General features: G+C 31.2%; 8 protein-coding genes and 1 long non-coding RNA gene across 9 annotated transcripts; 3 read left to right on the top strand and 6 right to left on the bottom strand.

Annotated features, from left to right (window-relative positions):
- Positions 1–867: 867 nt before the first annotated feature.
- LOC116779355 (cuticle protein LPCP-23-like) lies at positions 868–4,642 on the bottom strand. The gene is made up of 4 exons (XM_032673611.2): positions 4,605–4,642; positions 3,895–4,487; positions 1,700–1,763; positions 868–1,580 (listed from the first exon to the last, which is right to left on the bottom strand). The coding sequence occupies exons 1-4, from the start codon at positions 4,614–4,616 to the stop codon at positions 975–977; spliced, it is 1,275 nt and encodes a 424-aa protein (XP_032529502.2). The 5' UTR covers positions 4,617–4,642; the 3' UTR covers positions 868–974.
- A 3,287-nt stretch (positions 4,643–7,929) lies between these two features.
- Positions 7,930–8,740, bottom strand: LOC116765265 (larval/pupal rigid cuticle protein 66-like). The gene is made up of 2 exons (XM_032654695.2): positions 8,605–8,740; positions 7,930–8,481 (listed from the first exon to the last, which is right to left on the bottom strand). Exons 1-2 carry the CDS (start codon positions 8,614–8,616, stop codon positions 7,981–7,983), a joined length of 513 nt encoding a protein of 170 aa, XP_032510586.1. The 5' UTR covers positions 8,617–8,740; the 3' UTR covers positions 7,930–7,980.
- Positions 8,741–11,812: 3,072 nt separating this feature from the next.
- Positions 11,813–12,414, bottom strand: LOC116779555 (larval/pupal rigid cuticle protein 66-like). Its single transcript, XM_032673906.2, has 2 exons — positions 12,403–12,414; positions 11,813–12,301 (listed from the first exon to the last, which is right to left on the bottom strand). Exons 1-2 carry the CDS (start codon positions 12,412–12,414, stop codon positions 11,843–11,845), a joined length of 471 nt encoding a protein of 156 aa, XP_032529797.2. The 3' UTR covers positions 11,813–11,842.
- Positions 12,415–13,659: 1,245 nt separating this feature from the next.
- LOC116779547 (larval/pupal rigid cuticle protein 66-like) lies at positions 13,660–14,313 on the top strand. Its single transcript, XM_032673896.2, has 2 exons — positions 13,660–13,690; positions 13,801–14,313. The coding sequence occupies exons 1-2, from the start codon at positions 13,679–13,681 to the stop codon at positions 14,257–14,259; spliced, it is 471 nt and encodes a 156-aa protein (XP_032529787.2). The 5' UTR covers positions 13,660–13,678; the 3' UTR covers positions 14,260–14,313.
- Positions 14,314–17,270: 2,957 nt separating this feature from the next.
- Positions 17,271–18,089, top strand: LOC116779358 (larval/pupal rigid cuticle protein 66-like). Its single transcript, XM_032673615.2, has 2 exons — positions 17,271–17,359; positions 17,483–18,089. The coding sequence occupies exons 1-2, from the start codon at positions 17,348–17,350 to the stop codon at positions 17,981–17,983; spliced, it is 513 nt and encodes a 170-aa protein (XP_032529506.2). The 5' UTR covers positions 17,271–17,347; the 3' UTR covers positions 17,984–18,089.
- Positions 18,090–19,917: 1,828 nt separating this feature from the next.
- Positions 19,918–20,694, bottom strand: LOC116779550 (larval/pupal rigid cuticle protein 66-like). The gene is made up of 2 exons (XM_032673900.2): positions 20,652–20,694; positions 19,918–20,529 (listed from the first exon to the last, which is right to left on the bottom strand). The coding sequence occupies exons 1-2, from the start codon at positions 20,661–20,663 to the stop codon at positions 20,029–20,031; spliced, it is 513 nt and encodes a 170-aa protein (XP_032529791.2). The 5' UTR covers positions 20,664–20,694; the 3' UTR covers positions 19,918–20,028.
- A 2,065-nt stretch (positions 20,695–22,759) lies between these two features.
- On the bottom strand, positions 22,760–23,740 carry LOC116779549 (larval/pupal rigid cuticle protein 66-like). Its single transcript, XM_032673899.2, has 2 exons — positions 23,584–23,740; positions 22,760–23,445 (listed from the first exon to the last, which is right to left on the bottom strand). The coding sequence occupies exons 1-2, from the start codon at positions 23,593–23,595 to the stop codon at positions 22,867–22,869; spliced, it is 591 nt and encodes a 196-aa protein (XP_032529790.1). The 5' UTR covers positions 23,596–23,740; the 3' UTR covers positions 22,760–22,866.
- A 1,057-nt stretch (positions 23,741–24,797) lies between these two features.
- LOC116779553 (cuticle protein 8-like) lies at positions 24,798–25,969 on the bottom strand. The gene is made up of 2 exons (XM_032673904.2): positions 25,862–25,969; positions 24,798–25,760 (listed from the first exon to the last, which is right to left on the bottom strand). Exons 1-2 carry the CDS (start codon positions 25,871–25,873, stop codon positions 25,266–25,268), a joined length of 507 nt encoding a protein of 168 aa, XP_032529795.2. The 5' UTR covers positions 25,874–25,969; the 3' UTR covers positions 24,798–25,265.
- A 953-nt stretch (positions 25,970–26,922) lies between these two features.
- LOC116779559 (uncharacterized) lies at positions 26,923–35,114 on the top strand. Its single transcript, XR_004354206.2, has 3 exons — positions 26,923–27,141; positions 33,511–33,586; positions 34,761–35,114. It is a non-coding gene; the product is annotated as an uncharacterized LOC116779559 (long non-coding RNA).
- The last annotated feature ends 36,975 nt before the right edge of the window (positions 35,115–72,089 follow it).

Here is a 72,089-nt window from a genome sequence, read left to right on the forward strand (position 1 = left end):
CACATGTTGTTCATTATATAGTCATATATACGTAATAATAATAAAATTATTACGTAAATTGTTATACCTCGAAGAACTAAACCATTTCCTTTTACAATTTAACGTCCACGTCTTTGTTCTACTCGTACTATATGTTTTGTTTTTATTTATTATTCAATATCAATGACTTCGCCAATACATTGGTTTACTTAAAATCCAAATGATATTATTAAAATTAAACAACCATTTTTACATTTAATTAAAATTGATACGTTTAGAAGGCCGTCGAAGGTCTAGGTGGTCGTTCTAACAAGGTCATTTGGCACCAATGGACGCGTGGACGATTGCAATGTTTCTTAGAAACTACACTTATATTGTACAACAAAAGTTCATTATACAACGATTTATCGTCGTACGTTCTCAAAAGTATTAAAACAAGAAGTTACATGTAAAGAGTGTTAAATAAATCATATAGCATTGAATAGTAATTACAAGATTTGAGATAATTCAATTTACGAGCATTGCGAGCACATTTTGTATGATCTTCAATGATGTAAAGGTATCACAGTATGTGTATATATATGTTGAAATGCTGAATGGTGTTATAATAATTATCAAAATGGCGCACTTTATCACAGCCTTACAGGCGCTAGGAGGTATTTCAATACTACAATGTTTCTAAAGAATTGTAAGTAACACAGTTCTTCTGTTTGATATGGTTTAATTTGGTTAGTAAAAGCTATGAAGCATATACGAAAGGAAAACTATTACGTGGTTAAGGATACGACATTCACAATATATATAACTAACAATGTAACATTCAGATTACGAGACCTTCAAAGTAAGTTAATAAAGACCATATCGGAATTTCTAAAAGAATAAAACATGTAGAAGTAAAGAGCTTTTATTCGCTAACAGCACTTACACTCCACAATCATAACCATCGTCATAATTATTAATTACGTAGGTACATAAATAAATTCCTATATCAATATTTAGTAGTGTCCGAGACCATAAGCGCCATATGCTAAACCATGAGCGAGTGGGCCGGCGAGGGCCCCATGGGACAAAACAGCACCGTGAGCCAAGGGGGCAGCGTAGGCTAGGGGAGCTGCTACAGCAGCATGGGCAAGAGGCGCAGCGTGAGCGACAATTCCTCCATGGGATACAGAGGTGGAGTAGGCGGAGTGTGACACGGAGGGTCCGGCAGCATAGGCTACAGGGGCGGCGTGGGCAGCCAGCGCCAAGGGAGCAGCATGGACAAGAGAGGATGCGTGAGCAATTGGAGCAGCAACAACAGCAGCGTGTGCGACGGGTGCTGCAACAACTGCTGGAGCGGCGTGGGCGACGAGAGCTGGGTCCTTGCGTACAATGGCATTAAATCCTGAATGGGCGTCAGCAGCATAGTCTACAGTCCGCCGAGTACCGTCAGATTCCAGTAAGGAGTACTGTCCGACAACATTGTCACCCACCCGAGTCTCGTGTTGACTCTTTACATCTCCGGTGTGGGGGTCAGATACACCGTACGAGAAGCTGTTGTAGTCTGCCCCATGGATAGCACTACTGTGTGCTACTGCTACCAGCAGAGAGAAAAGAGCGACCTGTAAGAAGAATGTATCGGATAATTAAAATATAGTACCAACATTTCAGTCTCCAGTATAAAAGAAGAATCACGTTTAGATATAGTAGAATAAATATTTAAAAGAAAATCTTTTGTTACCTTTGAGAACATTGTGGTATTGTTGTGTCTAATAAATGACTGATAACCTCTAAATGGTATCGGCCTTTATATAGTGCGATGGTTTTGATGTAGGAACTTGTGAAAGATTGGTGAATGTTGACCTACGTTATGAGGAAATACATTCTCTGTATAACTATAATTTTTTTAATATTGCATAATTAAGGTAAAAAAAATAAAAATTAAATAATATTCTATTTGAATCAGATTTTTGTTTATTAAGTATAAATATGTTTGTTGTAAAAATTTAGTTCATCAATATTTCGATCTTGATTATATTAAAAAGAAATAAAGTACATTTACTGGAAGAGTGACGCTGTGAAAACTAATTTATATATTGTCAACGTTTAAGACTAAGTTAATTTTCTATTTATTTTATTGAATATTCACAATAAGTTATTTTCCTGACGACGAGGATAATTCATAACTTTGTAAAGGGGACGGCGGTAGTTTGATGACATAAGAATAACAATAAGGATTTAACAATCAAACAAATTATGTTCAAATTCAATGAAAAGTTAAAAAATAATATGTGATACGTTAACTGTCACAAAATTGTTTTTGTTAAAATATATTAATGATTTACAAAATTTTGAATGTATTATACGCATTCATTATAATGTTCATTTTTGTCATGAGCATATAATTATATTGACTAATGTAACGTTTTTTTTTATTTTTATCTCTTCTTTTAGGTAAAACGGAATTTCGTTTTTAAGGAACAAGATTATTATTGTAAAAGAATAATAAGTTAGTGCTCCCAAATCGAACACATATTAATTGTTATTTAAAAAATATTCTTTTATGGATCGTAAATCATGTAAATATATCGGAAAAAACGTCTAAAGATCCATTATATCGTGTGGTGATAATGAATGAATAGTACATCACAATGTCATATAAAAGTAGTAATTATTGAATAAAAAAAATCTGCAATAAACTAAGTTTAAACGACCTAAAATGAGGCTTGCTCTAATAAATAGCATTCGACTTTTATAAGATTATAATTGGGTGTAAGAAGAAAAATAATAATATGGCTCTAGGTTTCCTAACTGTATTCGTAAATATAAAAGTAGAGACTAATAAGAAGAAGTGTCGAAGTAATTACATAAACACCATAATTAATGCTCCAGAAATAAAATTGTCTCTTTAGTTCTCATTTCTTTCATATTTTTTTTCTCTTCTCTTTTAGTTCTTAGTTTTTTCACTAACGATGTTAATTTACACTCAACTTTTTATTTAATTAATAAGAAAAGGGTAAATACATGTTTTTAAACACATTTATTTATGCCATACAAATAGTTTATATTAAAAGTTTGATATCTAATGTCTTAAAAATCCTTAACTAGCAACCACGTTTATAAGGTTCTTGCCACAGAATAATTCCGACCAGTTATTAAAATTTCCGAATTTAATGTTTTATTAAAACTCACGTATTATTATAACCTTATTTAAAAATCTTAAGGTGGTAAAGCGTAGCTGTGGGCAAGTTACAGTTTGAACATGGGCTGGCTATAGGGGGGAAGTACCACCCTCACACAGAAGATCGCGTGAAGTAATAATGGCTGCGCTTCGTCCAATAAGCAAGAGAGCTGGTTGCTCTTTCCTTGTTCCCCCCACCCTTTCCTGTCATTTCCTTATTCCCAACCCTCCTCCTTCCTCAACAACCAAGGTCGGTAACGCATCCGCAACGTCTTTTATGTTGCGGATGTCAAGTAGGCTGTCTACTCGTTTTCCACCTTTCTCATAAAAAAAAATTGGTCGCCTATCTTAGGTAACACATAATAAACTAAAACCAAATATTGGGGTTCGTGATAACAATAAACAATAGACTACTCTTTCCCCCGATTGACTTGTTTTGATTGGAGTCATGTACGGATTGTTATGCATAAATTCCTATTTTTTGGGTTGATATTAAAAGGAATCTAAAACTATTCTATACTCTATGATAGCATCAGACGTTAGTGATGTTGAATGACTTACCAAGACTTCATAGGCGGTAGTACTGCATTATGATGCATATATTAATATTTTTTAGGTTTTAATATACAATAAAAATTGATATATATATACAAGAAAAAGTTTATATTTGTTCACAGTAGTAACATTCACATTTCATAATCATTATAATTAATTATTTAGTTACATAAATAAATTCCTATATCGATATTTAGTAGTGTCCAAGACCATGAACGCCATATGCTAAACCATGGACTAGGGGACCGGCGAGGGCACCATGGGACAAAACAGCACCGTGAGCCAAGGGAGCAGCGTAGGCAAGGGGAGCGGCAATTGGAGCATGGGCAATAGGAGCAGAAACGACTCCTCCGTGAGCTACGGAGGTGGAGTAGGCGGAGTGTGACACGGAGGGTCCGGCAGCATAGGCTACAGGGGCGGCGTGGGCAGCCAGCGCCAAGGGAGCAGCATGGACAAGAGAGGATGCGTGAGCAACTGGAGCAGCAACAACAGCAGCGTGTGCGACGGGTGCTGCAACGACTGCTGGAGCGGCGTGGGCGACGAGAGCTGGGTCCTTGCGTACAATGGCATTAAATCCTGAATGGGCGTCAGCAGCATAGTCTACAGTCCGCCGAGTACCATCAGATTCCAGTAAGGAGTACTGTCCGACAACATTGTCACCCACCCGAGTCTCGTGTTGACTCTTTACATCTCCGGTGTGGGGGTCAGATACACCGTACGAGAAGCTGTTGTAGTCAGCCCCATGGATAGCACTACTGTGTGCTACTGCTACCAGCAGAGACAAAATGGCGACCTGTAAGAAGAACGTATCGGATAATTTAAATAAAGTACCAACATTATAGTCTCTAGTATAAAAGAAGAGACCTTTAGAGATGATAGAATAAATTTTTAAAAGAAAATCTCTTGTTACCTTTGAGAACATTGTGGTATTGTTGTGTCTAATAAATGACTGATAACCTCTAAATGGTATCGGCCTTTATATAGTGCGATAGTTTTGATGTAGGAACTTGTGAAAGATTGGTGAATGTTGACCTACGTTATGAGGAAATACATTCGTTATATAATTACATGATTAAAGTTGTGATCAATGTAAACATTGAATTATTTTTAATTTATAAATGGGATACGTAAATCAGATTCTGTGTCATGATGGCGTACAAACAGGTTTGTTGTTATATTTTCGGTTATGAAAAGTACTTAATAGTTTCATCAAATAATAATCGTTTTATATTAATAATTTAGTACTATTTTCTCATTTTGATTAATTTTCTTTTTCATCTCCATTAAATTAAATATTGACAAAGAAAGGTTTCCATTTATAAATCATAGAGAACACCCAATGTTTTTAGATTATTATTATAGATGGTTGGGTTACAGTAACTAAAATATAAATTAAATTTGAAATAGTAAAAAAATTCTTTTAAACTGGAACAACGTTCTACGGAAAACGAGAAAATTCTAAATATTTACCATCACAACTGTTCAAATAGAAAAAATTGAAATTGTACAATATTGTTTCTTGAGTTGAGTTGAGTTAATTTACGTTAATTTATGTGTTTTTTTTACAGATCTCAGAGAAACAAAGTCCCTAAATAAGAGAATAAATGAACACTTCATTTCTTTTCTAACTTTAGATAGTTACTCTTATGTGAAATATGTTCGATGATTCCAGTATGTTACAATGATGATTCATGGCATAATAAATCCATTTTTAAATAGTACGATATAGAAGAAAGCCATTCCATAAAATATTTTTGTATGTCAAAAAAAAGTACTAAACTAAAATTTTTTTAATAAAGTTATAAAACAAGCATTAAATGTACAAAATTGTAGTCTTGATATTAATGTTTTTCCATGACCACGTTGTTTATTATGCACTAGCTGTGCCCGCGACTTTGTTCGCGTAGAAAAAGTACCTTAATACAAAATTTCTTCATACAAGTTCAGGGTGTGTACGTGAACGCACTGTAAGTAAGAACGATCTAATCGTGTTTTGCCAACCATTGATAAGGCCTAAGAAAAACGGGCGTAAGTATGGTGGTAATTCGTATGTACCTATAAGTATTTTTTTAGTTTTCGGGATTATTACAGCTTGACCCGGTAGGTAGCGCTGCTATTGGTGTGAAAGTTGTTAAACGACTGGGCTGATTTGATTGAAATTTTATCTATATAAGTAGCAGAGTTTTGTTTTAGTTCTAAATGCTATTACTATTAGACCCGGTAGGTAACACTGTTGTCGGCATAGTGTCAAAATATAAATTTGTTTACTTCGCTGTGGTGTATACCTGTCTATCGATTTTTAATTCCTGTTAAATACAATTTAAAATTTGCATCTTTTGTAAAATTTTAACTGCTTTGTATATGATTTAATTATCTTATATAATTATCTTGTATATGTATGTAATTAGCTTTCGGGATGATTACAACTGATTCCGGTAGGTGGCGCTGCCATTGGTATAAAAACTTTTAAACCACTGGGCCGATTGGATTGAATTTTCCCTCGAAAATTAGTACATTAAAAAAATACTACATGTCATTATTAAACCATTTAAGTGTTCAATGCAAGTTAATTTACATAAGTTTGCTTCAAAGTAGTTTAAAATTATTCCCGTGGGAATGAGGCATTTTTCCGCGGTAAAAGGTACCCTAAATGTTGCATCGGGTGATCAGCAACCCCCTTTTAAAATTTGATTGAAATCCGTCCAGTAGTTTGAAGTTGTAAGTGTACAACAGACAGACATACAGACAAAAATTTCAAAAATCATATTTTTGGCACATGTTTCTTCTAGGAATACCCCTATAGGGATTTATCCTCATTTATTTTCAATGTACAGAATTGACCCCGTGAACGATTTTATTATATGTATAGATTAGTAACTTCACCAGTAAGATAAATTTTTTGTCCATCACCATAAAGTGTTACTTAGCTTGTTTATGTGGTCTTCTTAACTGACACATCAGAACCATTGTAAAGAGAAGTAGCGTATGAGTTTTTAGAAGGAGGATTTAATACCGTTTCGTATGATAAGAGTTCTCCGATTTCTTTTTTGAAACTTTTTTTTTGTGAGATTAATGAACTGGTAATATGACATTACTGAAAATGCTTTTAATTAACCATAATTATGTGAGAAAAATTTATGCTTTAAATAAAATATGAGGATATCTTACTGACATGTAGGTATGTCAAATAATTGAAGGACTTTCTGTCTTATATTTTCGAATTTTTGCTTATAATTAGTGCCATTATTTTAATATTTAATGGTAGATAATAAATATACATATATTTACATATATAAGATATATTATGTACATATATGCATGGATACTAAACCTCTTATTTCTATTTTATTTACTCATGTAAATTAAAATACTCGATGTTTGTAATCAAAACTAAAATTAGATTCCATAATTAAAAACTGGTCGCTACAAATTCTTATGAAAATGTGAGGTGTAAAAGTTGTTTTTTTTTTAATTTGCACATGTCAAGATCGAATTGATTATGCCAAACTAAATTTGGAAGAGATTATTAAAGGTAAGATTAAACAATTGTACCATGGAACATACATTATAAAAACATATAAGTTTATTGTTTCATTTAATAAAAAAAAAATAATACTCAAAGTCATAAGGATGTGTAGTTATAGCAATAGTCGCTTTACATAATTATTCACCATGAAGTTTTAATGTGTTAAGGGAAAGTATTTTTTTTAAATAATTTTTTCATAATGAGAAACAATTTTTTAATCCCAAAAGTTTACTGAAGGCCTAGTCTAAAATGTACTTATTATTTTATTAATTAAAATAATAAATACATAATAACAGATTATCAGGTTATTAAAATTACGATTAACATTTAGTAGATACATTTTTAAACTAACCTATTTATACTACCGAAAAAAATTAACACTATATTTTAATCCAACATTCGCAAAGATAGTGATTACGAGAAAGTAATCTAAAGTAAATTGAAACTTCAATTTCAATTCATTAAAACACAATATAAACATAAAAGTAACATAATATTTTTTGGTAAATCTCAGAACTTGATACAATGAAGGTTACTTTTAAAAATATTTAAAAAAAATTGTTTAAAAATGTATAAAGGTAAAAGTATTATCTATTAACAAGTTTAAAATCACATTTTGATATGACTCTTATGTGAAAATTAGGGATTTAAATAAAATCTGCTCTTTTATTCGAACCTTTCTAAAAAAAAATTAAGAATAAAAAACAAAAATATTAAAAGTCATTTATTAAAAACAATCACAGCATTTTGTCTTTAGTGTTTACCATCCTAACCGAGCAGCATATCCGAGTCCGTATGCGCCGTACGCTCCATAAGGAAGAGACCGAGCAAGAGGAGCAGCGATAGCACCGTGGACAAGAGGAGCGGCGTATGAGTTGTAGGCAAGAGGAGAGGATACGGCTCCATAGGATAAGGGGGAGGCGTAGTAGGCAGATCTGGCAATAGGCGCAACGAAACTAGCGGCAACAGGAGCGGCGTGTGCGACGACAGCGGGGGCAGCGTGAGCGATCAGAGCAGGGTCCTTGCGTACAACAGCGTTGAATCCTGAGTGTGCGTCAGCAGCGTAGTCCACAGTCCGGCGACTGCCGTCAGATTCCAGCAAGGAGTACTGTCCGACCACGTTGTCACCCACACGGGTCTCGTGCTGACTCTTCACATCCCCGGTGTAAGGGTCCGAAACTCCGTACGAGAAGCTGTTGTAATTGGCACCGTGGATGGCGCTGCTGTGTGCTACTGCTACCAGTAGAGCGAAGACTGCAACCTGAAAATTAATAATAAATAAAATAAAATAGTTTGTTATTCATAAAAACGAATTACTTAATAAATGAACAAAAAATAATTCTTTTCTATTCTATCAGAATAAAGCACATTCTGGTAAACTCACCTTGGAGAACATATTGTATTGTTTGAGGTCTGTTTAGTAACTGATGTCTTCACAGAATCCACGATCTTTATATAGTACTATTTTTTGAAGTCTGCGTATGACGTGTTATAATATTTAGTACAGGAACTTTTGGAACAATTACGCGAGCCGACGTTCACTAGGAAGTAGCATAAATATACACACTTGTTTATATTCATATTCGCTTTCGTATTAAATAGTGAATGATGTTTAATTATTTCATATGTTAAAACTATATTTAACAAGGTCCCAGCCCCGGCTTCGCACAGGCTCTTTACAAAATAATAAATAAAATAGCCTATTTCATTTTGAGGATTATTAAACTTATATTATGATAACTTTTAAATAATACGCCCGATTTAAATGATTGAAAAGTTAATTTACCGATACTGATGTAGGCTTGAAAACGAAGTAATTTATTTTAATAAGACTTAATACCGTTTTTATGTAAATAGCTTTCCAATAAATTCTTTAGGAATGCCAATTTTTGAAAGTTGTGAAATTAATATAGTATGTTATCCTTAAGGTATAAGACTTATGCCACCGCGGACTTTTGCCACATATATTATTTTATTGTATCTCAAACACTTCAGGCAGCGTTTTCGTTAAAAGCTCCAGACGGCTCATGTCTTCCCGACATCTTCAAAAAATATCGTTAATGTACACCCAAGTAAATATAAAAACTTAACAAATTATATACTAAAACCTTCCTCGAGAATCACGCTATCGAGTGGTGATAGCTGTTTGATAATCGGTGCAGTAGTTTTTCCGTTTATCGCGAACAGACAGATAGACAGACCCGGCGAGGGACTTTGTTTTATAATATGTATATATTGATTATTAAAATATAATTGAAAATATATTCTTGCTTTATTTAATACATGAACCTCAAGTTCCTATCTTACCCGAGATTTACACTCGCACACCCGGGATTTACAAACGATTCCAGTCTCAATACACTCGTAATAAGAACGGTATTTTACACTCTCGAGCAACTTTTTAAACTGTCACCTTGTGCTTCGCCTCGTGCCTCGTCTCGCGACTCGTACGCGAGTGTAAATCCTTGGTTAAAATATGAAAAAGGGAGGGAGGTTATAACATTTGATCCTTTTGATTTGAAACTATTTAAAATGTTAATTACAATGGGTTTGAGTTCTCTTTTTATTTTATAGTTGAAACCAAATCACTAGGAATAAGGCGTTTTTGAATAAAACAGCATTATCACATACCTATAACTAATCTCTATGGTTTAAAAATAGATATATTCATTTCACATGTTATGATATTCTATATTATAATATATATTATTATTTTTAAATTCAAGAATATATATAATTGTATTTAAATAGGAGAGAGGTGGCGTGTTAGGATTTTTAATATACAGTAAGGAATTACAATAAGAAAGAGCATGTAATGTTGTTGGACTTGTGTTTTAAATTATATTCGGAATGCAATTAAAATTTACATTTTGTGGTTGCGAAGGATGCAAGAAAAATCCATGAAGCTCATAAATACTAGCAGAAATACAATTAAGACTTAAAAATATTTATTTTTTAAAGTTAGAGATTGTCTTCGGACTGATTATATGTAAAATCCTTTTCCAAATCAAACCTATGGTGCAAGGCATGTGGAGTCGTATACACTTTCCCATTCTAAACAATGGCTCATTGACAGCATTTGGTACTTATCACCATTGTGACACTATAAAGATATGCCTCGGCTATGTTTGTATAACAAAGCTTCAATGTGTACCGAAATAGTACACCAATTTGGTCATTACAAACCATTTCAATGAAAATAATTTGTTTTTCATTTGAAAGTTCATCATATTTTATAACGTAGACACAAATGGTTATCTTTACTTTACTTAAAAATTAGACGTTGTAGTGTTTTTTTCAAGTAATATTTAAATTACCTGGTTACAAGACGATTAATCTACGTTTTCCTATAAATTACGAATATTAAGCTTTGTAATAAAAAAAATGTGAAAACTATAAACCAGTATTTTTATTTTGTATATTATCAAAGGATTTTAGGCAATAAAAATTTGAACATATGATGAAAGTTGGATATATATTGTCATATTTTGTAACATTATAATAAAATGAATAAGATCTCATAATGTTTGGTACTTATTATCGTACTACTAACAATAGAATTCTCAAGTTACGTGGAAAAAATATTTTAATATTTATATTCTTCGGGTCATATAATACATAAAACTTTTTCTTTCAGGTATTAAAATTTAATTAAATTTATTTTTATTATTAGATTACCATATATTATTATTTATACAAAAAATGTATTAGGTCTGGTAATTGTTAAAGTTGTTTATATGTTAAGGGATAAAACAAGTAAAAGGCTATAAATTGTTACGTAGCGTAAAAGTAAAACCAGATAATTTTTTTGTTGGTTGGTTGGTTGGTTGTTTTAAATGTGGCCTTTGTCCATGCAAAGACGTGCACAGTATACTCTGCCAGTGTCGTGTTGATGGAGGACACACCGGATAAATATTTAACACTCAAAAGTATCCAAGAAATTTGAGAGTGACTAAATACAAAGATGACTGATAATATTATAATATTAAATAAAATCCAAGGAGGCTACAGTTAAATAAAACTAAACAAGTCAAATTATCCCCTCTTTAGTTTTCCATGTTTGCAGTTCTTGTATGTAATATAGATAGATTAGAAAAAAGTAATCCACTAGTGCAATGCCAAGGCAAAAAAATATTCTGTATTTCCTTAGAACGGGAAAAACTAAAAATATTTCGATTTTTAAGACATGATTCTGTAACCTGAACTATCAAAAACGATCAGAAGTGGATCGTTAAATAAAAATTAAAACGTAGAATATTCTTTCTATTTTTATTACCGACTTTGTTACAGGTGTTGCGTTACTTGGTAATATCTTAGTTGTCGGTTCGAACGGTATTGTCGAGCTTAGTGAGTTAGTATTTATTTTGAATAAAAGAATAAATTCTAAACAAAACGTCTTTATCCAATTAAGAACCAGGAATTAAGTAAAGTGCATTTTTTGAATATATAAAGGTAGGTACGGTAAATCAATTACGATTAAGACGTGGCACTGTTACTATATCCAAAATAGCATTTTTCTGTTTTCACGGTAAGATACAGGAGAGTTGTGAAAAACAAAAAGAAAATTATTTTCTCATATAAGGCATATATTAAGTTCTATTACAGTGTTGAGTTTGTAGTTTTTACCATCCTAACCGAGCACCATAGCCGAGTCCGTAAGCGCCATAGGCTCCGTAAGGGATATAACGGGCAAGAGGAGCGGCGTATGAGTTATAGGCAGCTCCGTACGATAAAGGAGAGGCGTAGTAGGCAGCTCTGGCGACAGGAGCAACGAAATTAGCGGCAATAGGAGCGGTGTGTGCGACGACAGCGGGGGCAGCGTGAGCGATTAGAGCGGGGTCCTTGCGTACAACAGCGTTGAATCCTGAGTGTGCGTCAGCAGCGTAGTCCACAGTCCGGCGAGTGCCGTCAGATTCCAGCAAGGAGTACTGTCCGACCACGTTGTCACCTACACGAGTCTCGTGCTGACTCTTCACATCTCCTGTGTAAGGGTCCGAAACTCCATATGAGAAGCTGTTGTAATTGGCACCGTTGATGGCGCTGCTGTGTGCTACTGCTACTAGTAGCAGGAAGACTATTATCTATAATTTGAATAAATATTATTATTATTATTATAAAAATGCGTCACTTCTCAAAAAACAAGAATTAAAAATTCCTAATACAAAAACAAATACACTCTTACCTTTGAGAACATGTTTTCTAGTTTACAGTAAAGCGACTGATGGCTGAGTTGAATTTATATTCTTTATATAGGATTCTTTTCTATATGATTGTATATTAATGAAAAAAAAAACATATTACAAGCTGTAAGAGAAAAAATTACTGGTTTTGTACACCCAATTATTTTTTAACTCAATTCAAAAACAATCTATTTTAAGAAAGACATTTACCTGCGTATTCCAAAAACACAATGTCTTAAAATAAATTATTATAGTTTATAATTACAGTGTAACCATTAAAATTCAAGATTGTTTTTAGATGTATATTTGTTTATTGTTCGTTAGATTTTGTTTGCAACCATATATAAATTCAATTACTAATTTAATAGCACTAAAAGTGCATTGTGCTAATATAACTTATGGTTCCTTGGGAAACCAACGTCACTAACAAACTCACTGAGAATAAATTTCATTCGTCATGATTTTTGACGCGGTAGAAGTGAGAGCGAGGTGTATAACAGTTAAAACTCTCTACAACCTACTAAAAGATTTGGGCCTGTCCAGACCTAACATCAATTCATTCTTAGAACGCACTTCAAAGGCAGCCCTAGTAGGTTTGTTTCAAATTTGGTTAAATAGAGAGAGGAGCATTTACGGTGGAGGTGAGTGTTTAACGTGCTTTTGAAAGGGGCCTCTTAAATCCTCACCTGGATCTTAAGTCCCAGGCACTGTTAAAATTCCTCTACCTGCAACGCTTTCTACCCGGCACACGCACGCTGTGTTCGTGGAATGCTATGAAGTTTTGTATCTTTATTTTAGAAAAGAAAATTTTTAAATTTAAAAAATATTGTATATATCAATAAGCTTTTTTGCAAGGTCCTTTTACAAAAGCAGACTAAGTACAAGCACCAGTAAGTTTACTGCAAGTTACTATGTTTTTTTACTGTTGTGCAATATTATTAACAATTTTATTTAAGCAGAATACTATTATTTTTGGAATTTATTCTCCCATTCAGAATTGTGTTAGAAGACATTATTAAAAAAAAATAAGAATAAATCTGTCATACAGCAAGTTTTAAAAGATAAAAATAGGACGATTTCGATAACATTCAAAATACGACACGTACGAGTATTGCCGGTAATCACTTTCATTGATTTTACTTCCTGTTTTTTATGACAACATTTTTTGTTTGTGTAAATTCCTAAAGAATATGCATAAACGAGCTTAAAATAACAAACACTATATAAAGACTATTATCTTATTTATGTCATCAGTTGTTACACAGATACCAGTACGCCATGTTCTCAAAGGTAAATTTATATTATACTGGAATCATTAATATCATATTTTTAACTTATTAAAATTGTTAAGTCTTACATTGTTTACATGCGTTGTTATAAAAATGCGTCTTATATTCTAGATCACAGTCTTTGCTCTGCTAGTAGCAGTAGCACACAGCAGCGCCATCAACAGTGCCAATTACAACAGCTTCTCATACGGAGTTTCGGACCCTTACACCGGAGATGTGAAGAGTCAGCACGAGACTCGTGTGGGTGACAACGTGGTCGGACAGTACTCCTTGCTGGAATCTGACGGCAGTCGTCGGACTGTGGACTACGCTGCTGACGCACACTCAGGATTTAACGCTGTTGTACGCAAGGAGCCTGCTCTGATCGCTCACGCTGCCCCAGCTGTCGTCGCACATGCCGCTCCTGTAGCCGCTAGTTTCGTTGCTCCTGTTGCAAGAGCTGCCTACTACGCCTCTCCCTTATACTACGGAGCTGCCTATAACTCATACGCCGCTCCACTTGCCCGTTATGTCCCTTACGGAGCCTATGGCGCTTACGGACTCGGCTATGGTGCTCGGTTAGGATGGTAAAAACTAGAAATTAACTGCTGTAAATGTACTTAATATATGGTTTATATCACAAAATTATTTAGTTTTTCTTGTAATCATTTTTATATATGTATTATAAGACAAACACAAAGATATGATGCTGTGGATGATATAACTGCTACCTTTAGTGAATTTCCTTTTGTTGTGTTTTTAAAGCTTCATTCCAGTTCGTTAGTTTAGCTATGTTTAATTTTATTTTTTTTTCTTGCCCAAAAGATAAACAAAAGGCAGACTTAATGCTAAAGGCATTCTGTTCATCATATCTGTCAAACTTAAGGGATATAAAAGTGTACGAAGCAATTAAGTGGTAAAGAGAAGATAAATTTAAAGTCTAAACTGAATATAACTTGCTCCTCCTTAATACATAGTCTTATTTAATGTCTAATATAGATACAGATATAAGGAGAAATAAATAAAAACAAAAAATAAATAAGATAATGTTTGTTATCTTAAAAAGTTTTGCATGGTTTAAACAAAATATTTAAGTTCTCTTGAAGATCTTTGTGATGAGAAAAAATATAATAAGTTCTAGTAACCGTGAGAAAATTCGAGAGAAAATCAGTACGATCTTCGGCAACGGACAGTCAACCGTTTAAACTGAGAATATTATAGAGATATATTAAGTTTCTATTTCCGAAGGCCAAAAATGAAGCGAATACAAAAGTTAAAAGTCGATCCAACTTATTTAGCTTATTTTATGAAGTATTGTAACAACATTGTTCAGAATAAATAATCAATAGGTATAAAAAATGCTCCTGTCGATATAAAATCTTAAGAGATCCTGTGACATAGGTGCACACTTCATCAATATGAATATCGCAAGTGAGTGAAATGTCAGTAAAAGAATAGAGATTCTTAACTGACATATAAGACATCGATATATTATGTTCATTAATTCATTCGTTCGTTCATTCATGTCACCAGTTTATTGAACTGTTGTTGGCTTGCAATGAATTTGTAGTCAGTGTTATATTTTAAAATGCATTTTAAAAACAAATAAATCAAACATTCACTTAACATTACAGAACAAGTGAACTAAAAAAAATGAGTCCGTTTCTCACAAAAGCAAGAAAATAAATTTTGCAATAGAGTTATATTTTGAAGTTATGATGTCTAACGGACTTTTAACTAGTTTTCCTATGATCACGATTACTGCCAAGAAGTGAAGCGGAGATAAAAATGGAAGTAGAAATAAATATGTTAGCGGAGATAAAAATGTAACAAATGCATATAAAACGAAATCAATAAATATATAAATGAAAACAAATCAATAAATATATGCTTAATGAATGTATTTTTTATTAATTACTGATCGTATCTGGTTGTTAAAATTTGTTTCATTTAAGGAGTGCAGAAAACATCTCTCATCCCATCTTTCTATTTGTGGATTACTTTCTTAAATAAATATATTGTGATATAATGCATCATTTACATAAAATCTACAAGAAAAAAATAGGCGACTTAATGCATATAATATTACACCATAGTTTATTTATACGTCATTTATATCATAAATAATTATAAAATTGTCATATTCGTATTTAATTCCCCTCATATTTTTTTCTTCCTGACCTGTGTATTACATATTGGATATTAGTAAGAGATTACATATTATATAATTTCACTAAATATTTTCGAATTTAAATGTCTTTTATTTCTATGTTTTTGAATTTTATTACATAAAGCTTACGTATTTAAAAGACAATGGGAATATTTTTTTTTAGTAATGTAATTAAATTTTATATTAGTAGTATTCAGATCTTTAAGCAAAATGACTGATTGTAACTCTGAGTATAAAACTTTAAATAAATCATCGAGTAAATTGCAAATTTAATTAATGATGGATCGATATATATCTAGTTTATATTTTTTATACGTAGATATTTCTTATTAGAATAATTATTACCCATAAAAAATATATTTATCTATCATAACAGACTAGAGTTTACTCTTTGTTAATCCTCCGCTGATATGCAAAATACCAAAAACTCATTTTATATCGATGACATATATTTAAATAGTTTAAACACCAGGTTACTGCTAAATTATACGATGAAACTTTCATATATATAATTTTCTTCACAAAGATAACAATATCAGCATTATTTTCATTTGCTGATTAATAAAATGTTGTTTCTCAAAAAGTAAAGCTGCCGTTTGTACAAATCCTTGTTTCAAATTGTTGATGAAAAATAGTTTTGTCCACTTCTAATAAGTTAATTTAATGTTACAATGATAGTTGGTCATCCAAAATAAAACCGTAACCAATTGTTTCTATCATAATTTATATAATGTTGATTTTACTCTGAACAAAATTTGATAAAAAAAATATATTTCGTAAAAATAAAAGGAAATTACTATTCTGTGCACCTTACAGCTGACAAACTTTTGAGAAATAATCAAAATAGACTTTCCATCGTACTACTCTCTTTGTTATTATATATTTTTTTGATAAATTAAATAATTTTAACGTCCTTGAAAATATAATGATAATAGAATCAATAATAACAAAATTCTCCAAAACGTTTCATCTTTATTTTTAGCCGTTATATACTTTTACACCTAATTAGAGGTAGATAAGTTGTCTCAAATTTTGAAGTTAAACAACAGTTTTTATCACAAAATAAAATCTAACAATTGTTACCTTATATTTATAAAAATAAATTAAAATAATTTATAAAGATGTCTTTGATTAAGTCAGAGAATAACAACTTCTAATTAAAATAAATCACCCTTCACATTATAATTATGAAAGCGTATATGAATAAAAACAAGTGTGTCTATTTACGCTACTTCCTAGTAAACGTCAGCTCGAGTAATTCTTTTAAAAGTTCCTGTACAAAATAGTAAAGAAAATGTCAAATTTGAGGCGAAAGCAAAGTTATCTATAAATTAATAACATATGTATATTTATGTTACTTCCTAGTGAACGTCGGCTCGCGTAATTGTTCCAAAAGTTCCTGTTCTACATATTATAACACGTCATACGCAGACTTCAAAAATAGTACTATATAAACATCGTGGATTCTGAGGAGACATCAGTTACTAAAAAGACCTCAAACAATACAATATGTTCTCCAAGGTAAGTTTACCAGAATATCTTTTATTCTGGTAGAATATAAAATATTTATTTTTGTTAATTTATTAAACAACTCGTTTCTATGAATTACAAACTATTTTATTTTTATTTATTATTAATTTTCAGGTTGCAGTCTTCGCTCTGCTGGTAGCAGCAGCACACAGCAGCGCCATCAACGGTGCCAATTACAACAGCTTCTCGTACGGAGTTTCGGACCTTTACACCGGAGATGTGAAGAGTCAGCACGAGACTCGTGTGGGTGACAACGTGGTTGGACAGTACTCCTTGCTGGAATCTGACGGCAGTCGTCGGACTGTGGACTACGCTGCTGACGCACACTCAGGATTCAACGCTGTTGTACGCAAGGACCCTGCCCTGATCGCTCACGCTGCCCCCGCTGTCGTCGCACACGCCGCTCCTGTTGCCGCTAGTTTCGTTGCGCCTATTGCAAGATCTGCCTACTACGCCTCCCCCTTATCCTATGGAGCCGTATCCTCTCCTCTTGCCTACAACTCATACGCCGCTCCTCTCGTCCACGGTGCTATCGCTGCTCCTCTTGCTCGGTCTCTTCCTTATGGAGCGTACGGTGCTTACGGACTCGGATATGCTGCTCGGTTAGGATGGTGAACACTTAAGACAAAATGCTGTAATTGTATTAAAAGAAAATAGTTTAACGTTGAAATTTTCTTATAAATATTAAAAATTTTCAAAATAAAGTTATAAAAATATCGAATATATGACTTTTAACGAAATTAATTCCTTGTAAGAAATTGCTTATAATAACATTTTTTGTATTGGTTATAGTTTGTATAATATATTTTTTTAATTTAATTTAAATTCAATTAATTATTGTAGAGATTTTTTTTTAATATTTAAAAATGGAATTCGCACTCTTGTGATAGCTTATTACTTAACTGTTCAAGGAAACAGAATATTATGTAGAGTAGAAGAAGCTTGCCGGAGTTGTTAGATATTGCGACGATGAAGTCTGGAACACATAACCTTGTATTGTGTTTGTTATGTTCTTAAAAGCCGTATTTAAAAGCAAAATTCACATTTTGTATTTATATCTGGATATTTTGTATATCATAAAAGGAAGATTTAAAAGATGATATTTTTAAAATTTAATATTTTTCGATATTTTCCATTCAAGTTCTTTAGATGCAAAAAAGAATCGTCATATGCAATTGGTTTATAGAATGATACTTTGTTTTCCTACTTAATTTTCATCGCCCTAAAGAAATCAAGCGTTTTATCCCTGGGTAACGGTTATAAATGAAAGTAAAGTTTTCGGATACTATTCGGTTTTTTGCTACATAATCCCGACGTCACGGTTCTTTAACACCAACCATGATCGTGGGCAGATATGATGACTTTCATCTTAAATAATCTGAAAACCTTAATTGTATATAAATGAGTACACACGGAACTCTTCATAACATAACCATGTGTTTGGACAACAAACTATAAAAAGGTCTAACGATACAATATAAGTAGTTATTGAAACAAATTATTATACCACCGTAGATAGAGAATTGATTACAAGCAAACGACTGCTACGTCATTGGCAGAAGGTAACAACTGCTTCCCTTGTTAAATGAGTACTGATTTTTTATATTTGTACGTGAGAATTCAATTTACATCCCATAAAAGTGAGGTACTTAAGTATTTTGTATTTTAACCTAAAACACATAGAAATATACAATATTTAGTACCTATAAATTTGTATATTTTAAATTTTATTAAAATAATTAGAGTGGCAAATATATTTATGTTATAATTATTAAGTTTATTTTTAATTATTATACTTAATATCAATCATATTCTCGTTGCACAAAACATTTCTGCATTTTGTTTTAATTGCTCTCTATTTTATCTTTAAAACTGTCTTTTCATGTGTTTTTCTGTTACCAACACACTATACACATATACTATTTTTGCTTTATTAGAGTATAATAAGTGTTCAATCTACCCACTTTTATATAAATAATAATAAAAATATATAAACCAATGTCTTTAATTTGAAAAAAAAAAAGTATTCTTCTCTCAATAAAATAATTAAAATATGATTTTAATCAGATACAACCAATGACACAAATAGCAAGACAGGGCGAAAATAAATATAACACTGGAAACACATATTAAAATAAACGTCTTGTATCGACAATCCTATTTATTAAAACAACTGGTGCAACATTTCAAATCAGTTTAAAATCATTTCTATTAATTCATATTTCTGTTATAATTGTCCAATATCTCCTCAGCTTTTCATACTATTAGATATCACTTTTTTTTTTTGGAGTCCATGTAATATAAGATCTTTACAATCGTCAACGAAATAAAATTTATTTATTATTTGTTCTTTGCATTACAGGAATACATAGATGTAAATTTTCGTAAATCATTCAATAACTATAACAGCAGCAATCCAGTAAAACTGTTTAACATGCAGGTGATAAAATATACCTATGACTATCTAAACTCTTACTATCCCCGAATTCTTATATTTTTGTAATTATCGGTATTATGGTACAAAAGGAAGGATTTTCAAATCACACTCATTTTTATTTTCATATTTGTTTATTTTGATAATTTTCTTAAATTATTCTAGTCAATTACCATATTAAGTTATATTTTTTTTTAGTACAATCACAGCGTTTTGTCTTTAGTGTTTACCATCCTAAGCGAGCAGCATATCCGAGTCCGTAAGCACCGTAAGCTCCATAAGGGAGTGACCGGGCAAGAGGAGCAGCGATAGCACCGTGGACGAGAGGAGCGGCGTATGAGTTGTAGGCAAGAGGAGAGGATACGGCTCCATAGGATAAGGGGGAGGCGTAGTAGGCAGATCTGGCAATAGGCGCAACGAAACCAGCGGCAACAGGAGTGGCATGTGCGACGACAGCGGGAGCAGCGTGAGCGATCAGAGCAGGGTCCTTGCGTACAACAGCGTTGAATCCTGAGTGTGCGTCAGCAGCGTAGTCCACAGTCCGACGACTGCCGTCAGATTCCAGCAAGGAGTACTGTCCGACCACGTTGTCACCCACACGAGTCTCGTGCTGACTCTTCACATCCCCGGTGTAAGGGTCCGAAACTCCGTATGAGAAGCTGTTGTAATTGGCACCGTGGATGGCGCTGCTGTGTGCTACTGCTACCAGTAGAGCGAAGACTGCAATCTAAACATTAATAATAAATAAAATAAAATAGTTTGTAATTCATAAAAACGAGTTGCTTAATAAATAAACAAAAATAAATATTTTATATTCTACCAGAATAAAACATATTCTGGTAAACTTACCTTGGAGAACATATTGTATTGTTTGAGGTCTGTTTAGTAACTGATGTCTTCACAGAATCCACGATCTTTATATAGTACTATTTTTTGAAGTCTGCGTATGACGTGTTATAATATTTAGTGCAAGAACTTTTGAAGTAATTACGCGAGCCGACGTTCACTAGGAAGTAGCATAAATATACATATGTTAAGTATATATAAATAATTTCGTTTTCGCCTCAAATTTAACATGTTATTTTTTCAATAATATAACATTATCAAACATTTATTAGTTGTTACTGCTTTCTATTTCAGGAACAGCTATCTATTAAATATCATATACACATTACTTATACGCCCATAACAAGAAGCCCATAACCAAATTTCGTAAATTTATCATTGACTAAAATCCCTTACGAAATTTATAGAATAAAAACATATTATGTATATTTTCACTCAGTATATCTTTTTTCATTTCTAAAATTATATATTTTTCAACATAATTAAAATAATGATAATACCTATTTTTTATTAAAAGTATATAAAATTAATTATTAATTTTTACATTACCGACACAACAACAAATATAAAAAAGTTAAAACGAATAAAAAACTTTCAAATAGACAATCTGATTATATGACATTGTTTTAAATGCAGCTGATTTATGGAAGAGAAAATGTTAAATAAGTTCAATCGCAATATAATAAGGATTACATTAATTACCACTATTCCATTTTTAAAATGTCATACCATAAACAAATTTGAGTTCATATAAAGTGAATCAAGAGACATGTTATTGTGCATTTAATCAATATGACTAAAAAGTATACATAAAGGAATATTTTCTCTAATTAAATTATCATAATAGTAGCAATATTTCACTTAAACTCTACCATAAATTGTTATGTGTCGTGATGGGAAATTTTTGATTCCGTATTTATCCGTTTTGACTTTAAATTACTGGCTGTCATTGCCATTAATTTAAAAAATAGTTTTCTACTAAATACATGAGATTGTTAATATTATACCTTAATTAAAATTGCAATGTATTAAATTTTCGTCTGTCTGTTTGTTCGCGTTATTTTATGGAATAACTGAACTGAATTGATTGGAATTCCACTATCACGTGGGTAAAATATAAATATTATTACTCTTTCAATGAAGGTTCACTTTAAAAAAACCTCTGTTCGAAAAGCAATTGTACCAAGGTAGTTCTATGCTCACCAAGTCAGGATCCAATTAAAGGATCTTCGAGAAACAGAAAAAACTTCACAATCATTGGAATTAAATCCGGAGAGAACCGATGGTTAAAATAAAATAATAACTTGTTAATATTACAGAATTAGCAAAGATTAATACGTTGATAATAGCGAATAAATATGTCTTTGGTAAACTGGGGGTGAAACAAAAAATAAATGAATTTGTTTAGTATACAAACAATACATGCCTATAGCATTTAAGTTTTCTACAGAATCTAAACCAGAGACTTTAAAAATAAACATACTGCAGAAAAATCTCAAAGAATAATATTATCTTAATAATTTTTGTTTGCAATTTTTAAATGACAAATGATAAAGACTACAAAAAGATATAAATATCAGACAAAGTAGGATTTACATTTTACATAAATAGATGTAGTTGATTAACTGAATCTTTTATAAAGGTGAAACTAAATAAATCTATTAATATAGTCCACTTTACAAAACTTTTAAGCTTTCGTGACCTATTGCTAAATGTCTTCGTCAGCAACCCTGTTGTTGTGCGGAACCATCATTTAGGTTATTAGATTTTTTTGGTATTGGAAATATATATTTTGTTTAAATTTATTTATTTATAGTGCAAAAATCAAACTTAACAGTAAATTAAAGTAAATGCTTGACTATCTTTTACACGATTTTGTTATTATGATAATAAATTATAAGTTAAATTTCTTTTGAAAAGTTTGTTGCTTAATCAAAGAGGTGAGTGTTTACTTTTAAAATAACTTTAAATATTTTTAAATTTTTGTTTTAAACTTTAAGTATTAACTTTATATAATTTAAACTTTAAGTATTACATATTTTGCTTCTGTTATAAAAAAAAGTTATATAAACACAATTAGTTTAATTATAGGATGATAAAAACAATAAACATACTCGTAAAAAGTTTTTATTTGATCACAGCATTTACATTCATCAATCATAACCATCGTCATAATTATTAATTACGTAGGTACATAAATAAATTCCTATATCGATATTTAGTAGTGTCCGAGACCATGAGCGCCATATGCTAAACCATGAGCGAGGGGACCGGCGAGGGCTCCGTGGGCCCAGGCACCACCATGAGCCAAAGGAGCAGCGTAGGCAAGGGGAGCGGCAATTGCAGCATGGGCAATAGGAGCAGAGACGACTCCTCCGTGAGCTACGGAGGTGGAGTAGGCGGAGTGTGACACGGAGGGACCAGCAGCATAAGCAACAGGAGCAGCGTGGGCAGCCAGCGCTAGAGGAGCAGCATGGGCAATTGGAGCTGCAATGGCTGCGTGTGCAATAGGTGCAGCAACGACTGCTGGGGCTGGGTGGGCAACGAGAGCTGGGTCCTTGCGTACAATGGCGTTGAATCCTGAATGGGCATCAGCAGCGTAGTCAACGGTACGTCGGCTTCCATCAGATTCCAGCAGTGAGTACTGTCCAACTACATTATCGCCCACGCGAGTTTCATGTTGACTCTTTACATCTCCGGTGTGGGGATCGGCAACACCATATGAAAAGCTGGAGTAGTCGGCGCCATGGATAGCGCTGCCTTGTGCAGCCGCCACCAAGAGAGCAAGAGCGAAGAACTGTTAACAAATTATTAATCAATTTAATATATAGTGATATAAAAGTCTCGAAAGTACGGCTTGAATATTAAGTATAACGAATAATGATCAAATGGGGTTCGAGTTCATTGATTTAGAAATACTTTAATATTATTTTACCTTAGCTGCCATTTCAAAACGTTTGGTTTTAGTGCACAGTGAACTGCGAATGATAAGTCCTGGTCACAATAAGGCTTTTATACCAAGTCCTGTACAATCATTCGGCGCTATTAGGAGGAAATAAATGACAAGTATGGCTTCTAGGTCACGCAAAGTGAATGTTTTTCAGAGTTCAATTTCGTTAGTGAACACTAAACAATTATTGCCTATGCGGAACTTGGCCGACGAGATTGTTGCCGGACCACGCCACCAGACAAGTACTTTAGTTAGTTATAAATATATTCCACAGAGGAAACAGATCTAAGTTATAATTATTGACCGTAACAGTATCCGTTTCTAAACAATTGACCTTCATCCAATTGTTAATTTTAAAAGTGTTTATGTTAATTTCTATGTTTTGAGTAACTGTTTAAAATAATTATTATGTTGCGTAATTTCAATATTATATATAAAATAAAATGTTTGGCGCATTTTGGCGCACTAATAAAGACTGCAATTTAACAATGTACATCTTCTGGATTTTTCGGAATTTTTTTCGGAATTTTCAATTTCTGCCATACTTTAAAACCTTATGTTTTATAAGGATGAGGTAATTCGTCTGTTTTTAAAGTCATTTATAACTTAGAGAAAAGACTGAAACAGATTTATTTAATACGTATTAAAATCAACTATTATGTACCTTCGCAGCCGTATTCTTAAGAATATATAAATATTAATTATACATACGTTTACTACTATACAAATTCACAGTGTAAGAACCTGGTAAGATGCAATTGAGCTTTTTATATAATTTGATATGGATCCAGTTTTTTGAATCTTGTTGTTATAATGAACTATCCCGGAAATATCGAAAAGTCAAGAACGTATAAGCAACGTAGTCGTAAAATTTTTTTTGTTCGTTTAATGTATTAATTCTACGCTCAAGCGTCTTTTATAATAGATGTTTAGTTTTAACTGGAAGTCTAGAATTTAAAAAGTGGACAAAAACCCACAATACCTATGTATAAATTGAATTCATATATCTAAAAGTGAGTTTGTGTTATGAAGACATTCGTTTTAGATAGCGGAAATTTTATACACCATTTATTAAAAATATATATATATATATATATTGCAAATATGTTTTTTTGCCATTTTGGTAAAAAAATAGTTGGAATAAATTAAAGATGTTGTTTAATTGCAAAATATTTATTATACATATTATATAACTAGCACATCATAATTGAATTTTCTGTAACAGTAACCAGTGTCGAACATTCAAATCTCAATTATAACAATATAACAAGGTTATTGAGGCTTGAACTAATGCATGGCATTGGATATACGTAATGATTTTCTCGTCTTACCTTTCGTAAGACAAAAGTGGCCTATTAATAAAATTCAGTGGGCATTCCGCTACATTTCAACCTATATAACGTGTAATATCACGATCAAAGGGAGATGACAAAAAACCGATAAGGCGATGGTTCGTGCCAACGCTGACAAGCACTATTCGGTTGGATAAACACATTAAATATATTAGATAGCAAATTACGTATCAGTACAGAAGACTTTAGTAGCACTAACAAGCAGAGTAACTAAATAGTTGTGCCCATATGCAAAAAACGTAAAAATAAATTATTTATATAACATGCAAATACAAACAATTCGTTACCGGTCTAAGCGTAAAGTGTAGTGTTGTATTAGTTCCACGGATGACCTTTAGAATATGATGGGTGGATGACCGAATTTCTTATAATAGTTGCAGGTACTGGTGTAGCGCTAACACTGTCGGGCCATCCCTGGGTGTTGTAGGAAGCGGTGCTGGCTGTGCTATGTTGCATTTCTTGGGGCTTGCTGGTCGTTCTTGTGGCTTCATCTTGTACGTACTGCCTATTGGATTCCTGTTTTACGTTTTCGGCTTGATTATTAACAGTCGCAAGGAAGCCAATATTATCGTTAGCGGTATAGTCTACCGTTCTTTTGATACCATCAGGCTGTACTAAAGAGTACTGTCCAATGACAATGTCTCCACGCCTACTTTCGTGTTGACTTTTAATGTCGCCGGTTTGAGCATCGTTTACATCGTAAGCGAAACTGTAGTTGGGTTCAGGGTAGTGTCCAAAGAGTATCGGTACGGGAGCAGGATGCAAAAACATACACTGAGCAGTCATTAAGACGGCGAATAGGAAAGCCAGCTAAAAAAAAGTTATTATGCAATATACATTAACTTTATAAAAAAATGATTTTATTTCAAGAAAAATCTAAATTTTATAAATGTGTTCCATTTAAATTTTACCTGAGATTTCATGATGAATGTTTTTTTAGTTGTTGTTGGTTGCTTGTTGCACTGAAGGCAAGTGTAATTAGAAAATAATTACTTCGAAATTTATATACGAAGAAATGAAAAATAATACACATTGCACAATAAGTATTCGATATCCGAGCTGCCGAGTATTCGTTACGTATTCGATTATAGAATCCACAAGAAATTTAATATTCAAAGTTTTATGAAATAACTTAAGTTTTGCCGAGTATCTGACGGATTATCGGATTGTCATATTCCATTATAATTTAAATATGTAACCGCTCTTACCAAATTATGCAACAAGTCTCGCTTAATTTGGTGCTGTTGTAACCCTGAACTTGTTAATAATCACCGTGGCAATGAACTTCGGTGCCTCAAGCAACGAAAAAATCTCGCAACATTTGAAACGGAGACGAACAATCATACAATGTGAATGAAAGTTTTGAGGTATTTGTTGTCTAAAAATCTTAAGAATATGGTAAATTATAGCTTGTTACGCGAACTTGGATATGTACTTATGTATACACATATGTTTGTTTATCTTAGGTCTAGTCATATGTGAAAGCGATTTACATTTTACCTTCATAAAACTGTTCGTAAAACGCGAAGTATAAAATATGAATAACAAATATTTTTGTGGTATTACATAATTTTGTCCTCATTTTATATAATAATAGTATTTTATGTTTTTCAAAGGGTAAAGGTTTTCGTGCGAATAATAATTAACATCCGTTTAAATGTCTTGTTCGTAAAAAAAACATTCTAATCTTCCCGTGTTTTGGACCACACACTCATGAGCATCAGTCTCAGGGGAATGTTTCACATCTGTATAGATGATGAATGGCGTTATTAAAATGAACATGTTATTATGGTTTCGTGTTTGCTTCAAACGTACATTATAATTATACACCAAATTAATTTCTCAAGTACCGTTAAGATAAGAAAATAACTTTTTAATTTTACCTTACAATACTTTACATACTGTAGTACGGTATTCTACTTTATATTTCGATATCAATGACATAAAAAACATATTTCAATCGTGACTCGAATGTGATAAACTTATAAAATTTATTAAGAGCTCTTTGTATTTGCTAGAAACATTCCCTATTTCAGATTCGAAGGACACCGGGTGTCGATAAACTCAGTTTTTAGTTAAAATTATCGCCTTGAACCAAGACAGTTTTTTTCTCGTCTTAAATAAACTTTCAACAAACTTTTTTTTGGAAAAAAAAATTTTTAAATGTATATATTTTTAAACAAGCTAAAAGGTAAGATTTGTTCAATTTATTTTTATTTAAGTCGTTTTAAAATAGTACTATAATAATCACAATTTCGAAAATTCTTTCTTGTTTATTGTTACTCACGTCTATTTTATTAACTTTATCATATATACGGTAGCAGAATGCTCATAATATATGTTATTTACTGCACAATATAGAACATAAGTTGTAGGTACTGCGTCACATTCATAAACTGGAAGTTCCCACGCACGATCAAAAGGTTAGCTCTAGAATACGGTTGACAATCACATAACAAATCATTTTTAAATTAATTGTTAATCGGTTGTATAATATTGGATGTTGTTTGTGTTTTTTATTACTTACGAAGTGTTGATTTTTTATAAGAAACGATGCTGTGTTATTTCATTATCACGATCTTTTTATTATAATTTAATATGCTTCCGTGCGATTCGCTCTCGAAATGTCAAGTTAATTTTATTCAAAACAAAAAAGACCGCAATGTCACTTAGACAATGAACAATGTCGAGTCAAGTGAGGATAAATTTTGTATCCGTTTTATATTATGAATATCTTTATTTAGTAACAATTACGTATATTTATAACAAACTGCTTTTTATTCTTTTGTTTTTTTTTTGTATTTGAAGGATTTCATTGACATTTTGTATAAGGACATAACATGTCTTAGAATAATAATATGGACTAGATACAGGTTTAAAAACAGTACAGGCGGTTTTTGACAAAGATATAAAGTTTAATTTTATTGTAACCTTGACTTAATTGGTCAGGAAATATGAGAACCCATTAGTAATACGCAAACAGATCAGAATCTGTAACAAAAAAAGTGGTGCAAAATCAATAAGAAAGGACGTCTGTTTGTTCCGGGTTTTAATTTCAACTGTTGTGTGTTAGATATTCTACATGAAATGAGTAAAACATGAAGATCGGGAGACATAAAAGGAATCATTTACTTTTCATTAATAAAATAATCACGATATAACCCGTACATCATAAAAGGTAAAGATTTCGTGGTAATTCTGAACCAGGAAATACAGATAATTCAATTAATAAAATTTTCGGACAATCTCAGCTTATGAATAACAAAAATAATTGGATTCGCCCACTGCTAAACGTATTTGGATGAAACAAATATAATAAATGTAATATCATATAATAAAAGTGAAGCATTCGTCTTATACTGGAATTACTTTATGAGATAACAAAAGAAGGAAATAGGAACGATTTGATCTAGTAATAAACTAATTCATTGAGGGTCTTTATTTTGGTTAATATAAAAAATCAAAAATCCATTCTAATACCTAGATCGATATATTAAAATTCATATTATAATTCAAAATACTCAAAGAGAACTGACCAAATTTTTATATCATATGTAAAATATATAAGATTTTATCAGTTTCATTGTTGATTGTTTTGATGTTATATAACATTCTCATTCGGTATTGAATGCGAGTCGTGCATCGGTCGACGACCCGAGATGAGCGGACGCATGGATGCTGCGTGACGACATTGACTTAGCAACGACTTTACTCATATTCATTAGTAATATATAATCGCAAGATGTTTTGAAAGTACTCACTAATATCTTTAATAATCATTATCATTTGTACAGTTGGTTATTTTTTATTCATCTTATGTTAATTAAGATAATAAGTACGGTAATTCCTTACTTAACTCTCAAGAACCTAGAAATCTAGTCACCTAAATAGGTACTAATAAAGTAATCTTAATAACTATAGTTATTTTGATGATTGTTTTTTTTGAAATTGGTAGTAAAATATATCCAACATTAAATGCATTGTTTATGAAAATAATTGAAACGTCATAACGCTGTCCAGATGTCAGAAATTATATGTGAAGTGTTACATATAGGAGCAAATTAAACGTCAATAGATTTGGCATTTCCATGAATTGTAAAATATATAAAGTCCAGTAATAAGGTTTCGTATGTGTGGGCACGATTATTTTCAATGTCATGACTAATACAAGCAGTTTCTTAACACACTGAACTCCAGACGTGTTGCTTGAACGAAAGGCCTTACATGTGACTTTGTACGGAATGCGGATCAAGATTGTGTATGGTCGGAATATTACGAAACTTTTAATTTGCTGAAATTTATTTTCAAAATTCATTACGTAACAAAAAAAGGAATTAAATTTATATGCATATTATTGAAGTAATAGTGGAAATTGAACTCAATCGATAACTACGGGAGAGTTATGCGAACCGGTTTAAATCAACTTTCGTTGCCGACGGTACCTTACTGGCAGTAACTGCGTGAACAAATCAAGGTTATAATCTCAATTTATCAAATCCTTTGTTTACTATTGCTCATTATAACCCCAGATCAAATCTTTATTTCGCTTTTAAATATTATATTCCTACACACTAATTGACATATATAAGTTGTTCTGTGCATAGCTATATAACCTAGGACTTAGGTTCTTAAAAGTGAGAGGCTGGTCAGTCTCTGGGTCGCGAATAGGTACACTGTCTAGTTTATGGGTCTCGACATTTCATTCAAATGACTCAGGGCGTTAGCTGGCTGTTTTGTAACCTGGTACTTACAAATTGCATAAGATTTAACTAATGATATTGATATATGTATAACAATATTATGATTTTGATATGTCGCCTTTTCTTCCGGCATTTACAAATCAAGTTGGACCCGTCGGCTTATACAGTCCCTTTTAACGAAAGTATCAATCAATTTGATTTAAACCAAGGTTATAAAGAGATACTATTATAAATTTACTTATAATATAAATTTGTGTTTACCTGTGGTTTTAAGTATAAAATATAACAGGGTTATTTCCATTCACTTAAACAAGTAACCTTGATTGCATTTATGTATAGATCATGGAAATATTTGATAGTGTGTATATATGCGTTATATATAGATGAAAGTAAATTATAGTGAGGTTAATACTACATAGTATGTACAGCCTTGAAGAATAGGATTTACATTTTGCAACGAACAACTTTGTTAATTTAAATAATATTGCATAACAAGTGCAGCTGCAAATTGCAATAATATATGGGTCAGTGGGATCGCGCTTCGTTTGTATATATATTTAAGAATGGTATTTATTAAAATGTCATTTTTAAATACAGTTTAATGATTTACAAAAATTAAGACTACTTTGTCGATGATAATCACTTCGTACATAAGACGCCTATTTTTTTAGATATATCTCTAGCTACAAATAGATAATTATTTATTTACTATGTCAATAAATTTGTCTTTTATGTGCAGTTGTATAGTAATTAAGAAGTAAATGTTGTTTAATTATATATTTGTTTTTATATTAAGACACAATACATACAGTCTATATTTAAATAGAAGCTATAAAACTAATAAGAGAGTCGGGATATCAATTACATTGATAATTTCGGGTGTTTTTCCCAATTTAGGGATAATTTTGAATAAGAAAGCGAATGGAAGAAACAGTGGGATTCAAGTAATAGGCAAAAAAAGGTCTCTGAGGATGTCCGTGATATGTTATCCCAAAGAGAACTATTGCTATGGCTACTTCAAGCTGGTCTCTTGTGAGTTCGCCTCACTAACAGCTTAAGCAAGTCCACACAAACTACTTTCTATTGATAAAAAGCTGGTTATACATTCTTATGTTAATGTTTTGTTGTGTGAATTTAATTGAGTCGCCAATAGGAATTACAACAAAGTTGTGAACTGTAAATTTAATAATGTCTTTCCTACTTGTAAAGGATGTAATATTTGTTGCGAGACCTTGTGCACACTTCCTACTGACGCCATGACGTATGTCCCAAGTGTTAAATGTTCAACCGGGGCTCTACATTTTGTAACAAAATTAAAAATGTTGATCTGTGCTTTATATTTTTTAATAAAATCTAAGTTATGAATTGTTATCTTTAGCGTGTTATTTATGCTAAAATATGGTGGTCATATTTGTACAGCAGAATATTTTTGGTCGAAAGTTTTTTCTCAGTGTATAATACAAGCTAATAATAAATGTAAAGAAACTGTACATAGAATATGATTAAGTAATTTAATATGAAAATTATGATAAAAATCTGATTACTAATAAAGCGTGAGTTGGAACAAAAGCTTTATCACAAAGAATCACAATATAATTATGGGCGTGCTGCCAAGCTATAAAGTATATCAGTAATTTATGCCCGCAGCTAGAGAGCGAGCCAAACTTAACCGAAGAACTTTAGTATAGACTAGATTGCTAAATTTAATAAGCAAAAAAATATTACTGCAGATGCGTTTTAGCCGCATAAGCAGCAATGTATATAATATATTAAAGATGCGTATACTGCATTTTCTGTCTCATATTGTTGTTATTTTTAAAATATCATTATCAATGAGATTGTCACATGTTAATACAAATAATGCTGACAATATGGTGAAGAAATACTTAGATGCTTTATGGTTTTAATAACTGGTAAAATTTTATCCTCTATAAGTTTAAAAAATTGCACATATTTTATATACTACTAGAATATCCCATAAAATATAACGCTATCGATAATAGTCGACGAATCAGGTTTAAAAAATATTTCCGATACAAGAGCTCTCTATATTTAAAACCGCGGATTACAGCAGTGCTCTTGAAATATCTATTTCTGAACCCTTGTGGGAGTGCGCTCTATTTCCATACCTGGTTCAGTTAACTCTACACCGCTCATGATCGCCTGGTACTTCGGGGCGAGAAGTGACGTTCGTGACGTAATGGACATGAGCCCGTCACGTCAGCTGATTTGACAATGACAATTTACAACTGCCGGGTTTAGAGTCGATCGGATATTCATTTATACTGGGAAATTATACATTACTTGTTTAATAAAATAATGGAAATTGTAAGTATATTGAGAAAATAATTATTAATGTATAAAAAAAGAGCCCAAACATAAAGTTGAAAATGTTAAAAATTCCTTTCTAGAAACTTTCAACTCCTGGAATTCATTGAATGTTTAGATTTTCTGCAAAATTTTATTATTAAATTCTGCTCAACTAAGTTCGTAAATGTAAACAGATCTGGAAATTATAAATAAAACAGTGTGGGTTAATTTTAATTCTTTTACAATTTCGATTCTATTAAGCTCCTTGAATAGTCGGTTTAGAGTTTGAACAACCAGGAATACAGATACAGAAAAGAGCTCTTCAATTAATATCTCATGAAGAGCAAGTCTATGATGTAATTATATCCTTGATTGCGGTTGAACGAAGTAATCCGTTGCTTTTTTCTATAAGAGTGATTGAAGGTCTGAAAATTTCGACATTAATTATATCTTGCCACTAAAAAAATTATAGCAATTGGATAAATGTGTAAGTGACTTATATAAAACATAGTTTACCAATTTCAATTCGATTTGGTGCCTTTATTCTTGTTAAATGATATTTCTCATGCTTGCATTAATGAATTATACAATAAAATATATTTTATTTATTTAATTTAAGTACAAAGGAGAGTTGCGGTTTGGTTATCAACAATTTTTTAATTTAAAAATTTTAATCTAGAGCAAAATTATTACACATTTTCGGACCCTAATCAAGTATTGTTTTAATCAACTTTTTACAAATTACGTTAAAATTCTTACAGAATGTTAAATGTTATTCGAGAGATGTTTGATCGATCGTTCTTTTACAGAATTTACAAATATTTTCCTTTTATAGCAAAGTAAAGAAATAACTTTCAAAAGTATAATAAAGTTTGCGAGATATGTTTAATGTATTTACATATATTTGTATTCGATTTAATAGAACGTTCGGAAAATCGATATACATATGTATATTTACATAGCTATAGGAATAACAATTGGAAAGATATTAATCAGTTCTTTTTCAGTATCAATTCATTACGCCTTTAAATAACAAAGTTTAAAATTGTATATCGTAGTGTGCTACTAGTATGAACGAATTAACTTTGTAGACTGCTTGGCGCTTCCCGATTTAGATTTCGTTGTTGCTTCGCACCCCCTATGTTTGGCGTATTGCCATCTCGCTCGTTCCGTTTTCCCCCAGCTTTCCTCGTTTCAGGCATGCGCAGTCTGAATGTGTACACGTGCTCGGCTAACTCCTGGTCTGTTATGAGATCCTGGTATCGGGCGCGCCTAGGGCGGCCGTCGCGCCGCCGCCCAGCGCCGCAGCCGCCCTAGGGAAGGTTGCCCTCCCCAGAAGCTCAGACGAACGCCTCCTACGCGGTCCGTTCCAACTCATATACGGGGAGTTTTTAACACGTGCATCAATTTACGCGCGTATACTCAAAAAATATTGTGCTTGTTATAGTTTTTTTTTAATCTCTTTTACAGTTAAAAAAGTTTTATATATTTAATATTTTTATACAATTTCTTTTATGTTAAGGTGCTTGTGTTGGTTTGGTGTTTTTTAGGTCCTGTGTTTCGAAAATCCTACGCTGAGTCCTGCACCCCAAAACAACGCGATGAGAAGACAGATATCTATGCCAGGTAAGTTTACTAATATTTAGATTAAAATAATAAAAATATGGATGCATTATTTTTTATGGTTATGAAAACTATCAAATAAATTACGACGACGTACTTTTAAAAAATGCTACTAACCGATAAATGAGTAATAATTATGCAATTCATATAAATTATTGTGCAATTTAGTTCAGAAAAATTCAAACACGTTTCCAATATTCGATACTTAATTTCACAAGTTACAATGTACTAGAACACTTATTCAGTACATTGTATGAAATGATCGACAATGTTGTAAGAAGTCGCAAATAAATCAGAAATATTGAGAAAAATTGTGTCATAAAATTGTTAAAATATAGAACGTTTCTTTTGTCATTTATAGTAGTTTCCAAACACCAATAGACTCAAGCATCTATTGCAATGGTTGTATTAAAATAAACGATACAAATTTCATCGTCTGCACAGACTTTGAACAAATACTATCTAAACATGCAATAAAATCCTCTACATTTTGAATATATTTCATAGAAATATTATATTTATTTCAGTGTAAGATATTTACACATTATAACTAGAACAAAAATTGTCAGTATTGATTTTTATTCAATAGCCAACATATAAATTACTTGATCTCCTAACAAGTGCCTATAATCCCCTTACTCGACAATCGTACTTTGTACAGGTTTCATTTTATTCAATACAAACAAACATAACACCGTCTTTTTTCATATTAATAAGACTCATCTGTATATTTTTTCATATATTAAGATATAAATATCATCACAGGATATGCGATGCTAAAAATTTTCCTGTTGTCTGACCTCAACAACCTTTGTTAAGGGCGAATCATTAATTTAGGTTATATTAAATAACACAGAGATGAAACACTTTTTGTTTAATAATGTGATATGCTTTCTAGATAACATAATGAGTGATTACGAACCAGTAATCGAAATACTGTTAGTGATCTCAAATTTATTCCCAAATCAAATACCGTTTCGATTTAGTCTTCGTTATGATGTCATCTAATAAAAATAATTTTACAAATAAATAATAAAATGAAAACACTTATCTTAAATTTAAAATATGTTAAGTTTTGTCTTGCTAATATTTCTTTAAATGGAAACGTCAGTTCTGTTTAATGTCTCGGACCTATCCACTCTTTCAAGATAATTTGTTTTCGCAAATACAATTACAGATCAAATTAAGGAGCGAAAGTTCGTTGGATCCGATAAGGATTGGGATTCCACTAATGGATTTCAAATCTGTATCCGAAGGCCTTTTTGAAGCTTACTGCATTTACCCTCAGCTTAAAACGTCTATTTTTCAAAAAATCTCAGATTCTGTTGGCTTGCAATAAATAAGAATTGGTTTTTAACGACGGCGGAGTATCCGAAGTCATCATTATAAAATTACTTACAGCTTGGGATGATATTAAAGTACTATCTGGATAAAATTCTAAATGTAATTGAAGATTAAATTTGAAATGTTCTTAATTTACTATTTACTTTTATTAGTTTTTGAATGCTTATATTATATATCTGTGACGCCTGATAAGGATTGCTTGATTTATTTTAAATACATGTATCGATTTATTGAGTTAGTAATTATATTCACTATAAGATTCCGATTAAATTATCTACTTCAATAAAACTATGTAGGTGAATATATATTAATTTATTGGGTAACAATTTTTAAGGGTTCATAGAATACGATCAAGAAAAAAAAATGACGGATCCCTAATTGAAATTCTAAGACGTTCAGAGCGCGGCAATTTGAAAACTTAATCGTTGAGATGCCTTTTGACGTCGTTTGAGATGGATTGAAATTTACGATTATAAATTAAAATAGCTTATTGAAAATTAGATCTTATTTTTATTATGGACTCATCGGCAGACGGACTGACAGATTACACCTCAAAAGTAAAATAAAAAACGAACATTACAACTGTGTTATTAAAAAAGAAGGAAGCAGAGAAATAACTCTTCTCTGTAGTACTCAGATCTAACTAACAACTTTAACATAGGCGGTTACTTTGTTAATCTTTCCACTCCCTTATTTTTTATAGACTTTGACCATTTTTTATTGTATTTACTCATTAAATAAACTAAATGCGCAAAGTTATTGCTTTTTCTCTAAAAGGGTTAAATGTATATTATATAAATCAACTTAAATACTTTATATTACATTGTCTCCAGATATTAAATATGGAATTTAAGGTTAAATTTTTATCAAATAAAATTGTTATCAATCCGTCGTCTGATAAGTAAACATTAATTGCAAATGATGTCAGGACCACGAAGAAATAATGATTTCTAGACTTTTTAGTCTACGAATAATATTTTTTCATGTCAAACATTATTTCCGTCGAAAATGTCTTTTTAGTTACATTGACCAATAATTACGATCCGTTTGAGTTAAACTGATATATTAATAAACCGTTATATAATCTGTCCGAATACTAGCTCATTAGGAGCTTAGTATGAAGATTAAATATTTTTATCTGTTTGCCTTTTATATATAGGTATATATTATAGCATATATTATACAATATATATCTGCAATTGGAATATACTGGAAGTATAAGTATAACGAAGTAACTGAATTATTTAAGTGAGTTATATCACACAGGATGTTAGAGAAGCCTACATTTACAACATGCCAAGAAAATACTTATATAAAATTTCGATAAACATTAATATGTGACCTCTTAATTACACGATATTGTAAATTTTCTTAAGCTTTTAATTTATAAAGATCTCGTTTCTCACCCATTAACTTTTCATTACGCTTGCTGAATTACTTTCGTAGGTGTCCCAGAAGATTTACAAGAATTCTGTTTTTAATTAGATATTTGAATTTAAGTGGGATGTTGTAATTAATATGTAATTAGATTGTCCTTTCTTAGCAGTTTAAAACAGAGCGAAAATAATATTTAAAGTTTATCCATATCCTATAGAAAATATATATATTTTATGTGTCCCATATAAACTGAACCCCATCGAGTATGCACGTTTGAATCGATTCTGACACTCTTGTCTGTTTCAAAGACAGGTCTAATTTTAGTTACTAATATTAATCTTCACTGTAGCTATGCCTTTCATTGTGGTTGTGCATATAACAAAGTTTGTACACCATTTCAGTATGTTTAATATGGATAATATCATAAGATTTCACAAACTCCTCAACCTCAAATTACCCTCTTCAAAGTTTCCCAAAGTTCTAAATTGCAATGGGTACAGACCGTATTCTCTAGATCATTCTCTATTATTAAATAATATCAACTTACCATACATGATAAATTGATAAATAAATATATTTTTTTATCGTAATATCTATATTAAAAGACCGTTTTAATTTTTATAAATGATATTCTTCTTGTTTTATCAGAAAGAAGTTATTTCTAATCGTAAATTTAATTGGCGCCTTCAGTTTATGAGTTAGCAAAGTAGCCTTACGTTTCATTGCTTTTACTGATGGGTACCTAGTGGTTAATAGCGTGAATGACGTCACGTGTTTGAGACATTAAAATGGAAAATAAATACAAGACCATTAATAATGGATTAATTATATTGATTTTATTGTTATTGTAGAAGGTTAAAGTTAAATCGTTTAATTTATTGCTGTCATTAATTGTAATAGCATAATATATTCGTTCACTAATAGATAAAATTACTTTGTTAATGAATTATTCTTAGCATATTTTTTTTAATTTCGTTAGTTTAAGTTGTTCTCTAATTTAATAAAACAAATATTTTATAGGAAAAAATGTTAGGAAATAAAATATATGGGTTTTTAAAAGTTTTCTCATCTACATGTAAATTACATTCTGAAAGTGATTTTCCTTCACCAGATTCCCTGAATTCCGTTTTTTATTTCAATTTCGAGATATTCCGTTTCATAGAAGGAGAGTTCGTTAAAAAACTTTTCAGGTAACACTTGGTAAAGTTCATTTTCGTAACTAAAACTTTATTAGATTATTTATTTTTTTTATAGCATTTATCACGTTATATTGAATATGTTAATTTATATTATATTCATCACACTCTCTGTTTTTAGAATGATTTAATATTTGTAGACAAAAAATATAGTTGGATACCAAACATTTTAAGGCTATTCAACATCATACAATTAATGACCCATCACTCTACTGTCACTCGAATATATTCCCTGGAAATCTTAAGCGCAGCCTAATTATTTATTTCACGCTCGGCTGTATTTCATTGCTCTACTTACCACTAACCGCAAGCTCATCTAATTACATTTCAAGCTATTTTCAAGCCCAATATGCTATGTAGTGTGATTAGTAGGTACTACATTTGTAAGTTGCTGTCTGTCCAAAGTAAAATAAATTAATTGGAACAATACTAATTTGTTCATAGGTATAGGTTTTATTTATCTGTGAAATATATTAACGGTAATGTTTCACCGCCGAGGAATGTTTAATATCAACATTCCGTCCATCGTAAGAAAGTGGTTACCAAGAGATAATGTTGCGTTATTACGACGGCTGAGCGATAAATCAATTTCCTATATACCTTTTTGTTCTTTCATATATTATCATCGGAGATTTTAATTCCTTAGAACTGAATACAAAAGTTATATGAAGTAATTAGGTATGAAAATTATTTACACGTCAGTATATACCTAGAGTGGTGTTAACTTTAAAGTAGGTATGTATATGTTTATGTATATATATGTACATGTAAGCCGAAAAATCTCTCACTGAATTCCCACAGACCTCTATGCCTATTTAAATTGTCTCTATATGTATTGTAATTTATACCGGAGCATACAATTATGGTAAGGCTATACAAAATAAACATCGATCTTAATTTTATTCAACTGAATTAATTTACTAAACATTTCTTTCTCCGCGGCCTGGCTTGAGTGGAATCTTTATTGGCTCACTATAAAAAAATATATAGTAAAAAAAAAATATTTGAATTTTTTTAGACAAATGTTTACTTATGCGTTATTAAATAATGCAAGATAATATATGTTTCTTTAAAAAAGAGGCTCTTTGCTCGAAAGTCATGATTATAATATTTCTAAAATATTAAACAACAGCCTATACATTAACTGTCATTCAACATTTACTCTTGCACAAAAGCACAAAATTGAATCATCATAATCAGTAAAGCTTTCATATCATTCATCATTTTGAAAAACAGTCGATAGAAATATTGCTGGACTAATATAGACCGAACTTAGTTCATATCCACCGCAAGCAAATTGGCTTTTAAATTAACGAAACTGCGATGCCACAGACTGATATATGAGTATACATAAACTCGTCGACGTCAAACTTCCAATAATCCTTCTTTTGTTTTTGGGATTAAAAATATAAGGACATCAAAGTTAACAAAATTATTAAAAAGCCATGATGGGTACACTGCCAATATTGTATTGATGATCATTATTAACGTGTCCGAAATAGATATATTTGAATATAACTTCGAATAACAAAACAAGTGCTATCCTTGAACTATTTCTAAAGAGATACAAACTTTTGCTTTGATGACACCAATGTTATAAGTATATAAAATATTATGTATACTGGATAAAGAACAGTCTGAGTGTAAGCAATTTTAGGATGTCATGATTACTTAAAAACTCTTGTGATATAAGTTGTTTCAATTTGTGTGGTTGTGCCGTGTTACAGGGACTTTTGTAAACAGGAAGAGTGTTATAATTTAAAAAAAAATTGGATTTTTAAAAGAGACTTACATAGAATTTGTAATTATGCACATATACTGTTTCTTTTCTTTTGGCCCAAAATTTTAATAACGAAAAGAATAGTTCTACAAAGAAAAGTTTTAGAATTTGAAACAACATTTTAGGATTCTTTTTATACCTTTTCTCTTTAGTCATTTTTCTCCGTGCAGCTGTCTACTTCAATAGCATAAATGTTTTCTAGCCCTAAAAATGTCTGGTAGAAATAGCCACCAGGCAATAGGACGACCCTTTGTTTCACCTAGTTTTTTATACATTGTTTGTTTTGCTCTATTGTTTTTTTGTACATTGTGTTTGCGCGAAAAACTTATTAACAAATGAAAGTAACGTTGCCTGTTCTACACCTCGTTGCTGACTCTGTGGAATCACCACAGCTCTGTCATTACGCCACTGTTTTCCTTGAATTTCCTTTCCTTGAACCAGAGCACCTTGAGTCAGAGGTGCTCATCACCTACATAACTGGTGTACAATAAAGATTAATTTTGTAATAAATACATAATAACAACTAAATTCCCTTGTAAGATATACGACGAGTATTAGATTAGATGCGTAGATCCGTCGGTCAAACAGTTACTAGTTGCTTTGAATGACTTTGCTTCAAAAGAACGTGAGTACAGTTATTAATCATTTTTAATAATGAATTTATAGAATGCATATTATTTTTAGGACTTTTAAAGTGCTATCACTTCAAACAGTTTATATTGGAATTTTTTAGGCGATACGAAACAAACTCGTAATTGTAGCGTTTTTACATACTGTTTTTGTATTATTTTTTCTGACTTTATACAATGCACTTAGTACAAAGGGGTCCATAAAGAGTGCACAAAATAGTGTATTAAATGCTGATATATAATAATGACTTATAAGCAATAATTATTCTCATTATAGAAGGATTAGATATATATTATATGTTCCGAAAAATATAGTGATAGTGCTCGATTCATAAAACACAAAAGGATTTCATTCGTAAGGCCTTTCATCTAGACAATAAGTGTGTGACATAAGTTGTTTGGTCATGACTCGTGAGGAGGCACTTTACTGTGTTAAGCAAAAAATTGATTATTTTCACGATGTCTAAGTCAACTATCTGAATTTAACTGTTAATCTTGATTTTGTTACACATCAAGACTTTAAATTAATATTAATTTACGGAATATCTTAGATCTAAATAAAAATATTTTTTTATGTTCAAGTAACAAGGACTTACAATATTTTTTTTTTAATATAAGTTTTATTTACCAACTGTATTAGGTTGATAACAATAAGTAAACTATCATACAGCCAAAAAAATAATAATTGTAAAATAACATACTTTAAAATTCGACTTCCATTCCACAACCAGTGGATGAAAGTAAAACTAGTAAATAAATTTAGGAATAAATATATGTATAGATTTTTATGATATATTTTTTTCTTCTTTTACAACCTTATTTATGTGAGACCGATTGCAAAACCTTTTTAAAATATGGTCACGAATAAAAGTTTTAAAATTAACTATGCATTTGAGATTTTATAAATATGATGTTAATGTTTATACCTTGCAAATGCAGTGCCTCTTAATTTCTATTCCATCACTAGGATCACACAGTATGCTCATAGTGTTTAAAATAAATGATAGATATTATAACTCTGAAGGACCTCCCAAAATTTAGTGAATACCATTAAAATGGAATTCCAGTAATGAGACATCCTTTGAAACCGAGACAACGCCGCGGGCTGGAGGAAACCTGAGCTTTTCCTACCTGAATCGAGTTTTTCTCGAAATATTCCTGTTTATTGTCATAAAGTAGAATTATTATATTATATTCTCAAACTGCAGAAATCTCAACATCTATATTGCTATGAGTAAACACAAATCGAACTAAGAAATCACTCTGGAGGATCAAACATTGTCACAACTTAAATATTTACTTTGCCACAACAAATATTTTGGTTTGGTGTTTCGTTATTTTTGTGTGTTATTTCATTAGAGCTATTTCATTTCTATAAATACATTTATACTATCTATGATCTTAGTGTGTGTTGGTGTTGTGGTAATAAAAAATCTATATATTATTTTATTTGTATACAGAAAACTTAATTAGCACGAGGTGGGGATCTTCTAGTATCGGTATTTATTATGATGAAAAGACTGCTGGGTAAAGATTTATTCAATGTGTGGACAGATTTGAAATCTAAAAGCTTTAGGGTGACAATTATTTTGTAACGAGAAATGGAACATAAAAAAGATATCAAAACGATAGGTGTTTATTGTTGACGATATCCGTCAGTTGGGCAGATATTTATTTCCTCAAATCTCCATAAAAAATTAAACTCTGATTCATACACATTATTTCTGACTCCTAATTGACTGTGCTTATAATATATTTACTTTTAACTGTAACAATGCAAATTTAATTGAAAACGTATAAATTCCTCCAAATAATTATATGAACAAAACGAAATAAGTAATTTCGCAAACAACTTAGCTCGTATGTCACATATTCTAAGAAATTGAATAAGTTTTACCGTCTTACCCTCGTATAAGCTGTGAAGCGAACGATTACGCTCAGGTTAATTACCCCGCATCAATTAGACCCCTTCATTATGCTATGGCATGTGGGCCGAGTTTGATGAAGCAATTTTACAAAGACGCACATCTTAACGGGGGTCATGAAATTATGGTTATTACGTTTAAATAAAAATATATTTTTTTAAGGAAATTAATCGTTATAACACTTACCTTGTAAATATTTATTAGATATTACTTTCTTCATTATTTGTCTTTATCTTTTATGTTAACGTGCTAATTTAGATTTATACAAAAAAAAAATTAGAATGAATAGAATTCAAGATTCTTCTAAAGATAAGGAGCATTTTGCTGAATGAATTTTTTTTCCCGTTGAAAAACTATTTTTTGTTACATTTATAGGTGCTAGGTGCAATAGGTAATATGTCAAATAACTACAACTCAAACAAGGGCTGGCTGGACCGGGGAAGTACCTCCCTCTCACAGAAGATCGGAGTGAAATAGTCATTAATGACTGCGTGAAGATCGGAGTGAAATAGTCATTAATAACTGCGTGAAGATCGGAGTGAAATAGTCATAATTCCTTAGTATTATTTCGTGATATCTCAATATGCATTTTTTCCTTTAGTATGTTATTTTACTATTCTTTCTAACGGAAAGCGCTTTGTAATTTTTGATTCGTTTGTAAGTTATTATTCGTTTATTCGTCTATTGATTTAGTAAAATTACAAAAATTTCCTCACTGTTTAGACGAGTAGCCTTTGCTTACCATTGAAACCTTACCTTTTCGTGATCATTAGAAAAAGGTTTTAACACTGGCATAGTATTTTAGACGTATAATCTTGTGAGCGCTAGAGCGCTATAGCGCTCCCAATTTTTTGCCAACTAAGATATCAAAGTAGAGTAAATAAAAAGGATGTTCTCTTATTGTTCTTTTTATCAAAAAGTAAGTTGAAGAATGAAAATATATATTTGTATATGAAATTATTATGTCTAAATAAAATATATTGATATTACAATGGTCCTATTACTTCAACTAACGAGGGGCAAAGCTGCATGTATTGCTTGTTGCGTTATTAAATCAAAATTCTTGTCACAAAATACATAACATGACGTCTTTCAATTATAAGTAATTGGTACTTCACTTACGAGGAACAAAACTTGTAATTAACTAAGCCAAGACTCAAGGGTCATACAATCAAGTTGAATGTCTTATAACCACGAACCCTTTGTACATACATGTCATGACAACCATAAACTATAGAATTCATAAAGAGATCCATGAATTGTAACAACCAACATGATTTTGTCACCAAATAGTTATGATTGAAATTGTAACCAATATCATAGCGATTAAAATTAAAACTCTAAACTATAACATACACACATAATAGTTGTTTTAAATTAAAGGTTGTAAAGAACCGTACTCAAATTATCAAAACATTCGAGCCAGTTCCATTAATATTGACGATATTGTAGTATTGTTGTTCAATCAATTAGTGAGGCTTAGGTCCCACTGGAATCGAAACATAACGATGTTATTCCATTGTTACTTTATAGTTATGTGAGTTTTGTATGTACTTTGTATGATACTGCGGTTCATTATGACTGCAGTACATAATATACATTCATATAAAATAACTTATAATAAATTCAAGCTCTTGCTGACTGGCATTTGTATTAATTTTGCCAGCACTTTACATATAAATGTAACTTATATTTTTATAATAAACATATTATACTCAAAATGTATTTATTTTAATAACACAAAGTTTTCAATTTTCTATTATTATAAATAATTAATAATTCTTTAACAATAACACAAAAAGGTCGACAAAATAAGGAAGACAAAAGAAACAAGATGAAAATCAGGACAAAAGAAATTTTATGGTCTGAAACTGAAATAAATTGTTTCTTTTTGTAACATTAATATTGTTGATAATTAAATTGTTTTATATAATGAAATTTATAATTATAAATACAAATAATATTTGTTCTAATCAACGATGAATTTAACAGCAAATGTTGCTTTAAGTTCACAGGAACTGCGAATAAAATACAAACAACAGATTTAATAAAATTATTGTTCTTTCCCTTCAAAATATCAATGTGCACTGACGATTTCAAACAATATTTGAATTGAATTTTCATGTCTAATTATTGCCTTTCATTGAAATTTCATGCTAGTAATATTACATTACAATTGTGACGTGTGCACGCAGCTTCCAATACGGATATTTTACTGTCATAATCATTTACAAACATTCTATTATATTCTATTTTCAAATTATCCTCGTGAGGCTAAAGTGTTATGTATTTACAGCTAGAAAGTTGTTGACACATAAATAAATCAATAACCTTATATGTAATCTTTTTTTTATTAATATCTATAGTTGTAAACAAAATTACTGTGATTATAACATTTTATCCAAAGTGTTAAAAACTTGACATGCTATTTATTAATCGACCCAATAAAAAGGTGAACTATATAAGACTCATTTCAAAAAATATTCTGTTATTAACACAATACAAGGGATTTATAGTAACGATAAGAATAATGGGACTAAGATCGATATTTGCTATTGAAAAATATTGATATACTCGTATTGAGGAATCGAAATATCATAATTAATAATAACGAGTGTTTTAATACCAAATTCAATTCCCATATCAAAATCAATACACATGATCAATCTGATTTAATATTAGGTAGCTCCGGACACAAACTTTGATTTAAATAGGAAAATGTAACGTTATATGTTTCTTATATTTTACTAAATATAGGAAGCGGTATATTAATTTCTTAAGCATAAAAATCTATTTTGAGGCTTATCTTTCGAGAGCTTTCAAATAAGAAATACGAGAAATGTTATCGAATAAACATAGCTGTGAAACGAATGATTGCTTTAAATAACTTTATAAACAAAATTAAAGGCATATTTTATAGAAATGTCAAATCCGTTTCGAGGATTTTGTGATTGTCAAAGTTAGGCAAAGTTTATAAACGGTGTAATTTATTGAGAGCATACGTTTACGCTAATATCATCCCTGAAGTCGAGCTAAGCAACTTATTTGTTTATATAAAATCAGATTTTACTGAAAACTTATTTTTTTAGAATTTATTATTTGTGTGAAACTATACGTTATTGATTATTTGAATTGTTAAAGAAATGCCGACAAGCACATATTTTGATTAAGTTGTTGATCTAAAAGATTTGTATTTGAATTAACGACTTCGTCCGATATATATATATATATATAGGGTTTTCCATTAAGGGCGCTTGATCTTTGAAATGCAAAAAAAAATACATGTAGGAAAGATATTTGCGAAATTTTTTTTTATTTGGAAGGTCTATCGACCCCATTATGTATGGAATATGACATCATTCAAATGACCGCCACGGCTTCGGTTGGTGGCGCGCACACGAAAGGTCCAATTTTCGATGACTCTGGCGCACAAATCGGGCTGTATTTGATCGATGGCGTGGCGTATGTTGACTTTGAGGGCATCGGTGGTTTGCGGCTTGTTGGCATAGACCTGCGACTTAAGAAAACCCCACAAGAAAAAGTCCAGCGGGGTCAAATCGCACGATCTCGGTGGCCAGTTCACGTCGCCTCCGCGCGAGATGACCATGTCCAGAAATTGCTCGTGCAGAACTTCCATCGTAGCGTGTGCTGTGTGGCACGTAGCGCCGTCCTGTTGAAACCACTTGTTGTCCAGATCCATATTCTCGATTTCAGGCCAAAAGAAGTTGGTTATCATCGACCGGTATCGCTCACCATTGACGGTGACGGCCACACCATTATCGTTTTCGAAAAAATACGGACCAATCACGCCTCCGGCCCAAAATCCGCACCAAACAGTCACTTTCTGCGGGTGCATTGCCACTTGGTGAACCTCGTGTGGATTGGTCTCGTCCCAAATACGGCAATTTTGCTTGTTGACATAGCCATTCATCCAAAAATGCGCCTCGTCGCTGAAGATGATTTTTTTGCCAAAATCGGCGTCAACTTCCAACTGCTCTAATGCCCAGTCAGCGAACACACGGCGCTGTCTATGGTCATTAACCTTGAGCTCTTGGGTCAGCTGGATCTTGTACGGGTGCAGGCTCAAGTCACAACGCAAAATTCGCCAAGTTGTCGTCTGCGAAAGGCCGAGTTCCTGTGCGCGACGCGGAATTGACTGCCGCGGGTTTTCGAGGACACTGTCGCGCACAGCGGCGATATTCTCGGCAGATCTCGCGTTACGTTGACGCACGGGAACCGGCTGATTGTTAACTGACCCGGTTGACTCGAATTTGTCCACCAATCGACGGATAGTCGACTCGGCAGGACGATCATCGCGACCGTAAAACGGGCGAAGTGCGCGGAACGTTGCTCGAACTGAAGACCCATTTTCATAAAACAATTTTATGATTTGCACGTGCTGCTCGACACTGTAACCTGCCATGGTATTTTGGGAGGACGGAATGAATATAACACACTGCATTTGACAGCTGTCACTCAAACAACATGGCCGCAATCAGCTGTCAAAGTTCAAGCGTCCCTATTGGAAAACCCCATATATGGCTTAAAACAATAATATTGTATTTGAGCCGATTGTTATAATGTGCTAACGATATGAACTTGTCCCCACAACTGCGTTTTCATTACAGCGTACATGTTTCGCAATCTAGTTTCATTATCAATCTCATATATTTATACGAATCGTTATCTATTTACTGGGACAAGAGAAATTCAGACCTCCGGAAGAAATTGTGTTACAGGCAAGTGCCTGTGATACTCGGATGAGTGTGAGCACAGAAGAGGTACATGTATAAATTAAAAGGAACAGATGTAGAATAAAATTGCAAACATTGAAATTAAGGATTTTATTATTATTATTGTTATATACATACAATACAGATTTGTATTGTTAAAAAATAAAAAAGTATTCATTGCACATTTGCCTCAATAGATACAATTTCGGAAAAGTATCAGTGACACATGTGCCTCGTGATCCATGTAGACCCTAGCCATCTGTAACTTTACCTCAAGTTAAGACTGAGACCACATACAGAGTGTTTCCCTTTTTAGGTTTATAAACTTAGGTTGATAATATGACGTGCGAAGGTTACAAGTTAATTCTTTTTTTTCATTGTTGTCGTTTAACTTCTTTGAATAAAATGTCATGGCGTCTATGGAAAACAGAGATGACGATTTTTTAAAGCGACTCTTGTAATTTAGATCTGGGCAGTAGCTTCTGTACATGATGATGTCTATATTAAGAAAAATATTTAACTAAGGCCACAACTAAATATGAATAAAAAAAAACGAAGCGCAATAGCGGTCGAGGATTCTGATCCGATTAATTTACATCCATTCATATTAAATTAGTTGGGAAGGAAAATCTGTAAATGTTGGATTAGAATTTTAAAAACTTAGAACCGTGACCCGAGAGAAATCGGACTAAATAAATAATAAATAAATCAAAAACATGATTCCATTTTTTATATCGAAAAAGTTATATAAAAATCCAGAAAATTTTTATACATTCACGTACGTAATAAAGACTCACCTTATTCAAGAGTAAAACTTAAAAATAAGTCGTAAATTTATGTAAAACAGAATATTTTAAATTAAATCTCATACAGATTTATTCATCGCTTACTAAACGAGAACAGTGGTAAATATTGATATCAAGATATATATAACCCTGTAAAAGAAAAAAAAGGTAGTTGGATCGAGTAATGTTCAAGAATAAATTAAATACAAGAGCTTATCTCATCTTACTTGCTGGTTCCTAAAGAGGGAATGACATCTCGAAGAGGGCTCTGGTTATGTTGTCTCTATACTTTTTTTTTAGAAAGTATTTACGAACATTTTTATAAGAAAGTTTTTTTAAAATATCTGATCCTGTCACCAAAACAAGTTTGACGTGGTTCATGATAAAACATTGTTATTCATAAGTTTCGAATAAGAGACGAAACCTCACAGCATTCCATGGATTCACCGTGCAGGTCCCGGATCCATCGCGGTACTGAGAGAGGAGCTTCAACAGTGCCAGTGATCATTATGTCTATTCTACGATATAGGACCAATAATTTTACGACGTGATATGTTTTACGACACGTTAAAAATGTTTAGAACTTTTTAATTCCTTTTATATTTTATACACAATTTTAATTAAAAATTCCTTATTGTTAATTAAAATTCCAATTTTTTTATTGAGCAATTATTTTTTCCATTTTCAGTTTCCTTTGATGACGTAAACATAGTTGACATATTTTGATTGCAACTTTACATCACTTTGATGTCATTTTTTGAAAACTAAATATTTATTTGTAGTTTTTAATTCTACATAAAATCAAAATAAAAGATTGCAATTTAATGTGAGGCATATGAGCATGTTTTAAACGGTAATTTAGAGGTCTCGTCACCTATCGTGAAAATATAGTTACGTACTTTTTTTTTGAATATGTTTTTTAAATGTAATAAAAGTACGGAGATATTTTTATTCGGTTTACAGAATAAAATTATATTATTGATGAAAACCTATATACATGCAAATACAAAGGCACTTCATACAGGATATGATGCATATTTTATCATATATTTACAATATTCTAAAAGTATGTTTCGGTGTCATCAAAAACCACACCAGTTATGCATTAAGGCTGAAAACATTTTTTACTAGATTATTCCAAAGGATTTTTCCTCTATCAAGATATGCATAAAATGCTTTAGATGCATGGTTTATTAATATACAGAATTATATAATGATACCATTTTTATTTAATAAAAAAAGGAATTGTGAATATCTAAAATTAATAGTCTGTATTTTAGAAAGAATTGTTCAAGAAAATTAAGACTGTAGCATTTCCACATACAAAATATGAAACAGCTATATTTTAATAATAACGTTTTAAGGATTTTTAGAGTACATATGCCCTCCTGAAGGACTTGTTCATTAAAAAAGGTAAAATACAAAGCATGATCTAACTAAAGCTATAGATGTAATTTAAGCTTCCAAAACTTTTCCTAATCCATTTGGAAAAACTAAAAATCTGAAGTAAACGATTTCGATGTGTGTGTATGTTTGCTTGAAATAAGGCTTATATTTTTCGTGATAAATAAGATATAGAAAAGAAAAATTTCATTATGAGATATAAGAATACTGGTAAAAATTAAAAAAAAAATGTTATTTAACATAGCAGAAATTCATTTCATAAAATTACACAAGATTTTTGATACCGTTATTTCTATAAAACTGTACGGAAAATATTAATTTTCGAAGAAAATCTTCCTTTATAACGACACGGGTGTACCGTGGCTTGGACAATATTAAATACTATTGAAACTCGATAGTACATATTCCTAGTAATAATATTATATTCCTACAATTGGGTTTTGAGGAAGGCGGCCTCGTAACAAGGTTTGACTATAACCTTATATTCGATATACAATGTTTCATCTTCTTCCTTATTCCAGAATTGATCCGAAAAATACAATATTACAAACATTTATGAGGCCCAAAATATACGATTCAAGAAGTTAAAAGACAGGAAAATGCCTCTATGGCTCATCTTAACAATAAACGGGAATTTGTTGTAAGGTTATCAAAATTTATAGTTTTTACATATGTATTTATATTTATGGAAATTGCTATCTATAATAAAATCCTATTATATGCTTTTGTTACACAAAATATTAAATAGTTTGTATTATTTACAATGTGCGGTGAATTGTTAAAAATCTTAACATTTACACTGGAACTGGAAAAGGACCTCGGGCTATTTAGCTATATAGCCGTATACGTGCTTTCTTCCAGATGAATGCATCGAAGGGCACGGTATCTAAACACTTGAAGAGCTTTTATTGAAGCCACCATTATTGTCTCAGTTCACATAAGAAAATTGCAACACTGAAATAGTATGAAAGTGTAAAATAGCGATGTAAAGTAAGTAGTAATAATTAGCATTATAAATTACATTCCTGTTGTATAAAACCAAAACCTTTTAAATATCACTGAGGTTGTAAATGATAAATACTATTCAGCTAAAAAATATCGAAAGTTAAAAGCACTTTGATTACCTAGAGTCTAGCTGTAGAAACTGGCGTCAGTGTCTCTATGTGCTGGTCAGACCTTTGTGTTACTATGCTTTCACGGATCTTCCGCATTAGTCTTTTATGATTCCTTCCAATAACTTAGCTTGAATTCTAACTCTCTGTAGTCACCGTGTGTAATTAATTAAAACTAGAGGCGTTCTTTAGCATAAGTAAAATATATAAGTAAGTATAATATTGTTAAGTATTTTTGTTGGTATGAACTTTTTACAATGAATTCGTATTTAAATCTTCAAGTTTGAGAGCAGATTTAGTCCAAAATGCGTTATAAGTTAGCATGTTTTTATTTTATTTATTATTTCTAGAGTGGAGAGTAAGGCAATAAAATAGAAAGTTTCGAGCCTCGCAGGTGAACTTAGCTCTCTCGTTTGCAGTCAATTAAGAGTGAAGTTAATAAGACGGTTAACATGAATAAAACTTGGCCCGTTTATAAAAGCTGTTTTAACACTATTATGTCTGACGTGGACATTCTATGAACTATTAGTATTGGTTATTCCACAATAAAAATAACTATTAGATATTTACAACACATACATTTATACATTGAGATGTATTGTGGGGAATTGCTTTAAAAAATGTCATACAGAAAGTCTTTGGTTTCATATATTTTAAATGCGCTCAAATTAAAAAAAATCTAATATATATGACTGGCTCATATTTAATAATAGATACAAGGATAAAAACTAACTCCGACAATAAGAAGGATTTAAAGGTTTGAGAACACCTAGTTTCAGGAAAACTCAACAAGATATTTGTTATTCGTCGACGAAACTTTAGTTGACAAAATGAAAATATTAGTAATTATTACATCAGATAAGCGTGTTTAGTATGAAATTATTTTTATTGATTTATAATCAGGATATATTCACAGCAATATGATTGTGATTCTTACCGGATTTTTTCAATAGAATCATAGCATACTGAGACAGTAATAGCGATTTCAGAGACTTTTTTTATCTACTTGCTTTAACAAACAAATATTTTAGAATCAAAACTTTTAAAGGCCTGTATTCTATTTTTCATTTCATTCTTTAGATGTTTAATTTTCTTTTATGATGAACTTTTTTAACTTAAATAACATTTTAATATAAATCCGTTTCTTAAATTCATCAAATTACTAACCTACGTTTAAATTTTAAACGGAGGTTTATGTTGATACCTGTTGATGTTGGAACGGAAATTCTAATAAGATTACGAAAATGTATCGACAATATTTTGTTTAAAATATTATATTTTAAGGTTATTAAATAAGCGAAGGAAAATATGTTAAAACTCCCTTATAAATAAAGTAATTTGAATCTTGGAGTATTTTTAATTTTTTATACTTTTCTTTCAATATTTCTATGATAATTATTGTGATACTCTCGATATTAATAAGCAAACTTTGTGCGAGTATTATGACTAAATGTATTTATGTTTCTTTAATAGCCAGTCATATTCTAGTGTAATCGTGTAAAAATATTATATATATATATATATTTCAAATAAAAATCATTCAATTTTAATTAAATTGCAAGTAGATCTGACATTTATTTTTCAATTTGTTTTCAAAATTCTTATAATCGCGATACCATTTAGATCATACAACAGAATATCTATGTTGTATTTAATTTCTAATCCAAAGTTTTTTTATTAAGTACATATGTATAATGGTAATTTGCTTATTACTTTGACACAAATTGAGTATTATAAAAAAAAATTACTTACGAGGAACTATAGGTAAAAGAGAATTAAGAATAAATAAAAAATATTGTCTTTAAAATTTTAAATGTATTCAAATTGAAAATAGTGCTCAAATTTAATATTAAGTATCACTCTGCCGGCTAGGAGCAGATCATAAAAATTAACTCAATCCAATTCCGAAAGAGCATCTGCAGCTTATTTTTATTTACATCTTTAAAATTTAACATTTTTACGTTTAAATCCAACTGCAACAATCTGGTTATGGAGTATGAATATCATAATATTAATGAGGTAATTAAAAATTGACTTATAAACTACGAAATGTGTATATGGAACGATCAGAACTCTCAACCTTTCTTATTATTCAAGTTAAAAAGAAATAAACATAGAGCGTTTCATGAGCAACATATTTAATTTTGTGATATTTTTTTCTTCCTATCAAATATCTTGAGTCTTATAACTTACTTTGCAGAGTTAAAAAGATATTTAATAGCATTAAACTGCTTTTTTCTTTATTGACATGAAAAATTTTCTTTAGTTTAGTATTCCCAATCTGTTGACTTTTCCCTCCTTTATCTATTTCACAAAGTTTCACAAATAGCTTCGAATTTAAGCATCTCAGTTCTGTTCAGTATTACAGTTACATAGATTCCCTGCAACTGCTAAGTCAGATCAGCTAAGCTACTTATATGACCACCTGATCTGGGACACAACATGAAATATTTCCTCACTTCAGCTTCTAACTTATGTAAGAAAATTTAAGCTTAAGTATAAAATATCACGCTGATTCCATAGCTGGATCTAACTGGTAGTGATAATTAGATTTACACTACCATGATGGATACAACGATGACGATGATGATCATGACAAAATTATTATAGCCACCTCTTTACGCAAAATCAAGACCGTTTCTAAGCACTTTTTTTGGGGGGCTATGTCGGTAAAGGACAGCGTCAAAGAGGATCCAGAAAGGCTGCGAAAATTTACTTAATAGTTTATTGTAGAAAACCTGAATAACTAAAATTTATAGGATTTACCCGCGCTTACTTTACTCTAATTTCAGGAAAGCAATGAACTGGTTGAATAGGGAATCTTCTGGTTTCGACAGCGAGGTCATGGTTCTATAGAGTTAGCGACTTCACACATTTTATATTCATACAACGCTGTTTACGCTGTGACGATGATAAATACAATCCTATAACTATTTTAGTTTGTAGAGCGATAAAAGAGTAAAAGATGAAGTAACCCGTTACACCTTTTTTTTCTAAATGAGGTGTTTTATGTTGTTGTAGGTTTGATTAAACCTACTTAATTCGTATTTATAAAATTATTGATCATACATTTTAGCTATTGCCAAATAAAACCAATTATAAAATGAGTGCATATCCAATTGACTAAATGGGAGCTTGAGTGTGAATAAAAACAATTGAAAAAGGACTGTTATAGATAGAACATAACTGACTGCACCTTTTTCAATCTAGTTTACATGGTTTGCATAGTCCTAAGACGAAATAATTGACTTATAATTGTAATTTGCAGGTAGGGCAATAAAAACTCTGATAATAATCAGAAAAGTGTCACTTGTCCGTTATTTTTCTTATCGATTCGCAAAATTAGAAATCATCTTGTAGTCCTTCTATATTTCTGAAATTTGTTATTTTTGAACTACAACAAAAGATACTTTAAAGATATTCTAAAGCAGAAAACAAATTTCACTTTCATTTAGAGGAACTATTTGTTAACATAAGTTGTTTACAGTAACAAAGCTTCGTATAAACTATATATCATTTAGCTTTACACGATTGTTTCAAAATATAAGCTATAAATTAAATAATGCATGAGTTATTACGAAAATTTCAATAGGAAACCGCTATAAAATAGCTGAGATATTTTCATTGATGGCTCTCCTTTCTGACGAGTTGAAAATCCGATTTTAGGGAAGCAATTCTGTGTTTTATTTGAAAATGTAAGCTGTCATAAAAATGTAACAAAATGTTGTAAGCCATTGAAGTATGCGGCAAAAGTTACTTTGTATATTTATTTTCCATTGCGCAGATTAAAAATTTAATGGAAGTGACACAATGAAATTTTAAAGTATTAAATTTTTATATTGTCATAGTAATTAATTTATTCAAATTTTATAAATTTCAACCATCAATTTTTACAGTATAATATGAATAGTTATTGCACTACATCAAAATTTTATAATGTATACCTTTTTATTTATCCTCTTTACAATGAAAAAAAACAATAAATGAAAACAATTTTCCGCCGCAAGAAATTATTTAATGATACATACAGGTTAAATAAGTAATTCTGTTCTAAAAAGAGACAATCGAAATCAACCAGTACAAACTGAGTGGGTATTGTACAAGTTTCGAGCAAAGTGCTGAAAGCAGCAAATGCAATGGTTTCTTTAAAGATTTTCACATCAATTATATATGCTACTAAATAGTAGCAGAGTTGTTTCATATATAAATATATATATATATAATAACTCAGCATTACATTCTCAACAATAAAAAAATAAAAAGAGTAGGTTGCGATTTTGTTTATACTCTGGACAGTAATACTCACAATAGACATTGATGTGGACACAAAAATGTTTCGTGTCGTCCCTTATAAGCGAGTATATCGTTTTAAATTTAATAAAACGAAATCAGGAATGTTTGTTGCAAAAAAAAATAATATTAAAAGATTTTTTTGTTTACTTAAAGAGTTGTTTATTTTTATTATTATTTTAGCTAAATAAATGAACTGATTATTTACAAAAATTTAAATGTAACCCTAAACAGTTTAAGAACTAAAGTATAAAGATTACATTCAGTGACTAGGAGCAATATTTTATATATTTATACACCATCAATAATTAATTCGTTAATTCTATCACACAAATATGAAAAAATAAACGCTTCCTTAAATTATTCACAAAAATATCTCAAAAAATTTAAAACTTAAAACCGGTTTTTATTGTGATTGAAACAGTGTTTATTAAAATCAAAAATATTTATTTTGTAAAATGAACAATTATATTATTTATAGTATCACCGATTTTCTTTATATTTATGTTGGTATAACTCCTTATTAGTTGGAAGAAAAGCATGCGCTACTTTGTTCATCTGGCATTCAGAGCGGAAGCACAAAACGGACTTGTAGGAAATCTCGCTCCTAGTGAATACATCCTTTGAACAGTATATAGAAGCCTCAGTCAATGATAACTTTGGCCATTCATATAATTTCATATCGTTATTCATAGACTCTAAGATTGAACTGCTCGCTAAAACTTTAAGATTTCCCCATAGATCATGACGCCGCATTATTGAATTATTAGTGGCATGAAAATAGTGTTTCTTTATTTGGTACGGTTTCGTACGATAATTATCCAAAACTGCAAAGGGTAGCCAAAAAAGGATTTGTAACCTTCGACAATTAATATTATTTTATTGAAATTAACTTATATTTGTGTTTTAAAATTTTAAATCGAGCTAAAATGATACAGTTTATATATATAAAGAACAATCAGTAATAAGTATTTATGAATATCAATTCGCAGTGTACAGTAAATGTATATGTTGTTGTTTAATGTCATAAATTTTGTTTTCTATTAAAAATAGTTACTCAAAATATACAACACTTGGACTAGTGATGTCTGCTGACAACAGTGCTAGCATATCCACAAAAAGATTATCCATAATAAAGAAATCACTGATACAGAATACTGTTTAAAAGTCGCAAATATTAATTATTCTAACAGTAACTTGTCTCTATAACTGCAGAAAAGACATTTTCTAACCTAGACCTTAGTTGCTGCACTCGAGACTTCATTCATTTCTTGAATGTAATGAACTTAAATTTTGAATGACATAAAGCTGTTAAAATGGCATAAATTTAAAAGCACTCTGAACATAGTCAGTCAGATGTTACTCTTAAGAATAAATAATGCAGATCTAAGTCTTTTCTCTCTAATAAACATTTTTTAAATGATATGTACATACACGTATTTATTTGACACACAGCAAAAAAAAAATGACCACTGCTATTTGTTTTTTATATCTCAATAATGTTTTGACATATGCTTTGTAGACATAAATAGGTATTCTCTGGTAGCATACTACCAAAGACATTCCAAACTAAAAACATATATTTCTTCATATATAATATTTAATTAGCTGGAAAGTCTCTGCTCTGGAGTAACAGCTGAGTGCCTAAAGGCAGTCCTTTTGTAAAATAAATATAATATTCATGTTCTTATACCAGTTAAAAATATTTTTCTTAACAATAATTTAGCAAATAATAATAATAAATAGTCCAATAAAATATAATTTCACTTTTCAGACAATATTTAAGAGACCGTAAAAATAAAATTTTTTTGGGACTAATAACTTATTACCAATTTACTTAGTTTATGAAATTAATTGATAATAATAATTTTATATAGATTTCGTAGTTCACCAAAAACTTTCGTTCGTATAAAATCAATGTTAATATACTACTTGGTCATTATTAACATAGTTGGGTTTCAAGTACACCATATAACATAACAAGCAAACATCCGATATTGAGTCTTTGAGAGTTCGCAGACAGTCTTTTATTAGGTTTCCACGAGAATACTGTTGTTATTAACCTTCTTCTAGTTTTAATATAGCCTAAAATAAATTTGAAAGGAAATGTTAAAATATATCAGTCGAACAGCTTTTTGATACTAATAGATTTTAAGTAATTTTAAATTCACGTGTTATATTTTAGAAAAAAAAAAAAAAATGAAATTGTTTTCACTTACAAATAAAATCAACTGCCATAATAATACGTTATAATTTTTTTTTAATATTAAAAAATTAATGTTAATAAAATTTCTTAAAGTTACCACTATTTGACCATCCTAAAACTTTTTTTACTTCTCAAACTAAACCTACTATCCCAAATGGGTTGCAATATAAGTTTAAAAAAAAAAAAGTAATTGATTATTTGTATACAATTACAAATATACAATTACAAGTGGTTGTGACAGAAGTATAGATTTCATTGCTTTTTATTTATTTGTAACGAAATGCCACCAGTACGAATACGCGTAGTAGAAATTGTGCATCCCAAAGTGTAAAAAACCACAAGATTGTGTATGAACAATTTCAGTAGTTAGTGTGATTGTATAAGTGTCTCCTTCATAGTACTGCTAGAATATACTGCGCACGTTTTTTCTCGGATGAAAGTCACATTTATGTAAGTATGAAACGGAAGAGTGTACGAACATGAAAACTAGAAATGTTGTATACAAGAATAATCTTTTCTAACACCAACCACTTGAGCATTCGCCAGAATTTTGCAACCCCGATAATTATGCCCAGAATAATATAAGCAGTTGTACCTTATAATGAGATCTAAGATTTTCGCGAGTTTTATTCATTTAAATGAAACTAATATTTTTCGGATAAACTACGCGTGATTTATTTTTATAAAAAAAAACTACATACTCCCGACGTTTCGGTTACTTTGCTGAAAAGTAGGTTCATTTAAGTTGTACCTTATTCCTCGCTCCTGTTGTACAGACTAGGTAAAGAAACCACGGTTAGAATCTGAGGTCCACATAACTGGTATCCTCCGACGGAGTGGAGCAGCAAAAGATGCAGTCTCTTTAATCAATTCCGCGACTCACAAAAGGGGTATAGATAGATAATAATGTATTAAAATAGACTAATTTGATGATAACTTTATAAAAAAGAACAACTTACTATATCTACTTATTTGATTATAAGATTATGTCATAGAAGGCTCGTAGAAAATTACAGAACATACTTTAGATACATATTATGATCAGTTTTTATTTAAGATCTGTGGTTATTATGTAATCCGTACTCTTAATGGTATACATACTGTCAATTACATGGCTTTCATCCAAAAACGGTTAATTTTCATCGCGTTTAGTAAAAAGGAACCGACATGGCTTTCTTTGCTTAACTTTAAATTAAAATGAGAAACTTACATTTTTATTTACAAATTTCATGATATTGTACTATTTTGTAAATAAGATCTTATATTTTTCTGTGTCTGTGTCTGGTCTAGTGTCTGGCTATTTGGCTAATCCTATAATTTACGCCGTATTTTCCACATTTGGCAAGAAAATTGGGGTAAGTAATTTTTTCCAGAATTTGCATACGAAGTTATAGTATTATACGTAATATACATAGTATGGATGATAAAATATATAATATCTACATACATAGGGGTGTATATGAAGACAACTTAAAACTGTAAATGGCAGAGAAAAATGGATTTTACAACACGTAAAGCCTCAGTAAAGCTGTAAAGGTGACGATAATATATTAGAAAAATCTAAATTGTTTTTCATGTAGTTGACTTTTTAACAATAAGTCGTCTACTTTTTTCCTTAGTAATAAGTAAAATTTTTGAATTACAATTTTCACTGCAATATAAATTCAATAAAAAAATAATTAGAAAAACATTTTTATAAGCTGCCAAGGGGTCGGAGATTGACGGATGTCTAAAAGGATAAATCTGTCGAGACTTTTATCAAAGATTTAATTTGTTCTTAACATCCGTTCTGAAGCTGAAGGTACTTTATTAACGAATATATAATATATAAAAAAATAATCTTATGTTTTCTTTGCGAGGACAACTAATTATGTCAAATCGTCCTTCAAGTGGATTTCGTCAGAATTAGTTTAGTAGTAGCGAACTAAACTTTGCAACAATAAAAAAAACTAATTACAGTGCAAATGAAACTGAAATTTGCGACTTTAGTATCTAAATACTTGAAGCATATACGTATTTAGTAGAGTATTTAACTAACTTGGCCTTAACGTTGAAATAAATTATTAATCCTATAAACTTATTAAGATATAATTCTTAATCCAGTTAGCTTATATTCAAAACTTTCATTGTATTCCTTGTTTTAAAGAGAAAGCTTTTTACGTGAATTGGGATTGAACATTTATATTTTATAATAAATTTTGTGACATTTCCTACATTGCTTTTTATAATAAGCGGGTTCACTCAGGCGCATTAGGTTTTCATGACATTCAATTCGCTTTGTCTTATATATCTTCCATCATGAAAATATAAAATGTCTACTAGACATGCGTCTGGTGTATGGTTTTGTTTTGAAAGTATGTGAAAATCCTGCCCTATATGAACAAGTGAAATAAAGTTCTTATGAAGGTAAAAATGCCTAGGTTAAATAATTTAAAGCTTGTAATCTAAACTTGTACAAAATGAATATGTTTGTAAATAATTTTACATTTGTTGTGACTATTAAACAGGTGTGCTGATAAATTTAAAAGGGCTTTATATGGAAAACTAAGTCTTTTAAAATAATATAACGAAATAGATTTTTTTCTACTAGTCATGGATTCTTTCTATCTCAATATTTCGGCGGAATAAAAAATTAGAGTAGCTTTAAAATTCTAATAATAGTTTGACCTTCACTTTTCACAATTATTCCACTTATATAATTATAGAAACTTTGAAGGTATTAATTATTTTATAAAATTAATAATATTAAATATTATACTCGGATAGAAAACCTTTTATACCTTACTTATCGATCCAACTTCAGTAATCTCATGACGATGACCGATAGAACTGTTTCAACATTTTTTCTTTCTTATTCAAGTTACAAGTTAGATTTAATATTAAGATTGATGTTTCTAAAATCATTAAAGTTGTCGTTTACCAGTAATCTGTAGATAAAGAAAGATCACAGCAGATTTTGTTTTATTTTAATTTACTATATAAATGAAATTCCCTAGTCACATTTAGTTTTCACTTATTTTCTTTTGTATTTTTTTTTCGACACTACTCATACTAAATCTAAAATAACTCCATTTATATTGTTTATTGTGTAACAAAATAAAAGGAAGCACTGTTACAGCAACACCTATAAATGACAAACAACCCTTTTCAATTGTAGCTGAGAAATGAGTTACGAAATGAGAGAGCGGTTAAAGTTAGCGATCCGTTCAATTTCATTCATCGTTTCATTTTATTTGAAATGATATATTGGAAACCAGTACGTATCGGAAATTGTAATTTTTATTTCAAAGTATTTCACTGCATTGGGTTATGTTTATGGAGTTAAGATTTTTTCTTTTGGTAAAACTTCAGCTCGTAACTAATTATGCAAATAATTCAAGACGAACGACTTAGTTATTTTGTTATTATCGATAATTTATCAAAGTTGTAAACAAATTGTGAATTAACTATTAGAATAATTTGTACCGTTGGAATTGGAATTGTACCAATTCGGCAATTGTTTAATAGTAATCAATTTTCTAAGTATAATGCAACTTTAAAAAAAAAACCGATTCTCATTCTTTCTATTATACATGACTGTAATATTTTCTATTTATCGGACAACGAAATACGTTTATATGGAACAATAGATTTAAACATATGAAACGTTAAATTATCAATCTCTGCTACTTCGCCGTACTGCTGTGATGACAGCCACAAGTTTGAGCTGCATTTATATTGTATTGTACTTTAGAATGCCTATTTTCAAGGTTCCATATTTGCTTCAGAACACAATTTTTTTTTCTCTATTTTGAAATCGTTTAAAATAAAAGCTCGACGTTGTATATCTGCGGGTTGGCAACATTTAAGTTAATTAGGGACTATTACGTCAGACCTCTTTGCCTGCCCTATCACGCTTGTTGTTATTAAATAAAAAAAATACCAACACATCAAGCCTGTATGATTAATGTTATTAAATAATTAAATTATTATTTTATTAAATTATAATTAAACTGAGTTCTTATTTTAATAGATAATATTTTGGTATAAAAAGATTTCATTATAGTGAATGTTAAATCGGCTAGTCTTTACTTAGAAAATCAATAATGTTATCCACAAGTTCGATTGTAGAGCGGTTTTTGAAAAAAAAAATTGAGGATAAATAGACGAATGTTAGTTTGTTTGTGTGACTGTTGACATGTCATACTCATCTGACATATTAAGGAAAACGGAAGAGAACGTAGTGAATAGCCCTTCTATAATAACTAGCTAGAGAAAAGTTCTGTCTAATTAAATTGTAGCTATAATTGTAGCTTTATACAGCGGTCTCTGTTTCTAGGTTTCAAGAAATACTTTGTTTTAAAAAACGTCAATCAGGTATGTAGCTTGTACCTCATCAGGTCTAATTGGTATTAGAGAACGTTCACTTTGTACGTAACGAAGGTGAGAGACTGTTTCTTTAGCTGACTATTTACATAAAGGTACTCAATATGCTCACATGTTGGTATAATGTCAGAATGCCGACCTTAGGGTTGCCGTCAGTTAACCACAACTTAGCGGTGGGGGTTTCCACTTTTGCGAAGCTGCAAACTATTTGATAATGGGTTTAGAGGACGGTTCTAATGGTGGTAACTTGTGGTACCATAGGCTGTTCAGACACCGATAGATAGGGGCATGGGTGTCATAGAGTGCTTGAGCTGTGATCATGGATTGAATTTGAGTAAGTGTTGTTGGCCGGGAGTATAGGGAAGGGAGCCAGTTCTTGAGTACTTGGCTATTGAGAACGACGGGGAGTCTAGTCTAAACGGTGGAAAAGCGAATAAAGCGCGATTATCTGCCGCAGTGGCTTTAGAAATCTTATCTCCTGTCGCTACTATCGGGACTGAAAGATATTAATCCTTTTTTGGCTTGAAAGACCCGAGATATCGTTACCGTGATATTTGGATCAAATGTACGAGTATGTACAATGTACTTTTATGTATCAGCGGTATGTACTTTGATTTTGCCTCGTTCGACGGCACATCCCTGGCTAAGCCCCCCCCCCCTTTTAATATTTTAATTATGTTTGAACATAAGTAATTTTAATGAGAATGTTCGTATCTGTCGCGCCGACAGCCTTCTCGTATCGAAAATATTCCTTTTCGTGTATTCGTTCATTATAATTGTTTTCAAATTACCCACTTCACCGATGTTAATAATTTTATTAATACATCAGGTGATTAGTTTTTTCCAAGTACCTGCAATTGTAATACAGAATTTACCATATAAAAGTCAAAGCATAATCGTACTGAATTCATTCTACATTGGTCGCTTTTAGGAGCCACAGTGGTAGAATCTCCGCTATACAATTCTTGACATTCATTGTAAGAATTTGTTAGCAATAAACAAGTATCATCTTGAGTAAAGACTATCTTTGCTTCAAAATGGAAGCCTGTCCATCGTCATCGGTACTTAACGCCCAGACTCGAAAGCCTTTTAAAGGACTAGGGTCTTGGCCAAGGTTCCACGAGGATCCCCGCGCTCTCACATCAGAAGCAGGGACGTCTTACGCCACACTTTCAACCGCCGGATCGTCTACATGAAATCGCATGGTTCAACATACAACTCCGCACGTTTTTGAAGACTCGAGAACCGTTGCACCACAATTTTTGAGATGAAGACGTTGGGGCATCTTGTTTCCTATTGAGGAACCAGAATCTTTGAACGAGTAGGAAGTTCGGATGAAAGTAATTTCCTTTCTTCAAGAAGTTCGAAACATATGGCGAAGAGTTACCAACGACAAATTAAGTCAAAAAAATGCCGTTTGTGGAAGCTGCTATTGAAAAGGCAGGTGACAAAAATTAAGAACGTAAGTACTCATTCCGTACCTAAACTGATTTTTGTAGCTGCCATTGCAAGATTAAAAAGTCGAGTTAACGATGGTTATCACAAGAAACCTCCCGTTTCACTTCAAACTATTATTAGATCTTATCATTTTATCATCGGATCGGGCTTATTTTGCTATAGATGCAAAACAACGTCACCCTTAGGATGCTACTGCAACAGTAATGTCAATTACTAAAGTTATTTCCTCGCAATAAGTGAACATAGCAGTCCTACATTCACCACTATGGTAAAATAAGTTCAAAATTTATCTCTTACTGCCCTTTTTGATAGTGGTACTGGTTGTGCCGTTATTAGAGCATCTTTAAAAAAAAAAAATCCTTGGTCGTCATTTACTAACGAACTAGATGGAGTCGGTTCGGTTCTGGTCATATTCCTTTCGGATAATACTATAATCGGTTTATTTATGTTTTGTCAGCTCATGACCTTTCTGTTGAGATGTTCTTGGGAACAAATTTTTAGAAAAAAAAAAACCGGCCTCACAATTATTGTTACATATGGGGTTGGTATTTGTTTCGTTCTTAAAAATGATCCATTTAAAAACTTCAACGTAGTCATTCATAAATGTTGATATTGATTCAGACTTATAGACGTAATAAATAATACTGAATAGTTAATACCTTAGACGAAAATAAATCATCTGCTTGCTCTTTTTGGACATATGTTCGCCGATGGCTTCGGTAGTTTTTCGATTAATATTGAGTGCTCTTTCTTCTAAAAAGTGTGTTGAATAACTCTGTAACGTAATTTCAAAAGGAAAAGTGCGTCCCAGCCGACAAAAACTAAAAAATTCTATAAAATCTCCCTATTTCCAGAACCATTAACCAAGAAATACAATTCAACGGTCTTGCAAGGAGTTTTAGAAAGTCTATTCCCAATTTCTGTATACATCATAACGCCTTAACCAAGAAAAGTATAATTGGAATTCGATTCACGAACAAGAGATGACTCGTAATATGATAATATAATTCCTAACGGCTGAGCCTGTTGTCTCCATATTTTAAGAAAACCCTTCTATAGAAACATATGTCGTGGCAAGCTCTCTTGGTTATAGGGCAGTACTCATTCAAGTCTTAAAACAAAAGACAGCACGCTGTCGGTTATAGGAGAATACGAACTACTGATGCTCTTCTTTCACGTATTCACCGTTGGTGAGATTTCCTTCATAATTTTGATTTTGGTGTTGAATATAAGAAATGTGATAGACTACAGAATGCTGAGTTCAGTCCGAATCTTGTCCATTTTAAAGAATCACTGGTGAATATTATTACCCTCGGGTCATAATATGGATGAAAATGTTTAAGTTTGTCAGTATCAAGACAACTCAGATTGCTTTCCATACCAAATCACTCTTCGGCATTTGAAGTCATCCGCGTGTACGTTGCTAGTAAATTTGGTATACCAAAAGAAATATAATCGTTGACAGGGGTAGTAAGTTGTTAGGAGAGGTTAAAACTTTCTGTGATCGTTTTGGAATTAGTATTTACTCCGTATAGCCAGGTATTAGCCGAGCAAATGGATCAGTAAAGTGCTTCAATCCATCTTGAAAAATTGTTTCGTGTTGATCAAGAAATTGGTAACTTCTGAATGGCATATTGCATTGGACTTTAGCTAACGTTAAAATTTTACAAGTCATAAAACATTAGCATTTCTCCATTAACTTTAGGTATTAGCCGAGCAAATGGATCAGTAAAGTGCTTCAATCCATCTTGAAAAATTGTTTCGTGTTGATCAAGAAATTGGTAACTTCTGAATGGCATATTGCATTGGACTTTAGCTAACGTTAAAATTTTACAAGTCATAAAACATTAGCATTTCTCCATTAACTTTACTGACACGACGTCATCATTGCTCCATTATCATCACTACTCCATTAGAATATCTAAATTTTATAAATATAGATGGGAATATAACATTAGACCTAGGTCTTGGCGAACCCTAAGAGATTTAATAATAACCGTTATTTTTCTAAGCATGTTACAGGAAGAGGAAAACCACGAAAAATTGCTAAAAGCAACTAACCCACACGAACGGATGGCAGTGTCGCAGATTGATGTTTGATGACAACAAGCTTACGAATACCAACTGAAACAACATCTACCAAATTCTCCAAAACTTTACAGGTTCTCTGACACGTACAGGATATGCGCATCTGAATCTATAAACTTCTACAAAACGATGGCATGACACGTGTAGTGTATGCACATCACATCTACAAAATTCTACAAACCGATGGCATGACACGTGTAGTGTATGCACATCACACCTACAAGATTCTACAAACCGATGTCATGACACGTAGTGCATGCACATCACATCTACAAAATTCTACAAACCGATGGCATGACAGGTGTAGTGTATGCACATCACATCTACAAAATTCTACAAACCGATGTCATGACTCGTAGTGCATGCACATCACATCTACAAAATTCTACAAACCGATGGCATGACACGTGTAGTGTATGCACATCACACCTACAAGATTCTACAAACCGATGTCATGACTCGTAGTGCATGCACATCACATCTACAAAATTCTACAAACCGATGGCATGACACGTGTAGTGTATGCACATCACATCTACAAAATTCTACAAACCGATGGCATGACACGTGTAGTGTATGCACATCACATCTACAAAATTCTACAAACCGATGTCATGACTCGTAGTGCATGCACATCACATCTACAAAATTCTACAAACCGATGGCATGACACGTGTAGTGTATGCACATCGCAACATCTACAAACTTCTACAAACCGATGGCATGACTCGTGTAGTGTATGCGCATCACATCTACAAAATTCTACAAACCGATGGTAAGATACGTGGAGTGTATACACATATAGACGTCTCCAAAATTCTAGTCGCATCCTTACATCTGAATATTTCTAGAAATTACTTTAAATTTTCGATTTGATTTCGAAGTCACAATATATTATGAGAACTAGACGTTGGCGCTGAGCACGCACCAACCGTCAGTATGGCCGTGTCGCGCCGACAGCCTTCTCGTATCGAAAATATTCCTTTTCGTGTATTCGTTCATTATAATTGTTTTCAAATTACCCACTTCACCGATGTTAATAATTTTATTAATACATCAGGTGATTAGTTTTTTCCAAGTACCTGCAATTGTAATACAGAATTTACCATATAAAAGTCAAAGCATAATCGTACTGAATTCATTCTACATTGGTCGCTTTTAGGAGCCACAGTGGTAGAATCTCCGCTATACAATTCTTGACATTCATTGTAAGAATTTGTTAGCAATAAACAAGTATCATCTTGAGTAAAGACTATCTTTGCTTCAAAATGGAAGCCTGTCCATCGTCATCGGTACTTAACGCCCAGACTCGAAAGCCTTTTAAAGGACTAGGGTCTTGGCCAAGGTTCCACGAGGATCCCCGCGCTCTCACATATCCAATATCAATTTAATTAACACAAAAAACTGAATTAGGAACTACCGTAAGAAGGTCGACTCTTATTGGTTAGTTGAATCATAGGTCGTTACATAGTCATAAGAATATAAAAAATATATACAATACTTGAGATTACTCAGAACATATTTTATTTAGTTTCAACGAGAGGAAAACATTATTAATTTTGATTTTAGACGACAAATTACACAAAATAATAAAATCTATTGAGTAAATACTGATCAATATGATTATTAAAGCATTCAGATAATACTGTTTATTTTATCTTGATATCTTATTACATGACTAATGATTACTAATAAAAAATAAAAACTTAAAAACGGCCTACCTAAGCTACTAAATATTGTAAGTGAAAATTTTAATCTTCGGCTAATTTAGAAGCAACATATAAATAAAGAAAGCAATGTTAAAACACTATGAATATACAGAATTAAGGTTGTTAATTATCTGGTGAATATTTTAAACAAAAAAGTTCATAGAATGCAGTTTGCTTTCTTTTTTAAAATAAAGCTCTCAAAGTGCGACGCCCGACTTTTTGTCACAAAGGGAATATAGCACGCCCTTTACATTCGTTAACTTTGTTTTTCTGTTGCTTATTCAATTGAATTCGTGCCATTTTAGAATTATGCTATATCTTGTTTCCTATAATTTTTTTCATGTTTATTCAAGATCAACAATTGTAGGGGCATTTTAATGAGTTGATTTCTTCAAATATCCTTACATGCTTAAGACCTGAGTATTAGTAATTTATTAATGTGTCTTAATTGTAAACCCCAAAATAGACCAGCTTTATTATTTAAAGTGTACTATGCAGATCAAAGTTTCACGAACAAAAGTTTTGTTAGACAATGGCCTTGCACACTTCAATGAAAAGCATTCTTTAGGAATATTGTGTTTTGTCTGTAATAAAATAAACGCTTTAATAATAAAGTGCTAACAAAGCTTTGTCTATAATTTAAAGCAAATATTGAAAGGTATACCTATTACATGTTTCAAGTATTATCTTACTTTTAGAAAACAAAAAAAAAATCCCTGACTGTCTCTAATGACTTCACATTAGATCAACAAAAAAGGAGGAAGAAGTTAAAAATAAATTATTATATACGGTTTATATTATTGCTATTGCTAAAGTTTTTTATTATATCATTTTCTGTTACGCCTCAAGAATCTAAAATAAAATCAAGAATTCAATAGACTTACAACATTTAATTTAGTTATAATATTTATAAGTTACAAAAAATATTAATTGCAAATAAACGGTTAACCGAAGCTTTTAAAACCCTTGACCCTTATTTAAATATACTTATAATAATGGCGTAATAAAATATTCCTTTGTCCGTAAAGTTACGGCCCATTTATGTCAGGAGGTTCTATTTAAAAATAATAACTCTTTTCTCGTGTAACTTCTTATATATTTATTTCTGTAAACGAATCAAAATAAAACAACGTAAAAGTAACAAAATCTAAACCTGTATCAATTGGTTATATTTTGTATCTATTTAACATTAAAATCATATTTGAAACATTTAGCAAATAGTGTATTTCCGAACTGAATCATTCTTTTTATTATTTGTTGTACAATATTTTATATGTATTAAATAATATGAACTGATTAAATTGATTTTACACAAAATGTGATTTATATTGAGAGGTCAAATTATGTCCTTCTCATCCGATCCGAATTTTAAAATGCCGATAGATAGATATTGTCTATAAATAGGGGTACTTTTAACTGGAAGACTGAAGAATGCGAGATCAAAATGTTTTGTTTTTGATAAATATATATATATATATATATATATGTTAAAGTTTTTAATGGCATGTTTGCGATATACTATTGAGTCACCATTGGGATTGGAGAACCTTTCTTTGTTGCAGAATCCTTGGTTAGTTCTTAAAAAATATATAATTTTTTATGAGAAATATACCTTATTTTTATAACCATACAATATTACATTCTAAATTAATGTAAAAGTAATCACAAGCAATGGTTTACATAAACAATAAAATTAAGTTAATGTAGTCAATCATATTAACCCATGTCCGATTTTAAGTACTTGACATGCAACTGAAATCAACATTCCAATAAATATTATTCACGTTTATATTGAATAAAAGACATGAAATATGAGTCTTAAAATGTATTACACCAAATATATCAGGTAAAATAATAATAAATTATCGAATAATTAAAATTTATTTCATTAAAATAAATTTTATGCTGCTTTAGTCTAAGCGTATTTTACGAACACAAAAAATTACATTTTATTTTGATAATTTTAGTCCTTAAGCTTGCCTGGGATCTTGTGAAAGTGATGGTATATCCGTGTTTCATATAAAAGGGTGTGTAAAGTATCCATAAGGGTCTCAATGGCGTGTGAAATTCAGGCGTGCGTGCGTAAAAAATGATATAAGGCTTACAGTGATATTTTGTGCTAGGTTAGCTCGTTACAAAGGCTCTCCGTGTAATCTTAGTTCCTTGATTTTAATGTTTAGTAACTGACTTTCTCACTTTTAATAAAAAGGTTCATTTAATTTTGAATCTGATACTTTAAAAATCGGCAGCACTTCAGCAGTATTTTATCATAATAGTCTATAATGAACCATAAAAATTCGTCGGCTCGAAATTTAAATAAATAGTGTAATGTAAGATTAAACGCTTAGCCTAAATTACCTCCTCATGTTGTTATCGCAAAGAATAATAACAGTCTTTGTCAACAAACACCGGCTATGAATTATGAAAGAGCTGGCTAAATTAATCCCAAGCACGAGAGAATAGACGTTACTGACAGGGGACTTTATATAAATTGTATGGTTTTTTGCGCAGGTCAACCTAATAGTAAGTAACGTAAACTCAACATCTCTTTAACCAGAGTGTATCTTTCAATTATAATAATTTTTAAAGCTTACTTCTCCAATTATTATGCGAACCAGGTTCTTGACATTAATAGCCACTTTCACGACTCCGGCTTCCATTCAGGTGAAATTTACTGTTGTATACGTCCAGGTATCAGAATCTCTGCTTGAAAATTTCCTAATTTATGTTATATAATTAGTTTTTAGGGAATATAATTTGACGTAATTTATTAAGAATATCAATTCATCGAAATATATCTGCGTTCGTTTGGCGAAATGATCGGAGTTAATTAAAATCGAACAACCTTTAAAAATAATCAATTTTTTTTTATAATTGCTTTTTACAAAGTTTTATTTAGCTTGACATGTAAGTACGTATGCGTTCTGTAAATCCGATTTTACGGTAGAAATCTTACAACTCAATATCGAGGGTGATATCTTCAACTGATTGAGCTTTAATTTTCTTTTGATGTTTTGTTTGGATAAAAATATTTTAATGCATTCCCGCAACATAAATATCTAAGATAGCTCTTTTTGAGAACTACTCACCGAGAAGCTTGTTCTTAAAGTTTTTACTTTATAATCAAATACAAAAAAAGTTTTAAACTTATTTTGAAAATATTCAAATCGAATAACTATTTAAAATAACTATATTATGAGTATACTATTTATTGTAACGAAGTATAATTTTAAACTATTACGTATGGCCATTCATCTTTCTTACCATTAGCCAAAATCTTTACACAAAGTTAAAATGTTTAACACATTCAGAACCCCTTTTGTGTGACCACCGGTGTACTAATTTAAAATTTACATTACATATACATCATTCAAATTGTTATCAAAGCCATGAAGGCTATGAATTAAATAAAAGAAACAAAAGCAGTAAGAAAAAACAAGCACATTATACTAATGAATGAACTGATTAAAGCCACAACTGTTAACTTGGGCGAGATTCTGAATGGATAGCCGAGTTGACAAGTCTCACCGCAGCGTTCAATTACTTCGTGCTCATTTTCCTTCAAGTTCCCGCAGTTGCACCGCAGCGATTTAAGTTATTAACAGATTCGTAATCTCTCACTCTGAACACATTTAATTTAAAATATTTTTTTACGAAAATTTGAATGAATTTATGAACCTATGGAAAATATCAAAAACTTTTGACAATTTTTTAGTTATCTTTCTTCTTACCAATAATTCTGTTTGAATATGTTACGAAATATTGTTTTCTTAATAACTTACACTCAGGACACCTTGACGTAAAAGTCATTGACCTACATTATAACATTAAAATATCAAGCAAATTAATATTGAAATGTAAATCGCGGCTTTTAAACATAATCTAGTATTTTTCCAGAGCTTGTAAATGGGATCATTTGTAAGGGAGACTTGAATAAATTCCCCACGACCAAGCCACATTTCAAGAGACGCCCTACGACTATTTCACTTATGAAAATACTTTGTTATTCGGACGAAACACGAATTTATGTTTGTGTTGTGAACACAAGTAGCCAGCCTTGTTTAAATATTTAGAATGGCTCTTTACTTTCATTGTGTTAACAAACTCATTTTTAAAATTGTTTTGTTGTTGTAAATTTACATTTTATATTTTTAATCTCTTAAAATGTCTACACTCACGTAAGGGCTGATAAGCGTTTGTTTATATAAAACCAAATAATCTTTAAATAGACGAAGGAATACGAGTATGTCGAAAAGTATTGGACATAAATATTTGCCTAATGTCTTGCTCCATACTATGTTACATAAGGCTTCTTTAAGTGATGTTTTATTAGACGATATAAATATAACTTTTCAAAAACCGACGCTATAAAGCAGTATTTATTACTGGAGAAAACGTATAATGAGGAAACATTTTGCATATTTCTATGTACGTATATATTACAATCAACTGAATTTTAATCAAAAATCAAAAGATAACTCAAATATAAGTATAATTTTAAACAAAGGCCGAACCCAATTAAAACAAACAAACTTGAGTTTTGGAATGGATATTAGTTTCCATTTTGAATCACTTGTTTTCCACTTAAAAGTTTAGAGGGGCTATCGGCTACAAACTATTTGGGAATTCGACCACGCTTAATCCAGGCACATTCAGAATTTCTGTTACGTATTTAAATAATCCAACTGAACTTTTGAAACGAACTCAAATAATATGAACGGATTTGAGTGTTTTTTTTTATGCTATTTTAATAACGTTAAGTGCAATTTTTAAAACACGTTTGCAACAATAAACTCCTACGTCAAAGTGAAGAAGATCAACAATTTAATTTAAAAAGCGCTGGACAAACGGTAGACATACTGTAACTGTGATATATACTCGACTGAGAACGGAATAGTACCTCTGGGAAATATTTTATCTGTCACAGTCTGAGAAAAACATAAATTTTGGGATTTCATTGAAATCCTGGATTTAGTTGTAATATAATTTTTTCTTTCATACGTTGAAATAAAATGTCATGTTACGCATGAATGAGCTCATTTTACTATATAAGATGTTTGTCATATGATTATTTCTGTTTTCTCTTCGACAGTTTTTCATAGCGGTTACAATCTCAGCATCTGGTCAATATTTCGGTCAGTTTAAAACGAAAGTTCAATTATCGGGTGCGAAAATAATTACGTGCTATATATAATATATTCATACATTTTATCCAAATGATTTAAATATCTAAATGTTTCTCTCTGACACAATTATTGTAATCAAAAATGGTGGATGCTACTTAAAATATGCTCAGATATGAGTGATATGCTTTTAAAAACTTTGAAGGCTATATATGATGCTTCATACCCACGATAGGAATATTCTACTAAACTTACAGCTAATAGTTTCGTTAACTCGTCGCAAGATGGCGCTGCTGCTCAATAGCGAGAATATTCTATAATAATGAGATCTAAGACTTTCGCGAGTTTTATTCATTTAAATGAAACTAATATTTTTCGGATATAACTACATATTCCCGACGTTTCGGTTACTTTTCAGCAATTGCAATATCCGAATAATATTAGTTTCATTTAAATGAATATTCTATAATATTCGCTAAGTCGCTGTTTAAGCCGGCCTGACAATACTGTATTTGTATCACTATTTACTGCGGGACAACTTCTTTTAGGACAACTATTCTCTACTTTTCTCCTCTCTTTAAGTCCACTGAATAATAGATACAATATACAAAACTGTATATATATAAACATTTGGTTGTATTTAAATGCAAGAATGTTTTGCGATTAAATTGATGAAAGATGGAAAAAGACAAACAGACATCTTTCCATGATTTTCTTTTGGTTTTATAATGTAGCATATTAAAATATTTCTTTTTATTAGTCAATAATCTGTCATTCTACGTTGATCATTAATTTAATTGTTTTTAATGAATAAACTAAATACCTTGTTATAGATGTTTAAATCGAGAGACTAAAAACTTTTGTCCCTCGCTGTATCATTCCGTGAAGCGCTTTATAATTAGCGAAATGTTTTGCCCCTACTAATGATGTTCTTACAGAACATCACTCAGTTTCTAAAGTGTCTCCAGCGCTGGTATTATGT

Source organism: Danaus plexippus, chromosome 2, assembly GCF_018135715.1.
Source record: "Danaus plexippus chromosome 2, MEX_DaPlex, whole genome shotgun sequence".
Classification (NCBI taxonomy): domain Eukaryota; kingdom Metazoa; phylum Arthropoda; class Insecta; order Lepidoptera; family Nymphalidae; genus Danaus; species Danaus plexippus.

Bases quoted from the DNA above. Each gene is read 5' to 3' on its own strand.
- LOC116779355 (XM_032673611.2), bottom strand. The intron at 1,764-3,894 runs CTACTAAATATC...CACTATATAAAG, and splicing joins GGCGTTCATGGTCTTGGACA to GCCGATACCATTTAGAGGTT. The intron at 1,581-1,699 runs GTAACAAAAGAT...TTCTTCTTACAG, and splicing joins ATACCACAATGTTCTCAAAG to GTCGCTCTTTTCTCTCTGCT.